We start from the raw sequence: 70,673 nt of genomic DNA on the forward strand, positions 1-70,673 counted from the left end.
TGCCAGGGGCCAAGGTGAGGACGGAGACCCACAACCACCACCAGGGCCCCCCGTGGCCCCAAGTAAGGTCCTAACCCCTGCCTCGGGCACTGTGGGTAGTCACAGAGTCAGCTTTTCCAGCCTAGTCCTAATTCTGAATGTCTGAACTTGGTCTTAGAAAATACGGTCACTGGAGCCGTAAGGGCTGGCTGGTAGAAATCCTCTGCTCTTGGCATCGCATCAGGTACCGGGTGGTGGAGAAACAGCGTACTCAAGTGGCCTTGGCCCAGGTGGGGGAGGCCACTGGCCCCCCGGGGGGCCTCTTTCACCCTCTTGTGGGCCTGTCAGCCTGTCAACCAGGGCCCAGTGGGGTGGGGGAAGATGCAGAGATGCCCCGGGAGGATGGAGCAGGCAGGGAATGACTAGAGCGGGGACACAGAGAGGGAACTCGAGGGAAGACGAGAGGCCCACAGAGAGGCTCCAAGCCGCCATCCGCTCGCGAGGTCAGGCAGCTAAAGAGGTGACCCAGGGCTATCAAAGCAGGGAAGAGAGGAGGGTCAACCCCTCCCCACCCGGCTGCCCTGGCAGAGGAGCAGGCCTGGCACCCCACCTGCTCTGCCCGGTGCCGAGGCCATCTGAGCAGAGGAAGATGTCAAAGAGAAAACCCCCAAATCGGATTGAGGCTCCTGCTCCCCCTTAATGAGGTTCATTATCAGCGGCTCTGATCCTTGTAAAACCCAGCAGGCCGGATTAGGGGCAGCCTCTCTAATCTGGCTGACTCCTCCCTGCTGGGCAGCCAGTCCAGGCCAGCTCTCACAAACAAGCCCTCTCTCCTTCCTCCAGGGAGAGCAGAGATGTAGGCCACCTGGCTGAGGAGAGTCAGGCAGGTGTAAGCCAAGGTTCCTGGAGCAGGACTGTGCACCAGGCCAGGGGCTCCCTAGGAGGGTGGGGGGAGGAGGAGGTGGCATTGAGGGGCTCCGGGCACAGAGGGCTGTGTGGGCAGTGGGGGGATGGCCCGTCCAGGAGTGAGGGGCTGTGACAAGGCCCCTTGATCCCCTCTGAGGTGACTGGATCCCAGATGAGGCTGGGTTCTGCATATTCTATCCAGACCTGGATGGGCTTCCCTGGGTGGCTGAGTGGTAAAGAATGTGTCTGCCAATGCAGGAGACAAGGGTTCGATCCCTGGGGTCGGGAAGATCCCCTGGAGGAGGAAATGGCAACCCACTCCAGTATCCTTGCCTGGGAAATCCCACGGACAGAGGAGACTGATGGGCCACAGTCCATGGGGGTCACAAGAGTTGGACACGATTGAGCGACTAAACAACAACAGCAGCAATCCAGACCTGGATGCTAGTAGCAAGTTAAAGAACACACCGGTGCTTGCCTTAACAAAATAATTTATTCCACAGCCCCCGCTAACAGTGGAGGGGAGTGGGAATCGAGCCTGCGGACAGCGTCACCCTCCCCATGACCCTTTTAACCTTTACACGATGGGAGGTGACCCTCGAGAGGGACGGCGCTCTCCTCGCTCCAGATCCCCCACAGTCATAGATTAGCATCTATTTTGGAGACTAAAATCAAAAGACAGAAGACCCAGATCGGAGAGATGGGTTGAGCCCGATGCAGAAAGCACATTCAGAGCAAAGGCTTCACTGGCCCTCTCACAGCTAAGGCACTAGAGACCCAGACAGCCCTCCATAAACCCCACACCCCAGCCCAGTACCGTCACACCCCGGCTCCAGCCTGTGTTCCTCCTATACCCAAGGTTTGGGAAAGGAGCCAGCCAGAGGCTCTCCTCCCAAAGACCTCACCTGGGAGACCAACATGACTTCCAGAAGCTTCCAGGGCCCCTTCCAAAGCCAAACCCCACCCGGGGGTCAGGGCAGGGGGCAGGTCTGAGGGGCTGGAGGATGGGCAGGCACAGAAGGCCATAGGCAGTCCTTCCTTCTCTGGCACAAAGGGCTGTTTGCAGCAGGACGGACGGAGTCCTGGGAAGCAGGGAGGGGGTCCACTCCAGTCCCGGGGCCCCTCCTCCGGAGAGGGGAAACCTTGGACACTGCAGCCTCATTGGCCCCAGTTTAGGGCCAACGCCAAGCGGGAAACACTGAAGCTTCGGGGAGAATGAGGCAGGACTTCAAATAAGCTGAAAAAGAGGAATTTGGCGCTGAGAGGCTGGGGACGGAGCCTACCGACCCCACTGCCCAAGGCTGCCCTTGCCTGTGCTGACAGATGAACCCGGGCCCTGTCCACATCTCCCTGTCGATGGATCACCCCTTTCCAGAAGCCCCGGGGAGGTTTCACCGCAGCAATTGCTGGGTGTCCCTGGACAAGGAGCAAGGGGAGGGGGGCAGAAGGGGCTGGAAGAGCCCGTGGATGGCAGCTTCCTATCCTGCCCCATTCCCGGGTTGGACAGTTCAGGCGGCAGGGAGGCTGGCATAGCCCTTCAAAGCCTTTATCCTGGCCCGGAAGTAGGTGTACACGGCCAGCAAGCCCATGAAGGACAGGGAGTAGAGCCCCACGCAGAGGGTAATGTCCAGGTGGGAGAAGTTCCCACCCAGCACCTGCAGCCACTGGCCCTGGCCCTGCCCGGCCCCAGCCTCGGGCTCCCCGTCAGGGATGCCCGCCAGCTGCTGGGAGCCATGGCCCACTCGCCCCAGCTCTGAAGGGCCTCCGGGGAGGTTCCTCCCAGCCAGGAACTCGGCCAACAACACGGCTCCTGTGTCTCTCCTGCTCAAGCGCTGCTCCCCCTCTGGCTGCTCCGACTTATCCCTATGAAGCTCCACTACTTGCTCAGGAGCTCCCGGGTCGGGCTCATCTGTGGCCGCACCGAGGCCAGCCTGCATCTTGGGGTGATTTGCCCCAAGTCCAGCCACTGGCGTGGTGGCTCCAGGGGCCTTTATCCCTGAGCCCACAGGGACCTCAGCCTTCTCAGGGGCCAGGGTAAAATTTCTGGCTGCCAGCTCCACCTGTTTGGGGATGACTGTCATCCACTGTGCACCCCTCCGGGGGCCCGGCCCAGCTGAAGGAAGGTCTAGGATGATGTTGCTTGGGGAGAAGTGGGTCTTCAAGAAGTTGAGGGTGTTGTCCAGGTCCCACACGGGCGCGCCCCGGAGTTCATTGTGGCAGGCGGAACAGAGCTCGCGGGGCGGCCACTGCACCTTGGGGAACTGGGGGTCCTCGCTGGGGGCACCTGGGAATAGAAGCACACACATAGGCTGCCTGTGACATGCTGGACACCCGGAAACCCAGACCTCACCCTTCCATTCATGATGCCAGCTCCCTCATCTGCACAAAGGGGGCATCGCTGCCCCGGGAAAGGATGTGCATGCGAGAGGGCAGATAACAGACCTGGCACAGGGCCTGGCCCACAGCAGAGCCAACAGTAGTGCCCGTCTGGACAAGGAGGTTCCTCCCCACCCCCGCCCCCAGCACTCCAATTTCTCCCCCAGCCACTTCCCCATGTTAACCCACTGTCTGTCACCTTCACTGCTGGTTTGTACCCCAGGACCAGACATGGGAAAGGGCGAGAAGACTCAGAAAGATCTGTCTGGCAGGCTTTGGTAGGTCCATTAGCATTAAACCTCTTTGCATTTTTTCTGAAAGTTCCCAAGTTTTACATGGGTAAAGATACATTCTTTTTGTAATGTTTTTAAAGCAAGAGTTCAAGGCACAGGGTAGTTTCCCGGCTTCTCCTATACCCCCTGCAGCCCTCTAGGGTAGGTAGCGGGTAGTGGAATTTCTGAGCTTCCTTGGTAGTTCAGCTGGTAAAGAATCCGCTTGCAATGCAGGAGAGCCCGGTTCAATTCCTGGGTCGGGAAGATCCCCTGGAGAAGGGATAGGCTACCTACTCCAGTATTCTTGGGCTTCCCTGGTGGCTCAGATGGTAAAGAATCTGCTTGCAATGCGGGAGACCTGGGTTTGATCCCTGGGTTGGGAAGATCCCCTGGAGGAGGGCATGGCAACCCACTCCAGTATTCCTGCCTGGAGAATCCCCATGGACAGAGGAGCCTAGCGGACTACAGTCCATGGGGTTGCAAAGAGTCAGACACGACTGAGTGACTCAACACAGCACAGTGGAATTTCCTCCTCAGGTGGGTCCCAAGGGCTGGGCGCCTGGATGGGGGAAAGGACACTTGGGAAGAGAGACAGGATGTTGCCCTTCCTGCCAGGCCACTGGGGCCCCAAGCAGGGCCCACTCTGTGGGCAGAGCCCTAGGCTGAGCCCCAGAGGGCCTGCCACCAGCCCCTTGCCCAGTGTCACCTGGGGAATCGCAATCAACCCATCTCTCCTGGAGGAGGCACCTCTCCTGAAGGGTCTGGGCAGAATAAAGCAGCAGCAGCAAGTGATGTAAAAATCAGATGGGTTATTTTGGGGGAGGGAGCAACATGGAGATTCCAAGGGTTCAGTGAGAAGTGATAGTGAGCAGACCTTGCAAAGTGAGCACTCCATTTGCACCTGCTCATTATTGTTACTGGCTGATCTCAAAGGGCAGTCCTAGAGTGAGTAAGGGCACTGACTTCCTGGACCTCCAGCAGCAGCTGGGCCCCCAGGGAAGCCGGGAGCCTGCAGGTCACACGAGGCTGGAGGCTCAGACGAGCATTTGGCGGCAGGGGCGGGGCAGGGGCAGGGAGAGAAGGGGCGGGAGGAGAGATGGCACGTGTCTTCTTTTGAGGTCCACCGGAAGGCCCCAGGAGACGCAGACAAGGGCAGCCGCCTGCACCACCACCTGCTCCGCAGGCTCCTTTAACCTCAGCCTGCCCTGGGCCTTATCCCCTGCCTCCCACCCCTGGGAGGTCTGTCCCAGCCAATCGAGCTTCCTCTCTCCCCGCAGAGCAGCCCAGGCTTCCATCTACAGATGGCTGCCGGTCATCCCTGGAGTTTAATGCTTTTGTCTGTGGGACCCATCAGACTCCTTAACACAGGGGAATAGAAAACACTGTAAACGAGGGAAACGCAGAAGACAAGGCCTCCTCCTATGAGAATGGGTCCTTGGCTTCCAGGAAGGTTTTTCTTCCCAAGCACGTTTTATCATTAGACCCTTCCCAGGAGGGTGGAAAAACCCAGGTCTTTTCTCTCTACTGGTTTGAGAAAGGGGTCAATAGCCAGAAAGCCGAACAGGGGAGCCAGGAAAAGGGACCCCAGCAGCAGGCCAGAGGGAGTGGCCGTGGTGCTGGGCAGAGAGAGAGCAACGGCATTGGCGGCCCAGGATCTTAGGGTGCCGAAACCTCAGTCTCCTCATCTAGAAAATAGGTCTAGTGGTGCTGGCATCTATTAGCAGGGCTGGGAGCGCCTGTGAAGGGCTCCTAGTGTTGAGCAGCACCGTGACACATGGAGTGTTACCTAGGGGGACAGTCAGGGTCCCGTCTCCTGCCTCTGGTCCAAGACTCCCAAGTTCCCCCACCTCACCCTCCCTCTGCAGGAGACTCCGGCCTTGGAGGTGGCCCTTCCTTACCTGCAAGGCGAGCATTGACCTTGTTGTGGCTGGACCAGAACCAAAGGACGGCACTGTTCAGACTCCTGACCCGGTGCATGGAGCCAGCAGCCATCTGCTCAAAGTGGCCAGCGCACTCTCGGCAGCCAAAGAAGAAGCGGACGTAGCCCCGGATGGCCTGGAGGACCTCCTGGGCCTTGGCTACAGGGAAGAGGAGACTGTCAGTCACTGGTGGCCCTGCAGGTTGCTTGGCCCTGCCGATTCCACCACCGTCCCCACCACGGCCTCCTCTGCACAGGGCACACACGCCGGGCCCACCTGATGTGGGACTGGTCTCCTTGCCTACTTCCCCTTCTCTAACTCCATCCCCCCCAGACTCTTAAACCTCAGCCTCCCTTGTCTGCCTCTTATCCAGGCCCTCATCACTTACTCACACTTAGGATAAAGTCCAAACTCATTGTCAGGACACTCAGGCTCTTCGAGATGTGGCTGGAGAGTTAGGCAGGGGCTGGAGCGCCCACCACCCAACCTGTGGGTCCCTACCCTGCCCCTCCTGCTTCAGACTTCCTGTCGTGACCTGCCCTCCATTGTGTCTCCTCCCTTGGGCACTACACACCCAGAGCCCATCCTGATCCGGCTCTGCACATCCCCTAATTCGTCTCCATCTCTCCTCAGTCCCCTCATGGCCTCCCACTGGGCTCTCTGGACTGGCAACATCACAGGCTCTGAGCCTCTTCTTGCTCTAACAGGGGCTCCTCCCTGAAGATACCACTGCTCCCCCAAACCTGCCCTACTTGAACCCCTTTGTCTTCCACACTCCACACACCTCAGGGCTGGAGGTGGTAGAAGTACCCTCCCCGCTGTTGGTTGCGTCCAGACTCTCTCCTTCCTGCAGTGAACCCCCCCAGCCCTTTAAAAGCCTGTCTCCTAGTCCCACCCCTCCACCCACTGGGACCTCAGCACCCTGCTCTCTGTCCTGCTCACCACCATTCCCTGGGCCCTTGGTTTGAGCAACTTTGGTGTCCACACCAAGGTGTGCCTTGCCTCTCACCTCCTCAGTTCCCTCAGCTCCTGAGTCCACCCCCACCACCCCTTATGCCTGCCCTCACGCTCTGTACCTCACCCCTCTCGCCTCCTCCAAGATTTCACTCCTGTCCATATTTTCACTTGCTATGGCATCATCCATTTCCTCCTTGTATGGGCTCCTTCCGACAGGAGAAAAATAACTACAATAAAGAAATTTCTCTCTGACCTGACTCATACCCCAATCACTCCCCCAGTACCTCCAACTTCTCCCCGGCTCATCTCTCTTCAGCCCAAACCACCCAGGCCTTTCTCTCCACTAAACCCCTGAAACAGCTCTTGCCAGGGAGGTCCTCCCCTTGTACCACCTCCCCCAGCATAGCAGCATCCACTCAGCTGTGTCCTCCCCCTTGAAACTCTTTATGTTGGGGGCCTTCTTGAAATTGCAACGGCGGCTCTTTCTTAGTCTCCTTAGCTGGCCCCTGCTCCTTGAGCAGAGGTCTGGAAGCTGAATGCCCCAGAACTCAGGCCTGTTTGCACTCTTCTCTGCCCACTCGCTAATGGACTCTTCCAGTCCCCAGGTCTTAACTACCACCTATATGCTGACGACCACAAGATTTGTGTCTCTGTCATGGACCTCACCCCAGAGCTGCGGACTCACCTGTCTGCATCTCCATTCAGAGATCCCATAGATGCAGACAGTTACGTGTGCCCTCTCCCCATCTACTACCACCCTTGAGCCTTCCCATTTCTCGGCTCATAGAACCATCACCCACCTGACATTCAGGCCCAAGTCCAGGGTCCAACCAAAGTCCTTGATCCTGCACATTCTTTATCCAATCCCTCACTGAGTCATTTCAGCTCTGCCTTTAAAACATGCCCAAATCTGCCCACTTCTTACACGTGCTCACCTAACAATTCTAGCCCGAGCTGCCACCGCCTCTCCTGGACAAGTTCCACAACGTCCTAACTGGCTGCCCCGCTTCCACCTTGCCCTGCTCTAGCCCACCCTCCACCCAGTCATCTCTCTAAAGCATCCCTCCCCTGCCAATGGTCTCCGGTAGGTAGATTCTCATAATGCAGGGACTGAAATCCAACTCCCTCCCTCCCCAGGACCTCCAAGTGCCCACTATCTCTCCTGCCGCCCCCTCCTGGCCCCCTCTGGTGCTGCAAACACGCCCCACTTGTTTCCTGCACTTGCTAGTCCTTGACCTGTGTTACAGGCTGAACCGCGTCCTCTAAAGTTCTTACGCTGAAGTCCTCACTCCAGTCCTTCAGAACGTGACTGTATTTGGACACAGCATCTCTAAAAAGGTGATTAAGTGAGAAAGAGGTCACTGGGGTGTATCCTATTGCATATGACTGGTGTCCTTGTAAGAAGGGGACATTTGGGGACACAGCCAGAACATCCACAGGGAGGACCTTGTGATGACCCAGGGAGACGACAGCCATCTACAAAACCAAGGAAAAGCCTCCGTAGAACCCACCCTGCCAACGCCTTCATCATGGACTTCCAGCTTCTAGAACTGTGAGAAGACACGTTTCTGTTGTTTAAGGCCCAGAGTGTCTCAGCTCGTTGTGGCGGCCTGAGCAGACTCAGGCGGCCCAGCGGGGCTCCCGTCCCAGACATCCCACCACTGCCTCCCTCTCACCAATCAGGTCTCAGCACTGGGCCCCTCCTCAGGGGAGCCTCCCCCAGCCAGCCAGCCTGTCTGAACACGCAACCCCTCCCCAGCGCCTCCTCACCCCACCACAGGTTCTGTCTTCCTCACAGACTCACCATCACACCTGAAATGATCTGTGTGTTTACTGTCTGTCTCCTGCCACTGGAATATTGTCCCCTCGAGGCAGAGATGTCTCCCTGCAAGCACGGCTCTACCCCACCCATAGCGCGGGGCCTGGCTCTTCAGAGATGCTCCGTAAATCGTGGCTGACAGACCAGCTGGCTGTCTGCACGCCCTGCCGCACCTCCAGTTCCCTCTGTCCCCGCACAGGCCATCTCCTTGGTCCGGGACTCCGTCCGTCTTCCCCTTCACTGACCTCCAAGTCCCGCCCTTCCCAATAGCATGGAGCACTCCCTCGCTCCCCCAGCCCCGCGCATCCTCCTCTCCCCGTTGCCCCTGTGCCCACCTGCCTCACAGTCCACTGGGGGCAGGGCACGTCTCTCCCACCTTTGCGTCCTCCAGGCTGGGCCAGGGAGGGCCTGGCGTGAGCCTGGTCCCTCAGTGAACGGGACTGAACTGGGTGCCCACCCATTCAGTCGTTTTGTGTGGCTGAGGGGCAGGGTGAGTGATGGAGAGCAGTTGCACGGTTTGGGGACAAAACAGGCTGCAAAGCGGACAAGGTTTCCCCAGTTTCCCCTAGAAAATGATTTTTTCAGGGGGAAATACAGTAAAGTTGTTCAGAGTCCACGTTATTAGCTGCATAAATTGTGAAGAAGACATACATTTTTTTTTCTTTACAGGAGTACAAAAAACAGAACCAGATCTCTTACATGAAGAGTAAAAATAAAGCAAACTTGTGGCTTTGAGAAAGCCAGGGCGCAGCCTCGCACCCCTGAGTTTGTGAGGCATCACCCTGGGGGCCATGAGCAGGACGGAGTGGCCTCCAGGCCCTCCCTGCTCTGGGTCCACACTGATCATGTGTCACCAGCTGCAAACGCAGACTCCCCTAAGTTCAGGCCTGCAGCAGGGCGCCAGCAGAGGGCGGGATGGGGTGGGCTGAGGCACAGCGGGTGCCTGGGCCTCCACTCACCTGTTTCCTGAAAATGGTCTACGCCTTCCTGAGCTGCCTGCACGGTCAGGAAGTGGAACAGGATCCACAGGGAGCAGGGAAAGCCCCGGAAATGCGGCTCACTCCCCTGGCAGCCCACCCAGTTCACCTTCTCCGCGATCACAGTGCCCTAGGGGACACACAGGAGCGTGAGTGCACGTGCGGAGAAGAAACAGGAGCTGTGCGGCGAGTGAGGAGAGCGGCTTGCAGGAGACTCCAGGTCTGCACGCAGCCCTGACACAAACAGTCCCTTTCTCAGTCTGTCACCTCGAGGTGGGCGTTTCCCCTCCCCTGGTGGCATCCATCAAACGAGCGGGAGGGCTGAGAGACCGTGACACAGACCAAGTCATGTCCCCACTCTAGCCTCAGCCTCCCCCTCTGTAGAATGAGCGGTTCATCTCTAAGGGTCCTTCAGGCTTGACCCCCATCCCCCCCACACGTCTGTGAGGGAAGTTCTGCACCTCTGCTGCTGGCTGACGTGCCCACCTGTGCAAACAGCGGTGACAGCAGGAGCCCAGAAAGCGCCCCTGGAGGGAAGCTGTGTTGAGGAGCCCGGCAGGCAACAGGGGGCTGTGGTTAAAAAGCTCTCCCACCAGGGGCGTCTCACAACCAGCTCTAAAGCCTGGCTTAACTACTTACTGGCTGTGTGACCTCAGACACACACAGAGTTACTTGACCTCTGCTTCTTCATCTGCCCAATGGGAATAGTATCTGTCTTCCACTAATGTTGTGAAGATTAAGTGAGGTCTGGAGAGAGAGAGCTCAACAGACGGTGGTTCACTCATGACCAACGCAAGGACCCAACCAAGATCACGGCCTCCTTCCTAAATACGGATTGGTGAGAAGGTCAGAGGGGACAAGGTGGACCCCTACTGCTCCCATAGGTATGGAACATGGAGAAGAGCTTCTTTGCCTCCCGGACTCACCTCCTTCCTGCTGTCCAGCGCATTTTTAAAGAAACCATAGGGAATTTTCTTTCTCTGCTGCTTCTTGAGCCAGTTGTTCATGGAGTGCAGGAAGTTCTGGACTAAGGGCCGGCCATGGAAGTACTATGGGAGCGATAAGCGGAGAGTGAGAAGCAATTCCCCGGGAGTTCCCCTGGGGAGGGCAGTGGGGGCAGGCGGAAGGGGGCTGAGGTAGTTTTCTGGAATGTTCCAAAAGCACCAGGAAAACATCCTGCCTAAGACCCAAATGTGAGGGAAAAAAACACCCAGATGTGGGCTCCTCACTCACTACCTTTGCCCTGGGACACCTGGGAAGGTGAGGTGGAGGGCTGGGCAGAGGCGCTCAGGGGGGCTGGGCCCTCAAGGCCGCCCCCCACTTCAAGCTGCAGGCTGGGGCCCTGACCCCTGACCACACGCCCACTGGGAGGAAGCCGGAGCACCTGTGTCACTGCCCAGGGTGGCTGGGACCCCTGGGCCACACGGGCCTCTGTTCAGGTAATCTTCTGATAGAGCAGCTGATTAGCGAACTGACCAGCTGGGCTGGGCTGGCAAATGGCCTTTCATTTGTATTCCACGGGCTGCCAGTGGCGACCAGGCAGCTCAGGGGCCAGAGCCGAGATCCAAATCTTGATGGGAACTCCCCGTGGTCTCTGAGGAGCAGGAAAAGCTACTCTGAAGATAAGTCAACTCAAATCTGATTAGTATCAGCACTTTAAAACCACAAGGACTCCAGGGAGGAAGATGGGTGTGTGTGTGTGTGTGTGTGTGTGTGTGTGTGTGTGCAGGCATGAGCACACGCACGAGCATACCCAGGGTGGGGGAAGGAGAGAGGGGGCTGCAGTAGCAGAGCAGGTCAGAAAAATCACCAAGAAGGCCAGGAGGACAGTATGGAGAAACTTGAGGGACCAGAGCACAGTGAAACATTTGTAAGAAGATGGAAGCTGGAGACAGGAATGATCCCGAAACAGAACAACCTGCCAAGGGATCCAGTCCTCTGAGGAAGTCATGGAGTGTTCTTATCAAACCTCCAGGCAGGACACTGTCCCCCAGCAGGAGAAATGGCCAGAAAGAATCCTGTGCCTTGACATGCTGCCTCTCGGTCAGCTCACACCGGCCTCTGGGCTCTCAACACAAATTTACAGCTTCAAGTCAGCATTTCTCACTGACCTTCACCCGCTGTCCTGATTAGGAAAGATGACGCCCTCTAAGGCCACGGTGTCAGGAGGAAGGATGAATTAAGGGGCTCTGGACCGCAGGGAGTCATCCTGTGCTGGGAGCAGGGAAACTCTGGTGACCACATGCCACCTAGTGGCCAGTCCTGCCAGCTGCTTCCGTGAGGGAACAGGGAGATCCCTGCTGGGCCGCAGGGCAGACCTACAGCCGACAGGTCCCCAAGGCTGAGCAGGCGGAGGGAGCTCTATGCCGTCCAGGCTTTCTTTGGTGCCCCAGGCATGCAGTGGGCCAGAGTGACGGTTAGCTCAGACACGCGTGTGATGCAACAATGCTAGCACCCACCCATGGAGTTTTACTCTGAGAAATACAGATAAGCTAAAGCACAAAGGAGCACTCTGCAGTCAGACACCTTGTCAGAGCTCAAGGAATGGTGTGTGTGCTCAGTCATGTCTGACTCTTTGCAACCCCACAGACTGTAGCCCACCAGGCTCCTCTGTCCATGGAATTTTCCAGGCAAGAATACTGGGAGTGGGAGGCCATTTCCTACTCCAGGGGAATCTTCCCAACGTAGAGACCCGAGTCTCTTGCATCTCCTGCTTTGGCAGGTGGATTGTTGACCACTACTACCACCTGGGAAGCCCCTCAAGGAATGGCAGCTGCTCCCATTACTGCTACTCAGGAAGAAGCAACCACACAACAAGGGCAGGGCCAGAAGTCTCTACAGTCTCAGGGGCTGTGCTGCTCGGCTCAGAGGCCCCCGAGCCCGTGCCCTCTGGCCCACAGCTCCCACCTCAAGTCTGCCTCTGCCCCAGGGCCAGCCCTCTCCTCTCTGAGGGGCATGTCTTCTGGCAGGGAGAACTTCACCCCAAACTCAGTTCCAGCGCTGCTGAGGGCAGAAGCTCGGTGGGCAGCACTTAAGCCTCTGCTTGGTCAGGACTTTCCTGGGTTGACTCCTTTTCCCTCACACAGGGGTGGGGGTGGGGGGTGCAAACCAAAAGCAGCTCTGAGTCCAGCTGAGAGACACAAGCAGCACTCGGGTGACAGCCCCGCTGGGAGGAGTCCTTCAGAGAGGACTCGGCTGTGGGGTGAGGGGGTGCCTCCCAGCTTCCTGGCTGCCCCTCCTCACGTGTCGAGCAGGAAGACAGCCTACAGAACTATTCCAGGATTCCTCCCCTCTCCTAATTCTCTGGGCCAGCCACGCCGGGCCTCAGCCACTTGAGGACCAAGCGGCTCACAGGGCCGGTGGGGAAAGGCTCTATGATCAGACAGGGCTGAAGAACAGGGGCCCGGTCTGCATGGGACACCTGAGAGGGGCCGAAGGCTGTCTCGGCTGAGACTGGAACGGCATGGTGACGCTCACTCGCCACCTCACAGAGTCTTCGGTGTGACCACCCCTGCCTGTCACTAAGCCAAGTGGACCAGGCCAGGTCTGGTGAGGTGGGATGAAGGGCTAGGCAGGCAGCAGTTCCCGAGGGAGAGGTGCAGACCACCCCCAGAGGGAGCCCCAGCTGTCCCAGACCTGTGCCAGAAGGAGGGGCTCAGACCTGCCCCCAGGGCGAGGGCAGCTGAGTCAGCAGTCAGCCTCTGAAGGGGACGGAGCCCACATCTGACTCAGCATCCTGGGCAGCCAGAGACTTGGGATTTAAGTAGGGCAGCGCTGGCAGGGGGCCTGGAGCCACAGAGAAGGGTGTGGGGAGGGAGGAGGCGAGGAGGCGGCAGGTGCAGAGAGAGGAGGCAGCCAGCATCTCATCTTCAGAAAAAGGGCCCAGCTCTAAACCTGGAGAGGGGTGTGTGTGTGTGTCTGTGTGTAAGGAGCATGGCAGAGAAAGGGCCCAGGCTCTAAACCTGGAGATGTGTGTACATGTGCGTGTGTGTGTGTGTGTGTGTGTGTGTGTGTGTGTGTGTAAGGAGCGCGGCAGAGAAAGGGCCCAGGCTCTAAACCTGGAGGTCTGTGTACATATGTACGTGTGTGTGTGCCTGGATGTGTGTATGTGTATGTTAGTCGCTCAGTCGTATCCAACTCTTTGCAACTCCATGGGCTGTAGCCCACTAGACTCCTCCATCCATGGGATTTCTCCAGGCAAGAATACTGGAGTGGGGTTGCCATTTCCTTCTCCAGGGGACTGAACCTGGAACCTCAGTTCAAAGCCTGGCCATGACACCTCCTCCCGGGAGGCCTAAGGCAGGTCACTTGGGTAACCTGCACCTCCTAAGGGGGTAGTACTCGCCACCCTGAAGCGAGACTGAGAGGATTAAATGCCTGACAGACATCAGGTCCTCCGTAAGTAGCAGCTGCACTTACATGGCTACTTACGTGGAGGAGCCATGCTGGCAGGAGACTACAGAGGAGTGAGGAAGGCATGGCCAAGGCCAGGGAGCTTCCTCTGACTCTGAGTCTGAGAGGGGAAAGTAGAGACTCAGAGAAGCCTTCATTCCTTCACTGCGGGGTCCATGGCTTCTCGTTTCCCACCGATCATGACAGGGAGTGAGAGGCCACAGTCCAGGCTCGGCCTGAGGTGGAGGACTCAGGCAGGTAGATGTGTGCAAATGGGAATATCCCCCGGGCATCTGGCCCCATGTCCCACCCACCTCCCTGCATAGGGGAAGGGGGTTGTCCCGTGGGGCTGGGGGGCATGTGAGTGGGACGGCTGGTGGGTCCAAAGATTCGAACCCAACCACGAGCTCCAGAGGGAGGGGCCGGGCTGACTCCTCCAGGCGGGCACAGCACGGGCCTGCAGGGATGCACATGGGCCCTGTGTGGAGCTGCCGAATGAGGGGCCCCAGGGCCCCGCTCACCTGGGCCAGCACCGCCATGAACTTTTTCAGGGCTATCAGGCGCTGCCCCTCCAGGACGGAGAACTTGCCCACTTCTATCCGGAGGATGTAGTGCAGTGCGGATTCCAGGTCAGCCATGTAGATCTTGGAGCTGAGGACCCAGAGGGAGCCAGGGAGAGAAAGGGGTGATAACCATGGGGCAGGGGCGGAGGAGGAGCACCCATGGCCAGAGGAAGAGAAGAGGAGGCACTCCCGATGGTCACAGAGTCCTACACACTCGCGTTTGGCTCTGCCAGTAACTAGCTATGTGACCCTGGGTGGATTACTTAATGTCTCTGAGCCTCAACGCCTCATCTGTAAGATGGGGATAGTAACAACTTGCTCACAGGTAGGTTGCTGAGAGGATTAAACAAAAGCACACATACAAAACCCTCAGTAGCTCCTGGCATAGAGTGGGGTCTTCCCTCTGCAGGCCCACAGCCCCACCCCTCCTAGCACTCACAAAAGACCACGAGAAGGCTGAGCTTCATGCTCTGATCTGGACAAAGACTCCAAGGGACAGACGAGTAGACCCACAGGGGCACCCACACGACATGGCTCTGGAGAAGTCAGGCCCTCTGAAAGACCATGGGTTTGGCTGCCTGTCAAGGCTGAGACTGGGGTTTTGGAAATGGGGAAGTGGGGTTTCCAGTTATTCTGATTGCTGTTCTTGCAGCTGCCAGACCATGGGCATCAGGCAGGGATCCATCTCACACCTCTTGGGCTGACCCCAGCCCTGGGAGAAGGGTTGCAGGCTCCACGCTGGCAGCTTCACCCTGTGCCCATCACTGCTCTCGTGGGATCTGGGCCCAGGGCCCTGAAGGACAGGCTGCCTCTTTACCCTTGCCTCCTGACCCCTGGGTTCTGGTCTCGTTCTATGGTGGGCTAGCCCTGGGAGCTTGGGCAACTCAACCTACCTCTCCAGCCACAGTGATCTCACAGGTAAAATGAACTTTTGACCCACCTGCCTCCCAAGGTGGTGGGGAACCAGCAAGATCAGCTGACGGGTGGGCACTGTGGCCACCTGCGCTTTACCCTCCCGCCCAAGTCCCCTCCCTCTGCTCCCTTTCTGTGTCCTTGGGTCTCAGTTTCCATCTCCGTTCTTGTGTTCTGCATCAAGGAGTGGCCCCCGACTAAAGGAGTTAATGGACAGAAGCACAGAGCAGAGCCCAGCACATATAGTTAGAAGTGCCAGCCATCACAGCAATCTGAATAATCAGAAGAATTACAATTTGAATAATTACAATGATCACGCTCAGTTTCTCTTTCCTTCTCTCCTGATTTACTAAATAACTCTCCATTAGCACTTTCCATCCTTAGAGTCCCTCATGCTGGGATGCAAAATCCTTCCTGGAGAGTCTGATGACCCCACTCCCACTTCTCCTGTGCAGCCCCCTACAGGAGGCTACCCTTTGGACTCAGCTCTGAGCCTCCTGCTCAGCAATTTCCACACGGTACACTCCTGGGGGCCAGAGCAAGAGTCCGCGGCCCTATCTCCCTGCCCTACAGGCAGAAATTCTACCCCCAGGGTGGACCTGAAGAGGCTGAGAGAGAAGAACAGTTTCCTTGTGCTTACAGCTGTGCACAAAGATATTGACTATGCTGAAGAAATGTAGTGAGCTCCCCGAACCCAGAGGCATTCAAGTGAGGTCAGGTGCCTTCCTAGAAGGGATGCTGTGAAAGGACTGTAATCTCTGGGCAGGGACCATATCTGCCCTGCACAATCAGTATTCCTGGTGCCTAGCACATAGCAGGCACTCAAAAATCTGTGTTGGAGAAGTAATGGCTTGGGTGGGAAGTTGTTTTGGAGGCTGCAGATCATCCTCCCAAGCTGATTCTACTTGGTCTTGAATAGAGTTAAGCTTAAGGAATGCGGAAAGTATTCCTAACGGAATGCATCAGAAAGTATGCATTCCATCGTGAAGAACGCAGTCATCAGATGCTGCTGCCCCAACAGAAAGACTCTCCAGTGCGTGGCCAGCAGCCCAGGTCCCCCTAAGCCCAAGGCCAGCCCTCCGGAGTCAGGCTTGTGACAAGGAACAGCGTGTGGAAGGAAGGGGTGGGCCAGGGGTGCTGTGATCCAAGGAGAAGGTGGAGAGGGGAAGGGATGAGGCGAGGTCTTACCGATCTGCAATTTTCCACACGGTGGGAGCTACCGCGCTGGTGGTGGCTGGCGCAGCTGTTGTCTGGACAGCCCCCCTGGTGCTCCCGGAAAACTTCCGCAGGTAAGTGGTGTAGAAAGACCTGGATTCTGTAAGCCTGTGAGGGAAGGGAATCACCAGAGAGAGGCAGTGAGCGCAGAGGAGTGAAATCCCAGAGCTAACTCAGGACGAGACAGAAGGCCGGTGACTCCCCTGATGAAAATGTTTATTAAGAAATACTTGAACTTGGTTTGATCTTATCCTCAGTGAGGTCAAAAGCGAGGCACCCCCGCCTCACGTTAACCTTTCTATTCACTGGCCATGCTGTGCTAAGTCTGCTTAACACCAGTCTGAAGTCAAAATTCCACTTGGGAAAGAGGCTGGGCCTGTGAATTCCTCGACCTGCCCCAGAGAGGTGGGGGTGGGGGACAGGGCACTTTCGGAGCCGGTGGGTCTTCTAGGGAGAGTGCTACTTCTGGCTGCAGACTGGATGGTGGGTCTGATGATCCTCCCCAGAGACCAAAGATACAAAGGGGCGTGTGTGGCCTCAAGGAAGTGCACAAGCTGGCTCCAAGGTACCAGAGGCGACATCACGCCCCAAGGAGGTCAACGGGAGTTTGAGACTTGACTTTGAAAAAAAATCACAGCCACAACTCGTCAAACTACTAAAATTCTCAAGTCTCTTCCAATCCTTTTGATTTCCCTGTCTCTTCTCATAAAGAGGAGTCCTGAGGGGCGGGTGACGCCTCCTGGTTGGGGCCACTGGAGGGAAGGACATGAAGCCCAGCCGTGTGATGGGACACCCCGGGGGAGCCGGCATCAAGAAACATTGCTTTCCACTCCACTGTCCCAGCCCGATGTTGATCAATGAGCAGATGGCTCGGAAGCAGCATCGTCACAAACCATTTTCCCCTTCACCAACTCCAAGAGCGGAAACAATGCCTCTGCTCCCACCAGGACGGGCCCATCCTGCCTCCTCTTCGGCCGCGCTCCTGACAAGCCCTGGCCCCATGCTGCCGGGTGACTGGGAGGACCAGGGGCCACACTGCCCGGCCCCAGAGTGGGATGGCACGGATGGCCCCGAGAAGCGGCTCACTGGACATCTTGGGCCGGCCTCAGTTTCCCTGGCCCTCGGGCTCCTGCCTGCGGGGCCAGGCGGACATCAATCATCTGCCCGGGGAGGACACCGAGGCACCATCTGGTGCCATTTAACGGGCCATTCAGCAGCGGGAGCCTGACAGAGGGGCTGTGGCTGGCCTGATTGTTTTCTCTTGGCATTTTGGAACTGGCTATTGTCTGGCTCCTAATGAACTTTTCTGCAATTAGAAAACCAAAGGGAGGGAGGGTCAGGCATAGCTGAGTGCTTGCCAGGCCCGCAGCCTGCCAAGGAGTCTGTCTGGGAAGAGAGGAGGGTGGGGAATAGGGCCAGGGCTGCGGTGGGGTTGGTGCAGAAGCACTGGCGCTGGCTGGGTGCTGAGTGCGCCAGGGACCTGGGCCTGGACTGCTGAGCTGGGGGGCAGAGGTGTGTGTGCAGCACCCTGGGCGCCGACTTCAGGCTGTAGACCCCCCTACCCTGCCGTAGGCAGACATCTGCTCCTCCTGCAGAGGGTGCTCCCTGCTTGCCCAGGGACTCCTCAGGAGACTTGCAAGACAAAGAACTCATCAGCCCCTGTGAAAGGCTGGCAGCCTCTCCAGGCAGGAAGAAAGGAGAAACACAGGGACGGATGGGGGAGACAGGTGGAGAGACACTCACGCAGGGACCCGGGAGAAGGAGCCGTTCCGAGACAGCAGGTAGCAAGATGGGAAGCTGGTGACACCAAACTTGCTCACCACGCCACGCTCCGTGTTCAGGACCCTGCGCACCGCTATGCCCTGGTGCTGCGAGAGGTCCAGTGTCACCTGCAGAGAAGGGGGACATCAGGGCGGGGCGGCCACTGGGCAGACGGAGCCCTGGGCACACGCCCGGGTGACAGCTGTGCTCCAGCCAGGCTCAGCCTTTCCAAGAGGAGGCTTTCGTGGTGAGTGACAGCCACCAACCACCTCCAACCCACAGCAAGGCGTGCAAACGCTACCGCCTCACAACTGTGCAGGCCACACATCTCAAATCTTTGAGGACAGTACCAATTTAATGTAAATTTCTTTCCAACGAATTGCAAAAGGCATAATAAAATGTGGTTTCATTTTTATATTTGTAAGACTGTCTATCTATGTCCCAAATCAGAAAAGCACTGAGACACATGGTTTTATTTTTAGAAAGAGTTAAGAAGAAGAACCCGCCTGCCAACGCAGGAGATGTAAGAGACGCAGGTTCGATCCCTGGGTTGGGAAGATCTCCTGGAGGAGGAAATGGCAACCCACTCCAGTACTAATGCCTGGAGAATCCCATGGGTAGAGAAGCCTATGGTCTATAGGGTCACAAAGAGTCGGACACGACTGAATCGACTTAGCACTAGCATTAAGAAGGAGAAATATAATATTAGGTAGTATTTATTGAGTATGTATTATGTTTTATATATAGATTGCTTCATTTAATCTTTAAAAATAACATACTACGATACAGGAACAATTGCTAGGAGACTAAGCCAGATGGCACAGAATACCATGGCTGCTTGGGTTTAAATCCTGGCCCAATCAGACTAAATCTCTCCCAGACTCAATTTCCTTACTTGCAAAACTGTAATAATACCCCCCTCCAAGGGCTGTTAAGAAGACTGAATGGATTAATTTTACAAGAATGCTTCTAATAAGGACTAGTAAATAGTACATATGTTAAGTATCTGTTTAAAAAATCAAACTCCTATTGTACAGTAGAGGCAGAAGCTGAAGCTCAGCAGTGAAATCACGTGATCAGATCACACAGCTAGCAAGTGCCTGAGCTGGGCTATAAATCCCAAGTCAATCTGCCTTCAGAGCCAGGGCTCTTGGCCAGTGTGTCCTCCTGCCTCTCAAGCCACCCATCCCTGAGCACCTCTGCATGAACATGAGACCCCTGCCCCTGATTACTAGAGGGATGGAGGGAGTATAGTGGGGAGAGCTAGTCCAATGAACATTCATCAATCATCTCTACAGGCATGACCCCAGGTGTGGAAGGGGACCCCAGAAGGGCCAGGCATCCTTCAGCAAAGCTCCCTGCTCCTCCCACCTCCATGCTTTCCGTCTCAAGGCTGAGAGGTCCCAAGACAGCTCAGACTGCTCTACTGTGGTTGGTAAGTTTCAGGAGGAAAACCATCCAGAGCCAACAGTGGTGTTTAATTTCATCCCCTCTCTCCTTATCTCCTTGCGCACTGCCTTGGAACATCTCCGGGCACTGGCCTGTCCCACCTCTACACCTGGAAAAAGCCCAGGGGCCTGAGAAGTCCATGATGCAGTGACTGAACAGTGGGCTGTATACATCAGGCTGGGGATGGATCTTTATAAAATTCATACTCTTTGCCAGCTACTCATCCGTGTTCTTCCCCTATGCTGTCTCACTTGCTGTTCCCAACCACTCTCTGACAAAAGGTAATTATCACCACTTCAAAGACAGGGAAATGAGATCAGAAAAGCTGAGTAACATGATCACAGCCGTATCACATAAGTCAGGGATCCCCAGCCTCCAGGCTGCAGACTGGTGCCTCCTGTCAGATCAGCAGTAGCATTAGATTAGAAATAAAGTGCACAATAAATGAAATGTGTTTGAATCATCCTGAAACTATCCCCTCCCTTCAGTTCATGGAAAAATTGTTTTCCACAAAACCAGTCCCTGGTGCCAAAAAGGTTGAGGACCACTGATCATAAATGTTGGAGTGGAGATTCCAACCAGCCTGATTTTGGTATCTGCTTCACCTGGGAAGGGACCTCAGGTCCTCAAGAGGGACTAGATGCTCTCTGAGGTTCCCTCCCCCCAATTTGTTACTCCACTTCTTTGGAGGCAGGGTAGCATAGGAACAACATGAGCTTTGGAGGCAGACGGACCTGGTTGAAGTCCTGCTCTACCAACTCACTGGCTGTGTGATTTTCGGCCTGTTATTTGACCATCTTTGTTAATTAGAAAAATTAGCAACTATGTGTGTCAGCAATATAGCAACGCTTAATAAACAGCAGGTGTTATCATTTTCATTTTCCATGCATATGTGCACGCTCAGTCATGTCCAACTCCTTGCGATCCCATGGACTGTAGCCCTCCAGGCTCCTCAGTCTGTAGGATTTCTCAGGCAAAAATACTGGAGTGGGTTGCCACTTTCTCCTCCAGGGCATCTTCTGAACCCAGGGATCGAACTCGAGTCTCCTGAATCTCCAGCATTGGCAGGCAGATTCTTTACCACTGAGCCATCTGGGAAGCCCTCAGTTTCCAAGAGGAAGATCAAAACAGACAAAAAGGCTTTAAACGGAAAGGTCCAGCTCCTACACTTCCCCGCTTCCGCCAGCAGGGGGAAGGCCAGTGCTGGGCTAAGACAGTGCACAGGATCAGCCCTGCTCTTGAACTCACTGGGCTCTCCCCCACAATGTCTATCCGGGAGATGCAGGAACCCTGCAGGCACTCACCTCTCTACCCAGGTAGGAGCCTTCCTTTTCAAAGATCAGGGCCAGGTACTCTTCATTGTTTCTTGCAAAGAATCCAGTAATCTCCTCCAGCCTGCAAGAGACACCGCTGGCAGTCACTCTTTCTGTGGTGAGAATAAAGCAAAACTGCTGGTGACAGCCGTCTTGGCAGACACAGTACTGTGGGGACAGCCACACACATCTGCTGTTTTCACACGAGGCTTCGCGGAAGTCTCCACACCAGCCTTCCAGCAGGAGTAAACCAAACATTGATTCTCAAAAGATTCTCTCTCTGTTACCTAAACCTAAACTAATGGCTGGTTCATTTCGCCAAGCTATTTGGGTTGTTTTTTCAGAGTCAGGAGTGAGTATGGGCAGTCAAGGGAGGACACCTGGGGAGGCGAGCTTTGAGACCAGTTATTTCTATGCTCTGGCCCAGGGTACGGCCCAGACTTAGAACTGCCGTTTTTATTGGTCCCCTAAGAGACTGGTGTTTATTAGCTATCAGACACAAGTCTTAGTTTGTGCCAAGTCACTACCAACTGGGAGATTTGCTTTTTCCTCTCCTGTAGCAGGCATAAAAGAGGAATTAAAAAATCAGAAAGTCCTGGGTGCAGGAGATCTTAGAAGCCATCTAACCTTATCATAAGATTTTTAACCTCCTCATTTTAAGACAAGGAAACTAAGGTCCCAGGAAAAAGGTGGAAATTAATAAGTCAAATTTTATTATTCCCCCCAAAATCAAAGAATTAAGACATAAATTGTTTTTAAAATGCAGAGTTTCAACAGAAAACAATTACATAATACAAAAATGATCTGTGTCCTCATTTCAATTAAAAAGCAGAACCTCCTCAGACACATAACAGGACACGATGGCCTCTACTTTTATCCTCAAACTGATGATCTGTTTCCCTTCTCTGGATCCAAGGACACAACAGTTGGTTACCTCCAAACTGAAGGTGCAACTTGGGGCCAATGGATTCCAGCCCAGTGACAGTGAAAATGACGTGCCAGAGAGGTGGGGTCCAGAGTGTACCCCAGTGGGTGGATGGATACTGACAGCCGCTGAGGTGGTAGCAGGTGTCCCCCAGGCTGGCAGAAGAGCAGGCCCTGCAGGCTGCTGTCCACACAGCCCGTCCCCACCCCATTCATCCCCTCTCACTCTTCTGGAGGAGGCAGCCCACCTTCCATCACACGTCTCCCACGTTCCATTACATGTCTCTGCCTCCTCCCTAAAGCTCTTTAGAAGGGTCACTTTGAGAGAGGCTGGCAGGTTTACCCAGTTGATTGCTTTTGAGATCCCTCTGGGCTGAAAAGGCACCATGAGGGAAGTAAGGGTATGAGAAAGGAAGACATAGAGACACAGTCATTGAGAAATGTCAGAAGTGAGGAGCAGGGTATACAGGCTGGCCTGGGTGTTTCCTGCAGAGAGGGGGTCTGCTTATGGAACCCCCAAACTGCACCAAGACCAGATATTCAGTCCAGGGTCTCTGGGAGGCTCTCTGGGAGGATGAAGAATTTGGGAAAGAGGATAAAAGAATCATTGTGACTTGGATTCAACAGCCACTGACACTTGGAAACACAATCTCTCCGCAGGGCCTCAGCTTTCAAGACACCAGTACATACACTTAGGCTGCGCTAAGCCCCAGCGTCTGCCTCCCGAGGCCCTCTCAGCCCCTGGAACCTTCAGTGTGTCCCACAGCTGGGCACCTCCAGCAGTCCTGGCCGGTACTTGCATCTGTTCCTTTTTGGCCCCGCAGGTGGGCTGTCTCCTATCTGGAGTTCTCATCCAGAAGGGCAGGATCTCGTGTTTTCAATCTCCCTGTCTCCCTCATGGGGGAGTCAGGGTCAGACACTGTGCAGCCTGTTATCCTGATTTCCTAGGACAGAGGCAGTCCTGAAAGGCTGCCTGAATCCCAGCCACCGGATGCTCTGCAGTGCGGGGGTAGGGGTGGGGGGCTGGGGGGCACAGTCATCTCCCCCTCCCCCAGGCACAGCCACGGCTCAGGAAAGGAGCACCTTCATCTGACGGGGCTTTGTGCTTCTCAGTTCCCCGTCCCATTTCCTCTAAATGGCATCTGTCTCCCTTCTTCCTCCCCACGCCCACCCTCTCAGGGACCTTCCCTGCGTCAGACTGTGTGACATCCTGTCTCACTCCTCAAAGGCTCCTGAGCACAGGTTGTGAGAAGCAGAGCAGGTATGACCTGGAGAACCCCAGTCCATCCTCTCCTTCCCACCCGGTGGGGTGGGCCCTCTCACCCCCATCAGCCCCAGGAAGTCAGGGCTTCTCCAGCAACGGGAAGCCCTCCGCCAGCTGCTCCCAGCAGCTCCGGGCTCCGGCCCACAGCATGGGCAACAGGAGGACCCAAGCCGCTGCCTGGCCCTGCTGTCCCCACCGCTCTGCCCTCCTGCCACCCTGCCCCGGGCCCGCCGTGGCCCCAACTACCTGGCAGGCTCCAGCGGGGGACAGGCCGGGGGCCACGTGTCACTGTGGGACTCCAGCGCATCGATGAGCCTCTCCCGCAGCGTCTGCACATCAGCTCCAGCCACTGTAAATGACGATGGGGTGGGGGAGCGAGAGGGGGACGGGGGATGAGGAGAAGGGTGCAAACCCCAGCTTCCCTCAGGACCCAGCACACGAGCTAGTTCTGAGCGAGACAAAGTACGTGTCAGTCCCCTCCACATGAGGCAGGTGGGGGTCACCCCCCGGCCCTAAGCATGGCAGAGGGACCCATCCCTCAGGGCAGGAGAGAGCACCCCAAGAGCCCTCCGCACGCTGTCTGGCTGCCCCTCTGGGTGCCCACCCCACTTTGACACAAGGGCTATTCTAGGAACACCTGACCCCGTTTTCCCGGAGGTATCTTCCAGGCTGGCTGGGGAGGGCACGTTCAGGAGGACACCCCTCTGGCTTTGACTGGGGCCCTCCTCCCCGTGCAGAGCTAGCTGGGCTCTCTCTCCCCACAGTGGAAGCCCGGGAGAAGGAGGGAGAGGAAGACGCAGAGCGTGCCAACGGGACCCCGAGAGCCGGGACACCCACCTGACAGCGTGGTTCCTGAGCCGGTCTTGGAGAAGGCCTTAAAGAACTGGAAGCAAACACAAAGGCAGGAGTCAGTGGGGCTCCGAGCACCACAGCCGCGACAGCTGGGTATGCGTTTGTGGCCCAGTTGTTTACTAAAAGGGGCGGCTGTGGGGAAATGACTTAACTTTTGTGAGCCTCAGTTTCTTGGTCTGTAAAATGAGAGGAGGTGGTGTCTGCTCTTGGAGAGGACCCGGGTTCCTCCCCCCAGTGTCCTGTACCTGACCCCTGCCCCCACGGCCCTGGAGCACCCGGGGAAGCTGCGGCTCAGACACTCAACTGGAAGTGGCCTGTTCCTACAAAGCCCGGGGACCCAGCACGTAGGACTAGAAAATAGTTCCTCTGTGAATAAACGATGCAGGCCCGTCTGAAAAAAATAAAGGGAAGTCACTTCATACCCCCACCCCTACCCTGGAAAATGTCAGCGGCCCTTGGAGGCCGTCTGTCCTGGCTCCTTATCTTGGAAAGGGGGCAGGGAGGCTGGCGTCTCTGGCCCCCAAGGACTCTCGGCCTGCCTCGGCAGACACTCCAGAAGGGAGGTGTCTCCAGTTCTGTCCTACTGAAGGGTAGGCTTGAGCCCCTGAGAGAACAAGCCTTGTTACACATGGGCCAAGCTAACTCTCTCCCCATTCACATGACACTCAGGGCCAGCCTGTAACCCCTTTGAGAGAGAGGACAGAGGATGGCACCTCAGAACCCAGGCTCCCGTCTAAGTGTTAGAGAGCAGCCAGAACTCTGGCCTGGGCTCAGGAGGGAACGGAGTTCGGTTGTCCTGACAGGTGGCTACTTAACCTGGAGGCTGGGGAGAGGCCTCTGCCTGAGGTCCCTAACCTCAGGGCTACCTGTAGCCATCTTGGGCTTCTGTCTCCAACAGCACGGCCATTCGGCCTGATCCAAGCTGATGGCTGAGTGCAGGCCTGGGTTCAAGGCCTGGCTCTGCTACGCCCTTGCTGTGTGACCTTGGGCAATCTGTTCACCTCTCTGAACCTTCTCATCTTTCAGATGAGGATGACACTGTCGACCCTGGAGAACTGTGACGATTCAATGACAACTAAAGTGCTTAGCATGGTACCTGGTACAGACAGCAAGAAATCAACACATGTTAACATCATCATCCCCTTCCCTTGTTCCTTTTAAATACTAGGAAACACCGATCAGCCGGACCTGTCTGTTCTAGCCATTTGTAGGTAGGAAACTAAAATGTGGAGGCCACCTGCCCGCCTCTCCTCCGTGAATAATAAAGATGTGGAGAAGGCACGCACCTCTCCCCACCTGCAGTCTGCTCCTGCTGACCTCACCTGGACCCTGTTTTATCCTCTTTCTACTTACAGCATTAATATAAACTTCTATTCTGGGTGAAAACCATTCACTGACACATGCCACTTGTATTCCTAATAGTGTTCTTTGTAGATACTGAATATACTTTGAATTAAGAAAACTATACGCCATCCTTATACTTGTAAAAACGAGCACACTTTTCCAGGCTTATGACATGAGATCAAGTAGAGAGGGCATGTTATAGGCTGATTTTGTTTCTCAGAAACAAAATAAAAGACGCATCTACTGGGGGTTTGGTTTGCTCACAAATAATATCCCAGAGGTTAGCCTCTACAGCTGCAGTTACTCAGGGTGATGGGGTCCTCGTACAGACAGGACAGACTTCAACTTGCTTCCATAGGCATAAAAACATGACTGACGCCATGATGCCTTAAGCCGTGTGGCTTTTCTGTGGCGATAGTTGCTACCGTCCGTTACTGCAGAGGAGTGTGATGACTCTTCTTCAAACATCAGCTCTCCAAAATCTGAGCAGGGGGCTTATGAAAAGGGGGTTGGCATGACCTCCATCAAACGGGAGCCCCCCAGACCCGAGCTGAGCCTTCCGAAGGCCGCAGCCGTGGGCAGCAGGAAGTCAGATAGGGGCCTGAGTTAGGGGCTTGCGGGAATTCTTAAGAGCGCCCCTCACACAGCCGTCCCTTCTGTCCCAGCCATCTCTCAGAACACTGTTACCACCGGAGTGCTGTTTCCCATACCTCACACTCCAGAGGAACTTTTTCCTATAGATCATTCTCTCTTTCACCTTTCCCCTAGTCTACCAGCTCCTTCCCTAAGGCTACAAATAAACTCAAATCTATTTTTTTTTTAAAGTTAAAAAAAGGAGAAGGGGCAGGAAGGGATGAAGGATGGGAATAGAGGCTTCTCCAGGTGTGGCATGCCCCATCTTCTTGCACTGCCAAATTTCTCAAAACAGTGTCCTCTTCCTTCCCATGAAGCCGGCTGTGGCTCGGGCTTCCACGACTCAGCTGTGAGGGCTCCAGGAAAGCTAGGCTGACCTTCTCTTTGGCCGTCCAGTGACCTTCCAGCCCTTCCTGCTCTCTCCGCAGTATCTGATGCCACCACTGCCTGCTTCTCCTCCCCTCGGCCAGGGTTTTTTTGGGCCACATCTTCCTGACATTCTCCATCTCCACCTCATGTCATCACCCTCCCTTGGGTTGCCTGACACCACCCAGGCCTTCGTGGTCATCTTCACGGCCTTCCCCTCGCCCTTGTCTCAGCCTCGTCCTGGACTCCTCCCCTGTGCCCACGGCCCTTGCCATCTCCTCCCGCCGGGCATCAGACCATGGCACTCTTCTGTTTAAAAAGCCCAGGGAGGCACTGTCGCAAACGAGGGGCTCAATCTCTGCTTTTGAATGAATGAGTGAATAAACGGGTGAACGGACAGACAAGCCCATTATTTGTCTCCCTTGCTGATGTCATCTGCTTTGTCCAAACGCATTGTGACCTGAACCCTGTCTCAGATCCTCACCTGTCTTAACTTCTCTTTCTTCCAGATGTCACAGCACCCCTCCCCCAATACATACACACTCTGGGAGACTGAGTCACCCCTCCCCCAACCTGTTTCTCCACCCAGGTTCCTTATCTCACCCAGCTCCTCCCTGCCACCCAGCCCAGGATCTCCCTCTCCCCCAAGCCCTGTGTTCTGTGAACCTGACCTTTCTGATACCTCTTCTGCAGTCTTCGAGACCAGATGCCTTGTCCAGAGTAGGGCCTACCACCTACTTCCAGGACCACTGCAACTGTCTCTATCTGTGCCGCTAACTCAGGCTCCAGAAACAGTAATATGCTCCATCTTTTCATTTTCCAGCCATCACCCTCACTGCCACTTTGCGTGGCTTTCTAAAGGATAATTCTGGTCTGATCATGTCACTTCTCCTAAAAAGCCCTTCCATCACACCCTACTGCCAAGGAATAAAGTCCAAACTCAACAGCATTCGAGGCCTTCCAGGATCTGCCCCCAACCACACCTACCTCCCACTGCCCCCCATTTCTTACATTTCAGCTATGATGAACTTGCCTCCCAACTGGGAGGGCAGGATGACAGTTTCCTCACCTCTACAAGCCCCACAGTGCCTGGCACAGTGTCAAGGTCAGGGAAACACTCAAAGGACATTTGTTCACTTGAATAGAGAACCTCTGCCCTTTGATCAGCTTGGGAGCTCATGTAAAAATTACATTAAAATCGAGTCAGGGCACATTTTTGTCCTCTTATTAATATGCATCCTTATTAAGTCAGCTGTTGGAGGGGTGTGCCGTACCCAAGGGAAACCACCACCTTCCTTGGAAACAGGCCATTAAGATGCCAGCAGTGAGTTTTCTTTCCTCCAGGAGCAGTCAACACCCAGTCCCTTTCCTCTTAACCCTTTGCCCAGGAGTTTCTGCCTTCCCCAACCATGGGGATCTCCCCAAAGGCGGGTGACCGGATGACCTTGGGCAGGTCTTTGCCAACCTATCCAGGAACAGCTGCCTTCCCAGGGGGCAAACAAGGCTAAGCAGGAAGTACACTTGCCAGTGGCAACCATCAGTGGCATTGAGTCCAAGCCTTTGAAACAAGTTTCAAGGAAAATAACCTCCAAATATCTTACAGCGAGCCTGTAAGATATGCATAAGCTTAACGGTTCCTACCCTGCGGACTGTCCGTGGAGGAGATGCCTGGGAGAGCGCGAGTGATTGCCGAGAGGGGACCCATCTCCTTTTCCAGACAGGCTGGAGACATCTTTCTGAGTCCTGCCCCCCAATCCCTGACATCTCACCATCTAACAAAAGACACATGAAATAACAGCCCAGACTGCAACCCCTACTTCCAGCCTTGAATTCCAGGATGGGCCAGCCCTGGGCTCCCTCCTTCCGGGGGCCCTGCCTCAGCACCCACAGGAGCCTCTGCTCCAGCCGGATCAGCCTTCTCAACTCACCACGTGGGTCTGCCCACAGCCTCTGCCCTCACATCCTCCCCTGCCCACGCTCCTCCTCCCTCCCAGCCAAACCTGACCTGTCCTTCACCCCCTGCGGAAGTCCCCCTCCTCTGGGTGCTCCTCCTCCCACATGAAGGCCTCTCTGACGTGGGAGGGAGAGTTCAGTGAGCCCAAACTCCTCCTGCGTTCACCATGGACACGTCGCTCCCTGCCTGGCAACTAGCCGGGCGCTCCGGTGCCCCGTGGACAGCACTCTCCTGTCTGGCTGGCCTCGCTTATCTTTCTGGCTGTGGCTTACACGTCTGGCCTCTCTGCAATGGTGAGCACGGGGCTGTATCCGCAGAAAACACTCACTCCACAGCTGCTGACGGATGGACTGCCTCAAATGCGGCATCACGGAGGGGCTACCACGAGCCCATGGGCAACCAGAAGGAAGACCACTAAGATTCATGGAACTCTGGTGAACACCGCAAGTGCCTTGGCACTCTCACAGGTAAGACCTCATTTCACACGTGGCAACGATCTATTAGGGAGACATTATCATCCATTTTTCAGACAAGGAAACTGAGGCCAGTGGCTAGGGCATTGTTAAGCAACTTTCCAAGTCACAGTAAGCAGTAAGCAGGGGAGCCAAGATTTGACCTCGTGTCAATTATCTCCTCAGAATCTTGCAAAGGGAAGACTTCTGTCTGCTCCCATGCAAGGCTGCTGCTTCCTGTAATCTGGATCCCAGCCAGGCCCTTGGCTGCACTGTTCCATTACCCACTGAGGGGCACTCCTATGACTCATGGCAAAGCCTCCCTGACCCCAGGTTCCAGCCTCTAGGTCCCCAGGCACAAGCCAGAACCTGCTTCCAGCTACCCTCTCCCTCCCTCACCTGTTCTCTTCCAGCTGGGCACAAGCTCCTGTCTGATGGGGCCCTGACGCAGCTGGCCCGCCCTGCAGGGCCAGCTGTTTGCTGAACAGGATGGGCTGGTGGAAGCTGTTTGCTCAGGGTGACAAGGGACAGGAAGCAGAGGAAAGGGACAATGACACACGTCACTGGGGGTGGCCTGTCCCCTTTACACCAGCCACACTCTCTCTCCCGCCTGTTCATCATCTTAGAGCTTTTAGCCTTCATGGGTGGGGGCGAGGACAGGCTCCAGTCCCCAGGGGACGAGGGCTGTCTCTCTGGCCGGCTGGCAGCCAGGGCCACCTCAGGGCTCTGCACTGCTTTCCAGGGAGTCCAGCCATGCTGCTCACAGGCACACTGGGCTCTCAATAGGCCAGAATTTCTGGAGATTTGGAATCTGAGTAGTGTTTCCCAAACACTAGAAGCGGTAAGCTGTAAAATCAACTTAGTGAATCACAGCCAGTATTTTTTTAAATAAAAGAAGAGAAAATATCACTGTGTACTGCACTTACTAAGAATATTGTTTTATGAAACGACTGCTTTTAGGGATAATGGATCCAAACTGACTTCTGGATCTCCTTGTAAATATTGCTGGCCACAGTACCAAGATTTGAAAGCCATTGCTTAGGGCCTTAGAGCTGAGATGCACCAGTAGCTAGAGCTACACGCGCCCTGGCCCAGAGCCCTGAGGATAGGCCACCGAGTGCCTCTTCCTGCTGAAGCTGAACTGTGGGCTGCCTGGGAGAGGCTGAGAGGTCACCACACTGGTCTCTGGAGTTCTGAAGAAATGGACAGGTGACTCCCAGCCCCGCCTGGCCCGGCCTGGCGCTGCCCGTGTGGAGGCAGCGAGAGATCAGGGAGCCAAGCTCAGGGGCCCTCCCAGCGCCCCTCCCACAGCCAGCTGGGCGACTGGGGAGATGATGAATCACTTGAGGCACTCGGGTTGCGTGTGCTGCGTGACTTGGGTAGGCGCCGAGAAGCTCTGGATCTCCTGGTGTAGCTGGGCCGCCTCCTTCACACCCACTGAGCCCCAGCCTCTCCCAGACAGAAACATAATGTCCCAGGTGCCAGGCCCCACGGAACCCCCCAAGAAGGTCCCAACCTGGCCACAGGCCCATCACCAACCCTCCTCCCGGGGGTTGGGCGGTGGCTGGACCCCTGTGCAGAGCCCTCAGTGAGACCAAAACTCTGGCATATGAACAGGGACTCCTGCCATCACCCTGACTCTTTCCCTCAGCTTCCCACGAGGCGTTGCTTGCCCTGACTCAGCAGAAAGAACAGAAGGCTCCATGCTGCCCTTGGAGAATAATTTTGAATATTTCAAGTTACATATCTTGGGGCTGGGGATAGGGCAGTGGCCCCATCATGGGAATCTTTAACATAAAAGAGATGGTTGATAGATAATGTCTCTGCTGCCACCTCTAAATGATAATGGCAGCAGCTGCTGGCTCAGGACACCTCCCAGGCCAGTGGAATGGGGGCTCGGGTCCTCACCCTAAGTGGTAAACAGGAGTGCAGGAGGGAGCTCTCTTGGGCCACAGAAACCCTGAACCCAGCAGGAGGTCACTGGCCATGAGAACAGGACCGTCTCATGGACTCAGAGCTGGAAATGGCTGGAAGAGAACGTGGACTCAGAGCTGGATGTGGCTGGAGGAGCCCAGGGTCTTGCTCTCCAGAGGAATTCTCCGGGTGTCCTCAGGCTCAGATATATGGTTCACAGTTCCACCTGGCAACTGAAGCCCCTGAACTCAGAGTTCTCTTGTTCTGGGGACAATGCTTGACTTTTCAGTCTTCAAAGGCATTTCCTGCTTAATCCTAGTGGAAGCAGAGGAAACTGCTTTTCTAGATGCCAGTCTGGGGGGAGCAGGCTAATTATCTGTGGCTGGAGAGAGAGATGTGGATTCTTTCATTTGGAGGAGAACTAATTGGATTACAGCCGGCCCTGAGCCCTGAGGAGGTGCTGCTCTGGGCTTCCCAGGGCCTCCGACGTGAGAGCCTTGGAAGGCATCCAGATGCTAACTAAGTGGTTGATGCCCCGCAGTGGGCAGGCGAGGTCTCATCAGAGCACTCATGCTGCCTGCAGCCAGAGCCGGGTGACGGGCCATCATGTGTCGGGTGTGACGATTCCCGTGATGGGTATCCCTGTGGCCTGAGGCATGGGGCTAAAGCTCTCCGACAGGTCACTTCCGAGCCACTCAGGTTCAAGGCACTGACCTGAGGAAGATGAGGCCTGCCAGTGTCTCCCGGGTCCTTTTCAGGGAGACCATGAGGTCCTCTGAGTCTGATCCTGCCCCCAGGTGTGTCAGAGCCTAAACCCTGGTTTCACATGGTTGAGATCAGCCCTCTAGGCCTGGGAGGTCAGTGGGGGCGAGGGGAGGAGTTGATTGGAAAAGAGGCTCCTGGAAGCTGGGAGCTCTCACCAACCTAGGGGATGATCGCTTTTCACAGTGAAAATTTGTGGGTCCCAACACGACAACACACAGCCCCTTCTCCCTTTTTATAAAGGGGAGAAGGTCACATACCAAGTGAGCCTCTTTCTTTTCTGCCTCCCAGTTCACATGCCTTTCTGCCTCTAGAGAAGGTGTCTCATCAAAGCACAGGACTCCAAGGGCTGGGATCTAAGCAGGTCAGGCCCAGAAGCCTGGGAGGACCCCCACAGAGCTCAGCCGGGAAGATGCCAGGGAAGCACGGGGCAGCTGGCAAAGTGCTCCAACGACTCTGCCCCGCCAGGCCCGCATCGCCCCTCCCGGTCACATACCCTCACAGTCGGGAAGCCAGGGATGTTGAAATCTCTGCAAACTGCGCTGTTGGTCTCCTCAGCACAGTCCAGGGCAGCGAGATTCAGTGCAGGCCTCCAATCTGAAATGACAAAAAAAAAACAAAACAAAAAAAACCCTGGGTAAGTACAATCCATCCCCACCAATGCCCATGACACCTGTCCCAGAAGCTCTAAGGAGAATAGTCACCCCATCTTCAAAAAAGGGCCTCTGAGATAGCTGGGTTACTCTGCATTTAGCCTGTGCTTAGGGCACAGTTACCTAGCACCAGCAGCCTACTCAGGACGGCAATCTGTGTTTCTCCATTATTCGGGGGTGGGGGAGGGACACAGGGGCTAAAGGGAGGTGTGAGATCAGACTGGCCCTCCTGGGGAAAAGCCTCTGGGATGTTGCCTCAGCCCCTGCTGGCCTCTAGAAAGGGTCAGCTCCAGAAGGGTGAAGAGCATGCCTCTGGAGTTCTGAATTCCCCAGTGGACCCTTGGTGAAGGCTTCTGTGGCCAAGGTGCTGGCTGTCAGCCCCATTTGGGTGGGTGAGACACAGGGCAGTGAGGAGCGGCTCCCCAACCAGAGATGAAGGCAGAAGTCTAGAGGAGGTGGGTGAAGACACCTGGGATCTAGAGCCGCTGGGAAAGAAGCCCTGAGGCCAGGTCTGGAAGGAGTCGAGCAGTTGCCCAGGCCAGTTGCTTGGGCACCCTGCTCCTTCGTCAGGCCCCAGGCCATGAGTCTCTCTCTGCTGGAACTTGCTGGCAGAGAGAACACGGCACCGATCTGGGCCGCAGCCCAGGATCTGGGAAACAGAAAACAAACTCATCAACCAGGCAGGCCTCGTGAGCTCCAGCTCCAGGTCAGGTGCCCCCAGAGTACCCACCAAAGTGCCACGTTATGGTGAGGCTGCTCCTGCCATACGGGAAGACAGGCACATGAAGCTGCACAGACCGTGAGGTGGCAACGGAAGGGGGGTGCCACGCTGAGTGGCATGGGGCCCTGGAGGAACGTGGCCACAGGAGAGACCAGCCCTGGGGACTATGCAGGGGCCCGGCAGGAAAGGTGGGAGTCAAGGGGAGCCTTGACAGTCATCGAGTTGCCAGGGAACCAGGGAACGGGGTGGGCAGGCGAGGAGCAGGTGGACTGTGAGGCTGTGTACACAGACCAGGCCGGCTGCAGAGGCAGCGCTGCTGGGAGGCAGGCAGGGGCCAGCATGGGCATGCAGGCAGGGGGTCTGGGCTGACTCCCACAGCACCCTGCATCATGGGCATTTCTGGGCAAGTGAGGGAGGAGCAAGCCCGCCCAGGGATTTGGGGAGCCCACATCTTCCCCACAGGGCCCTTCACCTCCCATCTGGGGCACAGGAAGGGGTGGGTTGGGGGGTTGACACAGGCAGCCCACTCAGTACCCACTAATGACAGAAGACTAATATCCAAATAACATCCCCAAGACCCAGGGACCTCTTACCTCGCCCCAGAACTGTCCCTTATGACATCTGAAAAACCGTAGGATCTCCCAGGAACTTTTTATGCCCAGAGGAGAAGGGTCACCCTCACTTCCATGACAGAAGAGGCAGGATACCACTGCATACCCTGACCCAGCCCTCAAAGGAAAGGCTCTGAAGGTTCAGAGCAGCCAAGCTGGTCCTTCTAGGGGTGACACAAGGGAGGGGGTCTGGGACTGTGAAGCAGGCCAGAGGCAATGCCCACTTCCTCCCCATCCCTCTCCCCCTCTGCTTTCTGGTTGGCAGTCTCCTCTTAGCACCGAATCCTAGCAGGGGGGAGGGGTGAAGAAGGGGGAGTGGGGCATGAATGGAAGTGTTCTGCAGAGACAGGTGAGCCCCAGCCTGTGATGCCATTTCCTCAACGTCCTCCCATCTCATCAAACCCCATTTAGGGAGCTCCTGGCTCCCCTGGAACAGAAGGGCAGCCTTTTGAGCTATAAACGCCTGCCATCCCGAATGGCCTGTGTCCTTTGGTCTTACATCTAGCTGGCGGGGCGGCCTGCACGAATGGGGCTGTGGTCAGTGATCAGGGTCTGCTCCGTGCTAGGCTCGGGACAGCAGCCCTCCTGCCCTCCCTGCCACTCTGCTGTCCCCGCCCCCGCCCCCACTGTGGGCCCCACGTGGGAGGGACAGAGTCAGGCAGTCCAACCACGCGGAACCTCTAATCCCAACCAGCTTCCGTGTCCTGTCCACCCTCCCTCGCAAGTCCCCTCCTGCCCACTCCCTAGTCTAGTCTCCTTTCCCTGCTCCTGGGTTTCTTATCTCTAACCTCACCTCTAACCACCCTCCCAGGGAGCTAGTGCAGGATTTCTTGTTCAGATGAAATGTCTCATTTCCCTCCTGGCCAAGGTTCTACTATGCTCTATCACCGGCTTAGCTGGGCTCCAGTGATCTTTCCTATCTGCAGATCTATGTCACTCTCTATTCAATATTCTTTGGTGGCTCCCATTGCCTCTAGAAGAAAACCTATAGGCTTAAGGCCTTTTTTGGTCTGGTTCCCCCCCACCCAGCATCCCCTTACCACTTCCCCAAATCATACCACAGGAACTCTTGAGGGTTTTCTTCTTTCTTAAAAGCACAATGCTCACCCAGATTACTGCATGGCCACCTTTACCCTTTCAGCAAACTTCCAGTTGTCAGGTGCAACTCAGTTGGAACAGGATTTTCCTCCAGAAGGAGTCATCTTACAAGCCCAAGGCTCAGGACCCTGTTCTCATTTCCACCACACAGTTCCAAGCTTGTCCATCCCACAGCCTGTCCATCCCTGCATCCTCCTTGCCGAGCTTCCCCATTACCCTGCATGCAATTAGGTGCTCAGAGACTATGAAATGAATTACACAACTGACCCCAGTCCAAGGGCTGCTTCAAAGAAACCACCTGCCAAGGCAGCACTTGAGTTTGATCCCTGGGTGGGGAAGATCCCCTGGAGGAGGGCATAGCAACCCACTCCAGTATTCTTGCCTGGAGAATCCCATGGACAGAGAAGCCTGGCGGGCTACAGTCCGTGGGGTTGAAAAGAGTCAGACATGACTGAGCAACTTAGCACACAAGGGCCACTCCAGGGCTGGAACATCTCCCAGCCACATTCTATCCTCAGGTTCAGGTAAGGAGTAAAGTTAATGCCCGTCACCTGTAGGAGCAGGAGAAGCAAACTGCCCAGGGATGGGATTGTGCCCTGGATCACAGACAGAGCACCCTAGAGCTCCTTTCTATGGCGCCTCTCCTGCCCAAGGGAGGCCCAGTAAAGTGTAAGAAGCACAGGTCACCCCGTAGAGTTATCTAGCACATTCCAGGCTCGGCTTCTTCAGCTCTATATCTAGGGCTCTGGTCATTTAGTTCCGGGAGACCCCCAGGAAGGATCCAGCTGTTCTCAAGAGAGTCAGCAAGTCAATTAGATCTAAGGGCGGAAGAGAGACAATTTTGAGTCCTTCCAACAGTGAGGGCCCCTGGCCAGGGGTCTCACAGGGCCACTTGGCAGGGTGACCAAGGACAGCATGCCTCAGCTGCTCCTCTCCTCTCAGAGAGCACAGGCCACTCTCCCTCAGGCCAAGTTGTTGCTTGCAGCTCACTGGGGAATGAGGCTCTCAAGGGACTGTCAGGGGGGTGGTGGGGGGTGAGGACTCAAAGCTAGTGTTCCATGAGCACCCAGGGCACGCTCCAGATTCTCTCACCCCACCACCGCCTCAGGCACCATTTCCCCTTGCTCTCCAAATGAGGACAGGGACCAAGAGGCCTCCAAGGGGCCCAAGGACTACCAGACCCAAAAACCCACTTTCGTCCCTCTACCTCACCAGGGTCAGGATGCTGCCTTTGCGTTTTTGCTGTTTGCTCTGATCACAGAGGACTTCCCTGATGGCTCAGCAGGTAAAGAATCTGCCTGCAATGCGGGAGACCTGGGTTCGATCCCTGGGTTGGGAAGATCCCCTGGAGAAGGGAAAGGCTACCCACTGCAGTATCCTGGCCTGGAGAATTCCATGGATACAGTCCATGGGGTCGCAAAGAATCAGACACGACTGAGTGAATTTCACTTCACTTCTGATCACAACCTTCCCCATGAGAGAATGGTTAAAACAGTTTCCTCTTCTAGCTACATACCATTTTCTGCAACACACAAGGGCTGGTCAATATCACAGACTCAGCCCTTACTCAGATGATGATGATATCTAGCAGGTTAGGTTATTGTATGCTTTATTTATGTAGTTTAATGTGCACAACTCCACTATGAAAAAGGAAGAAGGTATTTAGCTCTAGACCTGCTTTCTCAGACTGTAAAATAGAGATCAGATAACTGTGCCCAAGGCACACAACTAATCAGTGGTGAGTACAGGATCTGAACCCAGGATTTGAGCCTCTCTGCTGGTCTCGAGAGGGCCCAGGACACAACAGAGAGCTGCTCTGTTCAGCCAGGAAACTCAGAGGGGACGGGGTGGGGAGGGTGCTAATAATGGGGAAGGCCGAGGTCGGGATTGGGGGGCGGCGGTGCTAATGTGTGGGAGTTCTCAGCTCCTGGCTCCTGGAAGTCTGCGACTCTTCTCTTTATGCCTTGATTCCCTGTTCCTCCAGGAAATGGAAACCCAGTGCCTCTTCTTACCAGCCCCAGCCCGAGGGGGAGAGGGACGCTGGGGCCAGTCAGGTGCTGGGAGAGTCCAGGCTGAGGAATGTTTCTCAGGAATATCAATGTCAATACCTTAATGAGCCATAACGACCTACACAGATCTGGTTTGACACTAGTCACTGCAGGTCTGACAATTCATCATTCTAGTAACAGCACCAGGAATAAAGAGGGCCTTATCTGGCCGCCCCACTGGTAAAGCTAAGCCACATTTAAGGGAAGTGCCCTGCTGTCAAAAAGGAACACAACTGGGCGGGGGTGGCTTTCTAAGGTGTTGGGTGACTTAATACCACAACCTGCAGGCCTGACACCGAATAATCAGCAGCCTCAGCCCAGCCCTCCTCTCAGGGGAGAAAAAACTTCCCTGTACAACTACTGCCCTGGCAAAGTAATCTCACCACTGACAAGAGAGTAAGTGAGCAAATGGAGGGGATGGGAGGGGAGGTTTAGGGTGGGCAGGGGACAGCTGTAGACCTTGGGGTGGTGGGAGAGGAAACACCTTGTGGTGGGGGGGGTGGACCCCTTCTGGAGTCACGGGCAGCGTCCCCGCCCCCACTCACAAGGCCAGGAAGGGGCACTGGACCCAGAGTCACAAGGCCTGCCCACGGCTGTCACTGGCCGAAGCACCATGAGCACCTCACGTCTCCGCTCTGGGTCTGTCTCCTCACACGTCAACGAGGGCCGAGACGAAGGTCTCCCACGTCCTTTCCAGCTCTGAAAACCACTCCAGCCAAGCAGAATGGCTGTGACGCCTCGGAGGGTGACGCAGCCTGGGCCTCTAATCAGACAGAGGCCAGGCCTGCCCCGGCCACTGGAGCCAGTCAGGTGGAGACGTCAGAACGAGATCCCACCGGAGCCTCCGGGGAGTCCTCCTGACTCAGGGAGCTGGAGCCGGGCCTAGGCTGTTCCCACCACGTCCCTTCCTCCTTGTTGCCAGCTTCTGGGCCATGAGACCATGACACGGCCAAAATGCCTTCCCCGCCCCTCACACCTGGCTGACACCCGGGGCCTGAGTCAAGGGAGCCGCGGCAGCAGCAGAAGGCCTGCTCCCCACGGCCTCATGGTGGATCCCGTGAGGCTCGTGTCCCCGGTCTGCACGGGTGTTCAGTGAGCGGCTTCCCTGGGCCAGGCTCTGCACCGGTAGCACAAGGGCACCAGCAGGATGGAAGGGCCACACCTGGGAGAGAAACGGGGGAACCAACACCACTCGCTGTCACTCAGCACCCCCGTCTCACACATCTCGTCTCCGCGCTCTTCACCTGCAGTACCCTTCCTCCTTCCCCCCCTCACCACCTGGCCTAGCTCTGAAAAGTCAGGAGGAGCTGGGTGCAAGAACCTCCTCCATCGCAGACACAGAGAACAGAATTACGGACCCGGAGCTAGGTAGGGGGGCCAGGGAGGAGGAGAGGCTGGGACTAACAGAGAGAACAACATGGAAACATATACAGGACCATATGGAAAACAGATAGCCAGTGGGAATTTGCTATATGACTGAGGAAACTCAAACTGGGGCTCTGTGACAACACAAAGGGGTGGGATGAAGTGGGAAGTGGGAGGGAGAGGTTCAAGAGGGAGGGGATGTATATATATACCTATGGCTGATTCATGCTGATGTACGGCAGAAACCAACATAATATTGTAAAGCAATTATCCTTCAATTAAAAATAAATACATTAAAAAAAAAAGAACCTCCTCCAGCATCTGTGTAATCTTGGACAAGTTACTTAACTGTTTTGTTTTGTTTTGTTTTAAATAGGGCTATCTGTTGCTCAGATGTTTTCTCACAAAGATTGTATAAAGGCCTGTAATGGCCTATAAAAGCCCTTAGCACAGTGCCTGGCAGAAGGCAAGTGTGTAATAAATAACTGTTTAGATAAAGGCCTCTGTGACCTTGCCCTTCCCTGAATTCCTGCAACAAGAAATGGCTAAGCCACGCTCTTTTGACCCTTTTCAAATATAGCTTCTAAGGGGTGCCAATTTCCCTGCTGGGTGATTTACCCAATAGTAATGTAAACAATGCTTTGTACACAGAAGTCACTCAACAAATATTTGCTGACTGATTAGCCAGTAAAGAAGCCTGAAGGTCTAAAAGGAACACAATTTCCCAAATGTATGGTAAGGTAACAAGAGCTGCTCTGGAATAGAAAGGGATGATCTGGGTCCTTAGAAACAGGTGCTTTGCCCCAGGGTAACAACTGCCCCAGAGAACCTAGCCCACAGGTTACTGAAGAAATGAGCCCTGGCCAGTCAGATTAAATGCCTGAGGCCAACTGAGCAGGATTGCACAATTTTCTTCCTCCCTTCCTTCCGCCCATGACCTTCCACAGTCTCACCGTTCCTACCCAATACATTCATACCAAAGGCAAAGGGCAGGGGCATCTGGCCCCTGGGCCCAAGATGGTGGGAGAGCAGCCCTCTGCTGGTCCACAACCAAACTTTCTCAAGGAACCTCAGAACACAGAAGTGTTGAAGGGCCTCGCCAGGAAACACCTCCTTGGACTGGAGTGGAGGCATTCTTTATCACTGCAACACAACACCAGATTCGACAAGTCATTTCCCCCGACCTGATCCTGCTTAGGGAGCTGACACCTCCATGGCTCATGGGAGACTCCAGGTTTTCACCTAAATCTCCCACCTCTCATGGACTGTGGCTTATCTCCACCTGACACCATTTTCCTTTTTAAGGGTAAGTTTTGACTTGATTTTTTTAGGGAAAGACTCTTACTTCCTGCAGTGGGGAGAAGACCCTCATCCAGAAGCAGGCGGGGTCAGTGTCTGGATGTACAATTCACTGGAAATCTCTAGGTTGCAAGAGAATGAACTCATGAATCAGCGGGAAGGTAATCTTTCTTTCCATCACTCTCAGGACCTAAGAATCTTCTAGATGGAGTCCATCTGTAGCCACTAAGGACCTCTTATGGCCTCAAAGTGGAAACTGACTTAGAAGTTTTAGACACTCAGGCCCACAGTGTCCCCTGAACACCTAACACCTCTTAGGTGTTCAGATTCTACGTTCAACATTCTACCTGCCCCCTGCCTCGACCAGATGTGTAGTATCACTGAAATAGTAAGAAGAACTGCTGAGAAAAGGCACATTTAGGTGAAAGAACTGTAGAGGCATGCAGACAAGTGTCTACATGTAATTTGGAGGGAAACTGGTTTATTGGTTTTGTTTCAAAATAACTTTCCAAGACCATATGGCTTGCAGATGATACATCTTTTCCATCTGGCCACTTCAGGAACCACTGTGCAAGCTGCTCCAGGGAAGAGAGGGCCTGAGTTTGAAAACCAACATCTACAAGTGCATTGCTCTGTGCGTTTGTCACTCAGTCATGTCCAACTCTGTGTGACCCTATAGACCGTAGCCCGCCAGGCTCCTCTGTCCATGGGATTCTCCAGGCAAGAATACTGCCTTCCTCCAGGGGATCTTCCTGACATAGGGATCGAACTCACGTCTCTTATGTCTCCAGGCGGGTTCCAGTGCCACCAAATGCACTACTCTACCGCAAACAGTTAAGTTTATCAAAAAATACCAACAGCACAGCAGGGGAACAACAGCTCCAGTTGTTTTCTCTCCAGGACGAGGCCTATTCCCTAAGACAACCGAAGTCCTCATTCAGTGACCACTGAAGGTCAGGGGCCCTGCTAGGGCCCCGAGCACCATAAGCAGGAAACAGCTCTGTTCAGAGCAGCATATCTGAAACATACCACTACCACGTATCAGCCCCACCCAAATACCCACCACCCGGGCTAGACAGATGGATGACCCCACAGGGATCCTGACTTGCAGAAAGGAAACTGAGATACTGTACGTCAAGTACTTACTCAGGAAGCTGACATTCACTGTCGTAAGCACTAGATAAATATAAATTACTATGGTTGCCGTATTTATTCAGCTCCAAAACTTAAGTTTTTAAAAACATTAACATTTCTGTAATGGAGGATGCCTTTAAATCTCTATCCATCTATTAGTGATCGTCTTATCCTTCTACCTCTCAGGCTGATAGTAAAAGAATGGCAACTGACAGTCTCTTTAGAATGAAGAAAACATGGTATTAGTGGCCAGGCCAATGAATGGTAAAACGGAGTAAGGGCCAAACACACACCAAGAGGCTGCCCTCCATCAGGCCTCTGGGCTCGTGAGGTTAAAGCAGAAGGAGGGGGAGACAGAGAAGGAGGGCCCAGAAACTACGGCTGGAGGCAGCAGGTCAGGAGAGGCCTGGAAACAGGAACAGGGAAACTCTGCCTCAAAGATAAAGCTGAGAAAGGAGTCTACGTACCAGCTGGGTCTGCTAGCCAAGGGGTGGGGCAGGGAAGGAAGGAGTGGGGATCAGAGGGCGGTCGAATGAGTACTGGTCCCATCGCAGCTGGGGAACTCGGTAGGACGGGTGCTGCTGCTACAAGGCTGAACTACAGGAAGCCGTGTAAGGTGTCAGCGACGAGAAACAAAGGCTACCACGTCGCAGGCATGGGGGCCGAGAGCCGGCAGAGGACTGACATGGAAAGCAGGGCAGGTCTGGGGACCCAGACCGCGAGAAGAGGGAGAGAAACCCGGGACATCGGCCAAGGGGAAAAAGAAAGGGAACGGCGAGAGCTAAAGATGGAGCTGAGGGCTGAGAAACTGGGCGCGGGGGTGGAGCGGGGGAGTGGGAGGGGCAGAAAGAACGATGGGCGGAGGTGATGGGCAGGGGGAAGCGGGCAACGCCGAAGGGGGCTCCGCAAGGCAGGTGGCGGGGATCCGCCCGGATGGGACGAGGACAGCAGCCTCCCCCCACCCAACCCCGGCACCCAGTTTCTCACCTTTAACGTCGTTGGCCAGTGCCTTCCACGTCGGGGCGAAGGCGATGCAGTGGCCGCACCAGGAGGCGAAGAACTCCACCGCCCAGGCGCTGCGGGAGCCCAGCACCGTGGGGCGCACCGTGTCCGCCCGCAGCAGCGTCAGCGGGTCGGAGGACGAGTAGAGCGCCGAGCGCGGGGCCGCGCCAGCGCCACGGACAGCCAGCAGCAGGGACAGCAGCATCAGCAGCCGCGACGGCGGCGGCCCAGAGCCGCGGCCGCACCACCCCATCCTCGGCCGCCGCGCCGAGGCCACCGCTGCGCACAAGTTTTCGGAAGACTTGGAGCTCAGCGGCTCCGCCGCGGCACCTCCTGCCTCCGTGGGGAGGCGGAGCCCGCAGGCACCGCCCACCAGGTCCGGTCCCGCCCCTGGCCCCGCCCTCTGGCCCCGCCCGCCGGCCAGAGCGCCGACGAAGGCCGAAGCTGGAAGCTGGTCTCCCCGCCAGGCTGCGAGCGCCTCTCTTCGCCGTCCGCTGAGACCTTAGAGCTACTCGAGTTCTCGCCTCCGCCTGGAAAAGGCGGGGAGCGCAGCCCAGGCCCCCGAGCCCCGCCCGCCAAATGATAGGTGTGGGACATCCGCGGGGGCAGAGTCCCGGGCGACAGAGTCTCTCTGGGCGACCCGGGGAAGTCATTTGGCTTCTCATAGGCCCCGTACCCAACGGAAAAGGAATCCGTTGGAATGGATTGGACCGATGGACGTTGTTCCCAGAAAGTGCTGGGGATCCCACCAAGCGACGAGAAATTGTGACTTCGAAGCATTGGGAGAGAGTGAGGGGTGGAAGGACAGTCTCTTGAGTGTGTAACCACCATGACCCCACGGGGATCAGATGTGTCCACACCGCCTGAGGCCTGTGACCATCCAAGGAAAACATTATTTGAGAGCTTACTGGTTATGAATTAGAAGCGGCCTCCCATCATAGACTGGACTGGATTGGCGTGGCCCATTGGGTAGCGTCAGTTTGCTCAGCCGGCAGTTCTGGCCACCCTGAAGTTGTTAGGACTATTCCTGAGATAGGGGCTCCCAGCAGCCCAAGTCCCCCACATCTAACCCTCCAGTTTGCTCACGGATCTCCATATTCACTTACATATCCCTCTCAGGAGTAACCCAATAACTAATCTTGCCTGCGTGTGTATTAAGGTGTTAATGATTAATTTTCCCTGCTCTATCTTTTATAGCTCCAATGCTGAGTTATCTTAAGGGGAGCAGGTGTTCCTCAGAGTGTTATCACAAATGATCTTTTCCCTCTGTGCCTCCTGGGTTAGCCCACCTCACTTGTAAGTCTTCTGAGACTAGATTTGTTATTCATTCAACATTTATCGAGTGGTTTCTTTGTGCCAGGCACTGCTGTAGGTACTAAGGCTAAGGCAGTACATAAAACCAAGACTCTACAGTCATGGAACCTACACAGACAAGGATGCAGACATAAATGTAGATCCTGTGTTGACAAAGGCTCTGAAGAAATGTACAATGAAGTAAGAATAAAGTGACAGAGGAAGTGGTATTTTATTTTAGATAGGGAAGTCAGGGGTGGACCCATCCCTGATATATACAGGGCCAGGGCAAATAGTGCAAATGGAGATAAACATATCATGCGTGTGTGTTCAGTCATTAAGTTGCGTCCGACTCTTTGCGACCCCAATGGACTGCAGCCCGCCAGGCTCCTCTGTCCATGGGTTTCCCCAGGCAAGAATACTGGAGTGGGTAGCCATTTCCTTCTCCAGGGGATCTTCCGGACCCAGGGATCGAACTCATGTCTCCTACATTGGCAGGAGAATTCTTTACCACTAAGCACCTGGGAAGCCCCACACATATGTCTACCTAATTTAAAATTATAAGCCAGTCTAAACTTAGGTAAAATTCCTCTCCTTTCATCTTGACAAGTACACAGTCACAAAAATCTGGAAGGTCAAACTTAAGTGTAGGATTCTTAGACTTCCCCTAAGATGTGCACTGGAATGGGGCTTCTTGGGTGGTAACTAGTCCCTGGCCCTCAACCTTCCTCCCATTCTTTGCACCCCAGCTCTGTCCCATACTTCATGGGACCTTGTGCCTGCACCTGTAACATCCCTGTCTGCACATCTGAGCTCTATCCATACCTTTAGCAAATAGCCCCTCCTTGGTTCCTCAGGAGAATAGACCTTGAGGAAAAGGCTGATGCAGTCTTTAGAAGCTGGCCTGGTACTCTTGGAACAGGGAGTTCTAGGGTTTCAGGAACTCCCAGTATGATCTAAGAAGAGGTGAGGTACAGGAGCTTTGGGTGGGCACATCCCCTTGACGTATGGGCTTCTAACTCTGTGGAAAGGGGCATGGCTGGAAGAGGACTGGAGAGCTCAGAAGACAAGGTAGGGGTTCCTCTTGCCCCCAGTCTGAAGGCAGTTCTAATGAGGTAATATTTGATCCAAAGACCCAAATGGAGAATGGGAGGGAAACTTGTGTCAATGTGGGAGAAGAGCATTCCAGGCAGATATCTGGAGGTTGGGGCTTTTGCTCGCTTCATGCATTCATTTTCTCTGTGCCAAAGTCTTGAAGTGCATAGATAATCCCCTAGCAACCTGGGATTCCCAGGGGTGGATGCACTCCAGTGGTGAGATCAGGTGCTGATAAAAGTCAAGTGCCTTCACTCTGTTGTTAAACAGTGTTGTCATTATCTTCCCCAGGGAATTCCCTGGAATTGAGGGGACAATGTTGGCTGAACGTGAAGCGTACCTGAGAAGGACAGCCCATGTAAGTTCACAAAGACTTGTTTGTTCACGTATCTATTTCAGATCATATCAGAAATGGAAAAGAATACAAATGATAAGAATGGAATAAACGATAAGAATGGAATAAAGTTTCTTGGCAATGGGACCGAAGAAATTGAGACTTATAAGATCTGGAATGTCAGTATCTCAGAAGAGTCATACAGGGGTTCTCAACTTTAAGTCTCAGAAGTCTGTTTAAACAGAATCTTAAAAGGAGTCTCAGATCAAAGCAAGCTGAAAGGTGTGACCTATAGCAGTAACCACTTTCCATGGTCCATGGGGACTTCTTGGGAACCCTAGGGATCCCCTTGACCACCATGTGAAAACCACTGGTCTAGAATTGAAAACAGAAAACATAAGTTTACAGCTTCCCGGCTTGCTCTTCCAGGAGCTTCCTGGGATGAAAAAGTGGCAGAGAAGGAAACCTACTCAGGGATAGGGCATGGAGGGGGATGGCATACCGAGGAAAGCATGACAGTGGGGGCATTTGGGAATTCCTAGCCAGGTTCCCTGTTCCCCTTCCTGCATACACGTGGTAGGAAAGTGAGGCAAGATAAATCAGACATGAGAGTAAAAGTAACAGCTAATAGTTTGCAGTGAATGCCCTGTTGAGTGCTTACAGATTCTACTCATTTAATCCTCACCCCATCCTTATGAGGTTGAGAGTATTATTATATTATCTGATTTTTACCGATGAGAAGACTAAGGTCAAAGGAGCCCTGTTGACTTTCCCACTTGTGAATCATTTGTGTGTTATGCGTGAATAAAAAAGAGGGAATTTGGGAGTCTGTCCACTAAAAATAAGATAGACGGTAAGAGGAAGGCAGCTTCTACACCAATACAGATGATGATGCTGAGCAACAGAATAGTGTTTGGTAAAACATGTCATCCGGTGGCAGAGCACTAGATGACTTTCTACTTACTCACTAGCACTGAGGATCAGAGAGGGTGTGAGCCCCTGGAAGCAAGGGCGCAGCAGCAGGGAAGGAATTGTGGCTTTGTCCCTTCAGAACTTGCCTCTTGGTCTTCCAGGTGAACTTCTCCATGCCTGGGCTCAGTTGGAATAACCGTTGTGAGAGTTGGAAGAGAGGTCATGAGAGTCCGTTATCAGTTAGATATGGCAGGAAAGAAAAGACACATTCAGAAGGATGGCTGAGGGGGTTGCTAATGGATGGACTGGTTCAGAGGTGTGTGTGGGCAGGAGGAACTGACAAGATGTGTAAGGTTCCTAGCAATTAATGACAGAAGTCTTTCTTGCACTCCTCCAGAGTAGGAAACTATGGGAGGGAACTCTGTGAGGAAGACTGGTGGAAGCTGGAGTCCAGGAAGAGAGGCCTCCCAATAGGAGCCGTGATCACAAAATTCTGCCACTGCCAGGGACAGAGCCAGGAGGAAAGCAGGGAGGCCCCAGGAAAGTCTCACTTCCATCTCTTTCTCCGCCAGTCCTTTGCTGTCTTGCCATCACCTCCCATTGGCCAAACCCAATCAAAACCGGAAGTGAGGATGTCCTGATTATAGTCCACAAAAGTGGGCTTCTAGGACAAAAGGTGGGTTAGAGGAAAGTAGAGGATGCAGAATACTGTACCTAAACTTGGGCTCTTCAAGGCTTTAGAAACGAGAGTGGGAAACACAGAAATCCCTGACCATTTTTCTGTGAGTCTCCTAGGTGGGAACAGGGAACTGGGGGTCTAGCCACCCCCTGGAGAGAAAGCCAGCATACAAGGGCTTAGCCAATCCCTTCCCGGCTCCTAGTTCTTTCCTGTTCACACTTAGCCCAGTGGTCTTATTCTTGATCTGTCAAGGAGACTGAGGCCCAGAAAGGTGAAGGCCCTTGCACAAGGTCTCACAACAAAGTAATGGTAGAGTCCATTTTCATCAGGCTTTCCAACATAGCTATTGAAATATTAAGATGAGGACCTCTGTGAAAAGGATAATTGGGGCAGAACCCCATGCTCAGGTAGAGCTTCCCTGGTCCCCAGGTCATTTGGCAATTCAAAGGGAATAGGTAATGCACTCCCCCTCCAAACCACATACATTTCTAACGCCCCCTGCTTTCTCCCTCTTTCTACCCTCATCCCACAAGGACAAGCTGATTATTTCAAGTGAAATGAAGATATAAGGCTGTAGTCTCCAGGCCTTGTTATTAGGGCTCTCTGGCCAATATCAAGAGGTAAGCCTTTTAGGAACCTGCAAGTCATCAAATGAGGCCTAAAGTCAAAAGCATCAAGGCCACATTGCTGAGTCGCTGGGGTGGAGGGTGTTCAGTCTTCCCCTTAGGAGACTTCTGGGGACCTTGCCAACTTTGTGATACTGTGAGATTGGTTTGGGAGAATGTTAGGCTTCTAGAATAGATGTCTGTGCACTTACTGAGCGCTTCCTATGGGTTGAGCACTGTTAAGTAAAGGGGCTTGGGGTGGGAGTATGGGGGGCTGTCAGTGAGTAATACCCCTGCGTCCCGTGTCTCAAATAAGGAACAAGCACAGGAAACAAATGGAGACTCAAACGCATCCACTTTCTCACAGATGAAATTGATTGGAGAATGTGGCTTAGACGCGCTGCCACGAAGCGTTCCTAATTAAAGGTGACTCCAGCTCTTGACAGGGGCTGAGCCTGTCTGGTAAGCTGGCTAAATGGAGGAAAAGGCTTCAGTGAGCACCTGCTGGCACATCGGCTGCCAGGTGCCAGAGAAGGAGATTCTGGAGAGACTGAGCCATACGGTGGAGTTCCTTTCCCAAAACTTACCAGTTAGGTCATCCATCCTCCCTCTCAGTGAGGCAAGCAAGGACCAGAAAGAAGCTGGCCCTGTCCTCCTACAGCTCGCTCTCTTTCAGGGACTAAGTGTACAGAAATTCCACTTATTAACCCTGAGTGTTTTACATGTTTTATCTCACTTAATCCTCAGTACTATCCTATAATATTGTGATCTCCATGTTACAGACACGGTCTCTGAGACATAGAGAGCTAAATAACTTGCCCAAGGTCACACAGCTATATAGGGCAGAGTTGGATTTCATCATCAGATTTCTGCATGGATAAATCAATTTGTTTTGCTACATTTAATTTTTTTTAACTTTTGAACAATGCCTTCTATGTGGAGTCAGACTCATAAGCCAGGAAGCAAGGGATCCAGGCTGAATTGCTAAAACCTTTTGCCACATCTTCAGAGTTACAATAAAGCCATTTCAAGACAGCTCATGCAGTAATATAGGTCTGCAAGTCTTGAAGTAGGCTTGCGGAAGACTTCTGTAATCTTGTCTGTTTTATACATTTACTACCTCATATTATTTGTTTGCTGGCTGTCAGCCCTCAGAATTTTAGTCAAGCCTTTGAAGATTCCAGCCTGTCTTAGCAGAGATGCAATAAATATTTAGCCCAGAATCATGAGCTGGAGCCAGTTTGGTGGGGGTAGCTACAGAGGAAACAAGATAACTTCACAGGGATGTCAAAACTCAGAGGAACAGGATCTGAACCTCTTGGTCAGTTGAAGGGGCTGCCTGAGATTCTGGGTTTTGTCTTAATAAATGAGCACCTTAGGAAGACTCGGTTATACTCAAGAAAATCCTAAACTGAATCAGCTGAAGCAGGGAAGGGGACTCAGTTCAGTTCAGTTGCTCAGTCATGTCTGACTCTTTGTGACCCCATGGACTGCAGCATGCCAGGCTTCCCTATCCATCACCAACTCCCAGAGCTTACTCAAACTCATGTCCATCGAGTCGGTGATGCCATCCAACCATCTCATCCTCTGTCACTCTCTTCTCCTTCTGCCTTCAATCTTTCCCAGCATCTGGGTCTTTTCCAATGACTCAGTTCTTTGCATCAGGTGGCCAAAGTATTGGAGCTTTAGCTTCAGCATCAGTCCTTCCAATGAATATTCAGGAACTGATTTCCTTTAGGATCGAATACTAGAGTGAGTATCCTAAACCGAATCTGCTGAAGTAGGGAAGGGGACTCAGTCATTTCAAAGAACTAAATCAAGGGTAGGACAAAGCCATGCCTAGACTCTGAGACACCATGACACCATCTTGCTCTGCATTTCTAGTCTCTGTACATTGGCTTTATTCTGTCAGCTGGGCTGCTTCTGAAAGTCCAGAATTCTGGTTGCATGCTTTCAACTTTGAGATCAGAAGGGGGAAAAAAGCAATCGAACTTCTCTCCTGATCCTAGTTTGAAAAATACTGGAGAAAACTCTGGTCAGGCTTGGATTGTTTGATTGTTTGGATTGTTTGTGACCAGGGAGGTCACATCACTATTGGGGTGAGCACTATAACTGGCAACCCCAACCATAACTACATGTTTGGAGTAAGAAAGGATCTGTTTACCAAAGAAAAAGGAGTACTGTTATCAGGGGAAGTGGGTAAATGAGGCAGAACAGACTAAAGCAGGTTGTGACCAGAGCCTGAAGGCAGACGTGGACAAATCCAGTGGGCGAATGTAAAAGAGTCTAGCACGGTGTCCAGGACAGCAGGGCTCAACTAATACTTTTTTTTTTCTTTCTTTCTTTCTTTGTTTTTTAAAGTAGAAGCAAAGGGACTCCTCTGATGGTCCGGAGGTTAAGAATTCACCTTGCAATGCAGGGGATGCCGGTTTGATCCCTGGTCAGGGAACCAAGATTCCGCATGCCCTGGAGCAAGTAAGCCTGCATGCCACAACCAAGACCTAACTCAGCCAAATAAATATTTTTAAAAATAGTAGCTAAGTCTGGGTACACCAGGAGGTCACAAGACCTACGTAGTAGCTGTGTCATGAATGCATCATAGATTTTCAGGTATCCAGATAAATTTGACTTAAGCCATTTAGTTGCAAAAAGAGGGAGAAGCATATGCAGAGAAGAAAAGCTATCTTGCAGGAATTTGCCCAGTCCACAGCAGGCACTGTTAGTGCTTTTTGCATGAATTGCCCAGATGAAATACTGAGTGTTTTAATGTTCCCAGATGACCACATCAGCATGCAGATGTTGCGTTCTTATTTTACGATGGCAGACACCCTGAAGGACTTCGCAAGGCTCCACCTCGCCTTCCTTAAGGGACCCACTTGCCCCGTGCTGCAGTCCATGGTTCAGCCACACTGCCTCCAGTCCTGGTTTTCACTCCCTGCCCAGCCCCTTCTCAGCTTCCCTGCAAAAGCTGTCTGTTGGATTAGAACATGTTGTGTAGGTTGTCTGGAGAAGGGCTTTTGTTGTGCAGTCACTGAGTCATGTCTGACATCTCAGAGGGGATGCTTCTGTTGGACAGATGGGCTTTCTATGTGCCCAGACACCACCGTGGCATCTCCTGGGGTGCCATGCTCCGCAGTTTGGTGGTCAGCTGCCTCATTTGCAGCTGGGGACTGTACCCTCTAGCCCAGGAGGGGAGTTTGAATATAGTGTCTGCTTCTGTACTTTCATAAAAATATAAAATGCCCTGTCTACCACTTGATGAGCCTGAAACTTCCTAGCTGACCTTCATGGTCTCCTCTTCTCAACTTTGCCTTATCGAAAATAAAAGTTCCCTACCTTCCTGCTTTTTCTGGAAATGTTGTTTGTATTATTAATCTTGTCTTGAAAGTAATCACACTTGTGATTTACCCATTCACTAACTGTGGGGGTGTGTCTTTGCATTCCTGGTTGATGCTCAGATGTTGGTCAGAAAAGATAATCTTTTATCCTTGTGGCAACTATGAATCATTTTTAAGGTACCCCAACATTTTCTGGGGCTTCCCTGATAGTTTAGTTGGTAAAGAAACCGCCTGCCAATGCAGAAGACGTGGAAACACAGGTTCGATCCCTGCGTCAGGAAGATCCCCTGGAGTAGGAAACAGCAACCTGCTTCAGTATAACTGCCTGGAAAATTCCATAGACAGAGATGCCTGGCAGGCTATAGTCCACGGGATTGCAAAAACTCAGACATGACTTAACGACTGAACAACAACAAAAGCCCTTCTCCAGACAACCTACACAACATGTTCTAATCCAACAGACAGCTTTTGCAGGGAACCTGAGTTGGAAAACTTATTGCCAGTCTGGGGTCCCTCTGAGAAGCAGACATTCAGCAAGGGCAAGGCGGGACCTGCCAGGTGATGGCTGCAGACAATACGGCTGGAGGAGCACCCCAAGGAGAGGGAGTCCTCCCACAGATTTACCCTCCCTTTGAGGCCTGAGTTTCTCAGCCCTCCTGGAAGCAGGTGGAGGTGGAAGGGACTGCTCAACTTCGAAAGGGAGTGATCTCAGCACACAGAGACTATGGCTAGACAAGCATCCTCCCAGACACTCCTCTCTAGCCTTCAGGGATCTCCCCCTGCCATGGCCAGGAATCATAAGATGGACACCACCCATGATGAAAGAGCACGTTTCACACCCAGACAGGACCGGACAGTCCACGAAGCACTTTGCCCAATGCCATCTCCTTTGATGGAAGTAGGCATCGTCAAGCCTGATGATGATGATGACGCAGAACCGAGGTTCAGGTAAGCTAAGAAAGTTGCTCCAGGGTGTATGTCTAGTAAGAAACATACTGCAGAGCCCAACCTTGACCCGACAGACCACCCACAGTCCTGGCACCAGGGAAAGAAGAAAGAGAAAGCAAAAGCCACTTCCTTCCTGGAGCGATGCTACTCCCCTTCCATAATCAGATGACTTCCTCTAGTCTGAGGCAAGCCATTTGCTATCATTTTGTCTCTCCTCCAAACTCCAACAAGCCTCTCTCCCCATACCCTCCCGTGAGCATTTCAGGCATTTGGATGACAGAACAAGCCCTTGGACGGGAACTCCTCCTCCTTCCACCAAACTGCAAACCCCTTACACCTGTGCTCATCTGCTTAGTCTCCCTCCCAGCTCCTTCCTCTCATCACCTCCAACCCCTACGCTTGTGGCTCAGTAATTTTGCTCCTGATACCCTCCTCCTGCCCCCACACACCTAACTCTTTCTTGGTACTAAATCAATTCCTTCCGCAAACAAACATACTGTCTCTCTCCTCCTAAAACTGAGAAAACAAGGGCCTTCCCTGGTGGTCCAGTGGTTAAGAATCCGCACTTCCATAGCAAAGAGCAGCGATTTGATTTCTGGTAAGGGAAGTAAGATCCCACATGCTGTGCAGGGCAGCCAGGGAAAAAGAAAAAAAACCAACAAAACAAAACTCCTAGGTGAACATACATCTCCCCGCCCCCCCCCCACCCCGGATACGGTCCCGTTTCCCTCCTTCTCTTCACAACCAAACTTTACAACAGGGTTCTCTGTGTTCACTGCTTCCACTTCCTCACCCCACCCTTTCCTCCTCAACCCATTCTGGCCTGGTTTCCGACACTGCCCAAAGTCAAGATTGACCACAAGCTCCTGCATCATCTGATCTACCTCCCACCTCCTTCCTCTCACTTGCAGCCTTGACACAGCGGATGGCCCCCTCTTTCTTGAAACCCTTTCTTCTTTTTGCTTTTAGTTTAAACCACGCGAATCCCTTTTCTGTTGCTACAGTAACAAATTATCTTACTTAGTGGTTTAAAACAATGGCAGTTGGTCATCTTACGAACGGTTCCATAGGTCAGAAGTCCAACACTGGCTAATATCTAATTGCTGGCTGCTCTGTGTTCCCTTCCAGAAGTTCTAGGGAAGAATCTGTGTCCTTGCACATTCAGGTTGTTTAGCAGAATTCATTCCCTCAGTTGTAGGACTGAGGTCCTACATCTTTGCCGTCAGCTGAAGACTATTTCCCAGCTCCTGGAGGCAACCTCATTCCTTGGCTCCTCCATGTTTAAAGCCTGCAGTGGTGGGATAAATCCCTCCCGTATTTCAAGTCACTTCTGCCTCTTCCAACATCATCTCTCTCTGACCCCCTCTCTACCTTCCTTTTTTATTTTTAAAGACTCTGTTGGTAAGATTGAGCCTACCCAGATAATCCAGGCTAAGCTCTCCATCTCAAAGTCTTTAACCTTCATTGCATCTGCAAAGTCCTTTTTGCCATGCCAGGTAATGTATTCCCAGGCTTCGTGGATTAGGTGTGGATGTCCTTGGGGTCCACTGTTAGGCTCTCCTTGTTCCCCTCCTACCTCACCAGTACCAGATACCCACAGCTTCAGCTTCTACACTTTTTCCACAAGCAAGGCCAACACTCTTGTGTCTTTAAAACATCATCTGCAAAGCAATGCTCCTAAATTTTCATTTTCAGCTGTAAATTTACTCTTGAATTCAAGATTCATCTATCTGACTCACATTTCTACTTGAATATATGTGACTGTCATCTCAAACCTAGCATATCTAAACTGAAACTCTGGGTTTTCTTTTATAAACTCTGTCCCCCCGCCCCCCATCAGCTTCGGCCAAGTCGAAGGTAATGGTAATGGTAAAGGTAATGGTATCACCTAGCTCCTTGCTCAGGGCCCATCCCTGACTCAGATATCTGAGAAATGCTCAGGCATGCTGCATTTCTGCTTTTAACTCACCTTTGTCATCCATTCAATTAGCCAGGCTCATTGACTTGCGCTCACCCACATCCCCCACCCCCACTATCTCCAGGCCTCCACTGACTTTCACCTGGACCACTGCAGTCACTTTCCAGTTGGTGTCCAGCTTTCTGTCTTACCCTTAACCCAGTCTCCACACTGCAAACAGACCAAGTTTTAAAAATACGACCTAGTTCAGGGGGAGGGAGGGGGGAAGCTAAAGAGGGAGGGGATATATATATATATATATATATATATATATATATATATATGGGCTTCCCAGGTGGGGCTAGTGGTAAAGAACCCACCTGTCAATGTAGGAAACATAATGAGACACCAGTTAGATCCCTGAGTTGGGAAGATCCCCTGGAGGAAGGCAGGACCACCCATGCCAGTGTTCTTGCCTGGGAAATTCCATAGACAGAGGAGCCTGATGGGCTGCAGTCCATGATGTCACAAAGAGTTGGACACAACTGAAGTGACTTAGCATATATATATATATATATATATATGACTGATTCCAATTGATATATGGCAGAGACTACCACGTTATAAAGCAACTATCCTCCAAAAAAATTATGGCCAGACCAAGTCATGTTCCTACTTAAGATTGTTTAAAGTCTTCTGAACGTAGTTAAAATGAAATCTGTTGCCGAGAGCCTGGCTACTCCAAGAGTGGTCCACGGGCCAGTGGCATTGGCCTTACCTGGGATCATGTCAGGAATGCGGAATCTCAGGCCCCACCTCGGACTTTCTGAATCTGAACTTTGACAAGACCCCAGATGGTGTGTAGGCATCTTATATTTTGAGAAGGGCATGATCTGGTCTCTCTTTACCTTGCTGACTTCTGTCACCTTTGTGACACTACTTTGTGTACACGCTTCCCTTTGTGAACTACCTTTAAGCCACATAGGTCTTCTCTCTGCTTCTTACATTGTATCAAACATGCTATGACCTCAGGTGCTTGCTCTGGCCAGTTTTCTTGGGACATCTTTTCCTGATGGTTCACAGAGCCAGTCCCTCCTCATCATGCAGGTCTCTGCTTAACACCACCTCCTCTGAGAGGCCTTCTATAAACATCCTATAGAAAGTAGTTCCCCTTCCCCTCTCTAGTCATCACTCTCCATTCACCCTACTTGATTGCTTTTACTCCTCTTAATCTCTATCAGTGATGGCCATGTTTATTTCCTTGCTTTCCTGTTAAATAGCTTCCTCTCTCCCTCTCCCCTGTCCCAAGAAAGTAAGACTAATGGAGGCATAGACCCTAGTCTGTCTTGCACACTCTGGTTACCTGGGGCCTGGAAAGTGCTGGTCCAAGACATGGTTTCTTAATGAATTAGCAGCTAGTGCTTTACCCCTCCCTCTCCCACTCCCTTCTGTTCCTGCCTTTCCAAAGTTTCTGTTCTATTATATGTTCTGGCCTGAGGACAAATCAGGCTTCCAGAGTGCCTGACTCTTGGAATTCTCCAGGTCTCCAGGAAGAGCTCTTGCCCATCACCAGTTAAGAAATGAGTTTTCTGGGGAGCACTCAATCTGTTAACAACTTTGAGGATGTCTGACTAAGTCCAAATAATAATTACACTAAACTGATGGCACTTACATAACCTTGCTGTTTGCCAAGCATTGTTTTAAACACTTTACTGATACTGAGTAAGCTCACTTATTCTTCAGTTATTCCTTATTACAATGATTTCCTTTAAAAAAAAATGTGGAGAATAAGGAACAGAGAGATTAATGTGCTCAACATTTCACAGTAAGGAAGTGGCAACAACAACCTCCTTGGGCTCAGACTGAAGTGCCTCTGCCCTGGGCCTCACGGTTTAGGAGGCCCTCTCTGGAGGGGTCTCTTCCCACAGGGTGGAGAATCCACGGGCCAAGGAGAAAGCTCCCACCCCCCTGCCCCCCAGAGCACGCCGGGGTGCCTGGGACTGTGGAATTGCCATCCCAAATGACCATGAGTCTGCTCCCAGGGCCTCTGCCCTGGGTTCATCTTCTCGAGGTTGGGCCACACTCTTGAGTGGGCCAAGTAGTAGCCAAGCGACAGCTTTCTGCAGAAACCCGTGGCTGGAGCTTGAACACGCAGACGCAGGGTCCACACATGTGTGGCAACGCCCCTTAAGAGGTAGGACAGCGCAGGCCCTGGAAGAGGAGGGGCGGGCCTTGGGCTGGGGCCCACTTTCCCCACACCTCCTCAGTCAGACACAGCTCTGTGGAGCCCGAGAGCTCTAAATCCAAATCTGGCCTCCCAGGTCATCGTGGAAGCTTCTGTGTCAAAGTCAGGGAAGAGAACACGTTTCACTTAACAGTGTGTGAGCTTGACTGATGACTTTTAAGTAGTTTAAACATGTAGATATATGGCCTGTGGCCTCCATCTGTCCTCCTGTCCTGCCCCCACAAATGTTAGAGGTGGATCTAAGTGGACCCAGGTTGCCTGTCTCAGGGTGGACTAACCCCTGCGGTAATGGGGTCATGCTCTGGCCGTGCCTCTGTGCTCTGGGTGGGGACCCTCTGATCCCGGGGAGGTTCTCCCCAGTGGCTGTCCTGTCCTCTAGTTGTCCCTCCCTGGGAGCTCAAATAGTGGTTGTTTCCACTGTATCCCGCAGACCCTGGGATGCTCTGTCACTGGTACCCCATGGGGCGAAGGGCTTGGGGAGGGCTGCTATGACTCACGTCCTGACATTGCATATGACTTGGGTTCAAGTCCCAGCTCCACCAGTTGGGCAAATTACGTCATCTCTTGGGCTTTTCTATGTTCTCTCTTTAAGGATTATGTGGGAGTGTCTACATAATTCAGTGATTTGCTCTGAGGCCCAGGGACAATACCTCGTGGTTCTCAAAGTAGCTGCCCAAAGGCGAGCCTCGTAGCCCGGAGCTGGAGGGGACTGAAGTGAAGAGAGGCATGGTCCCTCATGGAAAGCCCTGTGCCCCGGTGGGTTTGTCCTGCGCTGTGCCCCCTGTGCCGAGGGACTCTGCGGACCCTAGGGAGTCTTGCAGTCCTGGGCCGGGGCGAGCTGGCCTCCGCCTTCAGAATTGCCTGCTTCCCTTTGAGATTATTCCACCTGTGAGCTGTGCTGGTCTGTGGCGTCCCCTTCACTGAGAATGATTGCACCACACACTCAGACCCACACACAGACGTAGCCACGCATGTTGTTTTGTTGTTGAAGTGAAGTCTCTCAGTCGTGTCTTGACACTTAGCCACCCCATGGACTGAAACCTGTCAGACTCATCCAGCCATGGGATTTTCCGGGCAAGAATACTGGAATGGGTTGCCATTTCCTTTTCCAGGGGAACTTCCTGACGCAGGGATTGAACCCAGGTTTCCCACATTGCAGGCAGACTCTTCACTGTCTGAGCCGGGGAATCCCCCATGCATATTGTTTTAGATTAGGTCATTTTAGTGGCTAAAATATAGACCTACATTTGACAAGAGTTTAATGCTCTTATTGAGAAATGAAGGTTGCCTCTCCTCTCATTGTGAAAACCATCTTAGGCAAGATGTTTCTGAGGGTGGAGTTGAGAGCACCAGGGATTTCTAAAGAGCAGGAGGCTGAAGCTGACATTCCTTCCTTTGTCTTATTTGTGCAGATGTGGGGTCTGAGTTCAGAGACAGGAATCTGATCTCTGTGGTCCTAACCCAGGCTTGGCGACTCTGTAAATGACTTGGTCAAAGTACTGGCTGTGGACCCAAGAGGATTTCTCTCTTCTCTGCACAACCATGGAAGTCAGGCCTCGTCAGGCTGTTTTCTAACCTGTTTTCAGAAGAAAACGAGTACCCACATTCAGGACCTGAGCCCTAACACTAGAAGGCATCTGTTGCCAGATGTAATATATGGCTTTTGATCTGATTATATGGATTCAAATCTGGCTCCATCACTTGCTAGCTGAATCTTACTGGGCAAGTTAATTACTTTCCCTATGCCCAATCTTAATATCTATTAAATAGGCCTGCTAATAGTATCTGTTTCATAGGATGATTTGCTGATTAAGTGAATTAATATACATTGATACACTTAGATGAAAAGCATTTAGAAGGACTTCTAAATACTCTGTCATATGACTTATATTACTAACCATCCAAGGAGGGCAGGAAATTGTGCCATTGCGTTACATTTTTGATAACCCCTGGGTGATCATAATGCTGACCTGAGCATAGTTGTGTGATGAGGTCATGAGCCCAGGCTCTGGGGGCTTTGCAGCCTGTGCTGAGGGGTTTGTTTCTATTCTAGACAAATGCGGAGGTATTTAAAGATTTTAACTCTTCTGTTATTAGTCCTGAATATTCATTGGAAGGACTGATGCTGAAACTCCAATACTTTGGCCACCTGATGTGAAGAACTGACTCATTTGAAAAGACCCTGATGCTGGGAAAGATTGAAGGCATGAAGAGAAGGGGACGACAGAGGATGAGATGGTTGGATGGCATCACCAACTCAATGGATATGAGTTTGAATAAACTCCGGGAGTTGATGATGGACAGGGAGGCCTGGCGTGCTGCAGTCCATGGGGTCGCAGAACGACTGAACTGAATTGAACTGAACTCTTCTGTGGACAGTTCTTGGGGGCTTATCTAGGATATGAGGACCTGAGGCCTGAGGTTGCCTTCCCAGAATTACATGGAAGAAGATGGAGCCTCTCCTGAGCCCCAAGGAAGATGCTCTAATAGAAGGGACAATGACCAAAAATCCACACAGGAAGAAGGCTTGCCTTTGGGAGCCAGAGAAACCCAGGTGAATCTAGGTTGTGTCACTTATAAACTGTGTTTTGGGGCAAGGTCGTTAAACTTTTAAACCTCAGTTTCCTCATCTGTACAATGGAGCCTAGCTTATCAGGTTGTTGGGATGACCAAATCCACTGATGTTTGCAAAGAGCCCAGCACCTGGGTGGCTAGTGCTCACTGAATTATCCTATGAATTGTCACGGCATTTGTTGGAGGGTCTGCTAATGTGGAGGTCGTGAGGGGCAGCATTGTGCAGAAGAGAGACCGAACAGAGACAGGAGCAGCCCAGGCTTGAGAGGACACCGGGGCCTCCATGTGGGGTGCAGTGTCCTTCCAGACCTCGGCCGCTTTCTGCACCCACCAAACCTACTGCTGATTAAAGATGCGACCTCTGGGACCAGGAAAGGGCAGCGTGTGTGCCCACGGGGAGAAGATAGGGGTGTTAGGCTCTTTGAAAAGTTATAGTCTCCACTGTAAATTAGTAAGGAAGATTTCTGGTGTATTCTTCAATTTATGAAACGTATTCTGACTTCTCTAGAGTGCCTGGACATCTCTGGGAGAACTGATACCTTCCTGGTTTCTAAGCCTCTCAGGTTGGGGAACAGACCCCTGGTCGTGGTGAAGAGTTTAATACCCCTCTGACAGAGGCCAGTGGACCCTCCCCGGAGGCCTTCTGCCATTCAGATGTTCATAGCTGTTGGCACAGTTGTCCCCCTGTGGTTGCTGAAGAGCTGGTAAGTGGAATCACGCACTAAATAAAGTTAAACATGGCCGTCATGCGGTCTCAGCCTGTCTCCCCGACCCTATCCTCCCCACGTGCACCCTGCTCCAGTAAGACAGCCCACCTGTCTGTCTGTGTTCACATTTTCCCTCTGCGTGAAGATCCCTCTCAGACCTCTCTTTGTCAAGCCCAAAGCTCAGGACTCACTCCCTTCTGAAAGGTTTTTTTGATACCATCGGCCACAGTTGTCCTCCCCACCGCTGAATAACTTGAACTAACAAGAGCATCCTTGCCCAGCCTTCCACTCTCCGTCGAAGGCACACCACTGACGTCAGGCCAAAGCCCCTCTTTCCATCAACGTCCCACTCAGTCAGCAGCAGCCCAGGGCCTCCCTTCTGAAAGGCACTCCCTCTCTCCAGGTCTGCCTTTACAGCTCACTCTCTAGTCTATGTCACCGTCTTCCCCTGCAACAGCTCCTTCCTTCGTTGTTCAGCAGCCAGAGGGAGATTTTCGAAGTACAGACTTGACCGTGTCACTCCCCTGGTTACGGCTCTCCCAGGTGACATACTGGGAGAGCATATCCCAGCCCCGCGCCACGGCCCGTGAGGCCCCAGCTCAGCGTCTACCACCCTGCCTTGCTCACGGGGCTGCAGCCACACCCGTCTGTTCTCTACTCCTCATTCACAGCTGAGAGCCTTTGCACTGGCTGTTCCCTCTGCCTGGAATGCTCTTCCCTCAGATCTTCTCATCATCTAGTCTCAGCTCTCAGCTTCTCAGAAAGGCCTTCCCTGACCTTTCTGTACAGAGTAGTTCCTGCCCTACCCCTTCTCTTACTTCACCTGTTCCTGAGTCTTCACAGATCTTATGACTCCCCTCATTACACTTCCCCCTGCGCCCCCCACCCCGACCCTTCTGTGCTTCACAGGCATGTGGGATCTTAGTTCCCCAACCAGGGATCAAACCCACACGCTCCCTGCAGTGGAAGTGTGAAATCTTCACCACTGGACCGTCAGGGAAGTCCTAAGAGATTGCTTGTTTTGTTGTCTGTCTCCTCCTGCGAGAATGTAAGCAAGTAGAACAGAGACCTAGATTTCTTATTTTTTGTTGGGATTGACAGTGTATAGAACAAAGCTGAATATTAGACACGTGGAATGAATGGATGGATGATGAACTTGGCCCTGGATGGCTGTTACCTAATGGTTTCCCTTACTTATTAACGCGCATGTGTTTTGCCTCCACACCCAGATCATAAATCATGCAAGGGAAATTTGAAGACCTTCCGGCTAATGAATGAGATCAAGAATAATGGTTTTGTCACTAGTTGCGTTTAAAGCTGGAGAGGTTGCTCCATTTTGTGGCTATTTGGTATGTGGTTGTTCCCAGCAGTGAAGAGATAGATGAGCGCCCAAGGCCCTTCTGGTCATAACAGAGCACACGGAAGTGTGTTGGCATGATGACATGACCGGTCAGCAAGCGCCCTCAGTTACACCTTTACTTAGTCACAAACTCATAACTTTGCCAAGAAAGTCAGCAGCTTGGGATATATATATCTGCAGACACTGCTGATTGCGAAATGAACAGTCACATCCCCATTCTTCTCCCTTACCTGTGGGACCTGCCCTCAGAAGCTGAAAATTCTGGATACTTGCTGAGTTTCACAATTTGAGGAGGACATTGTGGCCAGTGACACATCAGGGGAAGTTGGCTGGGACTTACAGGAATAATTGAAAATATTTTTTAATTTAAAAATGTTGAACTTTGAAAGGTGGGAGGGATAAATTAGGAGTTTGGGATTAGCAGATACAAACCACTATTTATAAAACAGATAAGCAACAAGCACAGGGAACTGTATTCAATATCTTATAATAACATACGATGGAAAAGAATATGAAAAAAAGAATATACATATATGGATATATCAGAATCACTTTGCTGGACACCGGAAACTAGCACAACATTGTAAATCAACTACACTTCAATAAAATAAATTATTTTTTAACTTTGAACTTCTTTTGCTGACATAAATACATCTTTCTTTTTGACTTATATGAATAGCTTCTCAACTCTTTTTTTCTCACCAAAACATTTAACAAAAATTGCAGTAGCAGAGAAAATAATAATAATAACAACAAGAAAGAGACATGAGAGGAAATGGGAATCAGGGCAGGATTGATCCCTAGGCTCCATGAACGCATATTCATTCTCTAATATCATTTTAAATGAATTTTCCCTTGTAATTTCTGGGAATAACTCCACTCTCTGGGTAAAAGAGAATGAAGTAGATAGAATCCCTTCCCTCCCTTCTCACTTTGGATGATGTGTGAGAACAAGGTACTTGGAGCTGCTCTGGTCACTGGGCCATCATGAGCAAGGGATCAGAGAATGAAGTTGACACAAAGCTCTGATGTTGCACAGTCATTGACTGATCCCAGCACTGTCTACCTCTAGATTCCTTGTTGTGTGAGAGGTCCAAGACCCTCTTGTTGATCTACTTTTAGCCAAGTATTCTGTTCCTTGCAGTCAAAAGACTATTAGCTGTGAGAGTTCTCAGTAAAATTTATTTTTCATATTGGTTATTTCACACATTGAGGTCCTTAGCTCTTTTTATAAGCAAAGATGTAGAAACCAAAATGGTCTTGTTTCCAATCACTGGCCCTTCACTGAAGGGCAAAACTCTTAATTGGTTCATCTTCTTTACCAGAAACATACAGTTTCTCCCGGCTTCTATTCTGGGTCTCCCAGAGTGATGAGAATAGTGTATGGAGACTTCTTAAGACAAACTTTCATGTTACGTACATTTTGAGCAATTGTTCTTTGAAGGAAGTGGAATTAACAAGATACTGGTCTCAAAGACCAGAAGCAGGAATTGTCAATATTGCAGCTCCCAAGGAATTCTTGAATAAATGCCTTTTCTACCCCCTTTCTCTCACTGAAGAAACTCAACCTTGAGACTCAGAGTAGGAATTTGGAGTTTTAAAATTCCACTTAGCTCATCTAATTGTTTAAATCAATTTTCTCAAAATAGTAGTAGTAACACTGACAGACCAGTTAGGGAAGTTATTTAGATGATTATTACTTTTCAAAATATTTTGACTGTGCTTAAAATGGGTCATCACACATGCCTCTTTGTATTGTGGAAACTCAGAATCCTGGAATGTGTTTGGAGCTAAAAGAGTGGTTTTGGGTTTCCTGATGTGCATTCTTAAGACAAATTGCATAAAATGTATTTTTCAACAATATCCTTGTTCAAACAAAAACACACAAAAATTTGATATCTACTTACAGATGATGCCAGTGTCACAAAAACAAAATAAATTGTAAGAGTTATAGAGCCAAGGGAAATGTGGGCCTTCTGAATGTAGTTCTACTCAAGTTGACACATTGAGGCCACTAGTTAATGACACAGCAGGACAAATCACTTCCCTACAATCGAACACACATCTTTAGTCTTCTTTTAATATGCAAAAGAACTAAAATATTTTTAATTGCGTTAAATGCACCATTTCAATTACACATCAACATTTTTTAATGACCTTGAATTTAATTCTTAGTTGAAATGAAAAATATTTAGGTTGAAAAGCTGTGACCTAAAGTTAACTTTTGCAGATAGTAGTATTGGAATAGTGTTGAAGTTATAAGAGGAAAAGGAGTATAATTCTATCTAAATGTGGTTAGAGAAGTAAATGAAGAGAAGCTGAATATTTTTTTTTTTTTGGTGTGGCTTTATTTTGGGGCAGAGGGAGTATTAATTTTTATTATCAAGGTGATTCTTATAGGGACTTCCCTGGTGGTCCAGTGATTAAGACTCTGTGCTCTCAATGTAGGGGGCCCGGGTTCTATCCCTGGTTGGGGAACTAGATCCCGCAGGCTGTAACAAAAACCCAGGGCAGTCCCCCAGAAAGTGATAGTTGTACATGGCAAAAAAAAAATTTTTTTTTTTAAATTAAACACAGACGCACAGAGGAGTCTTCAATCTCATTTCTCTAGTTCGCATCATCCAGGGGACCCACTGTTCATCATTTCATTTCAGATTTTTGCTCTGGTCTTTACCTTGGTGTTCTTATACTTTAGCTATTGAATGCCTGTATTCATCAGTGTTCTCCAGAGAAACAGAACCAATGGAATGTCTGTGTGGAGAAAGAGAGACAGAGAAAAAGAGAGAGGAACTGTAGGGATTGGCAGGTACAAAATCAGCAAAGCAGGCCAGAAGGCTGAGGTAAGAGCTGATGTTGCAGCTTGAGGCCAAAGGCTGTCTGGGATCAGACTTCCCTCTTCCCTGTGGGACCTCAGTCTTTTTCCCTCCTCCTCTTAAATCCTTTGCCTGATTGGATGAGGCCCACCACATTATGAAGAATAATCAGTTTTATTGAAAATCTACTGATTGAAATGTTAATGTCATCTAATACATAGAGACATCTAGACTGATGTTTGATCAAATACCTGGATACTTTGGCCTTGCCAAGTTGACACATGAAATTAACCATCAGATTTGCTAGTATGGTAGATGCATATTTAGTTCTCTGATACCACCCTTCCCTTCCCCATCTTCACAATATAATGATATCAGAATATTCAATTTTTACATTATTTTAATTATAAACATTGTTTCTAGTTGAGCCAAGCAGTATGTCATGATTGTTCCCTATTTGTACAACACTGTTTTTCCTCATTTTTTCATTACTCATTCTTTGAACCTATTACTAACTCTTTTCTCACCTTCCAGCAGCCTACCAATTAAAAGTTTCACATGATTAAAACATCAGGTTATTTCCTACTCTCTTCTCCACCCTCCCTTCCACCCAGAGACCTTCCTTCTCAAGCTGTCTGTCCCCCTGCTCCAGTCTGCACTGACTGTTCCTTAGGTGTGCAAGATAGTCGTCATCCTGGAAATGCCTTTTCCAAGTCATCTTGGGAGTTTCCCTCACAGTCTTCCTGGAATAGAGCCCTTGTTTCTGGATCCCAGTCTTTACCTTTCATGGTTTATGAGAAAAGGATGCTTGATAAGTAAGGACTTAGCATTTCTGAAAGTGTCCATATTCTGCCTTAACACTTGGTTCATTGTTTGGCCAAGTGTAGACTTTTGGATGAAAATAATTTCCATTCAGTTTTTTAAAATTCCGCTGTATTTTTCTCAAGGCCTCCAATGTTTCTTCTCAGGAGAATGATGATATTTTTATTCCTAATCCTTTACATGCAATATTTTGTTTTTCTCTGCAGAAACTTTAAGAATAGTTTCTTTACCCACAGAGTCCTGATCATTCACAATGACACAACTTACTGGGGGTCTGTTTATTGTGCTGGACACCCACTGAACCATTTTCGATGAGAAACTCATATATTTAATTTCCAGAATTTTCTCTTGTTTCCTCTGTTCTTGTTAGATGTCCAGTTAATTAAGTGTTGGATTTCCTGGATTGGTTCCCTGATTTTATCTGTTTCTTTCCCATCTTTATCTACCTTTCTGTTTTATTTTCTAGAAGGACTTCCTTAATTCTATCCTCTTTCTATTGAATTTAAAATTATGGCTACAATACTTTTACTTTTCAAGAGCAGTATCTTGTTGTCTGACTATACTCTTTTAGAGCATCCCATTCCTATTTTATGGATACAATATTGCTTCTGCTATCTCAGGATTTTAATTTTAATTACAGTTTTTGTCCCTTGTGATGTTTTCTTTTGTGCCACTCATTGTTTCACCAGAGTTCTCCCGCTTTTTCCTTCCTTTTTGGGTTGGTCTGTTTCACATAGGGGCTTCCTTGGTGGCTCAGAGGGTAAAGCGTCTGCCTGCAATGGGGGAGACCCGAGTTCAATCCCTGGGTCGGGAAGGTTTCCCAGGTGGCGCTAGTGGTAAAGAACCTGCCTGCCAGTGCAGGAGATGTAAGACATGTGGGTTTGATCCTTGAGTCAGGAAGATCCCCTGGAGGAGGGCATGGCAACCCACTCCAGTATTCTTGTCTGGAGAATCCCATGGGCAGAAGAGCCTGGAGGGCTACAGTCCATTGGGTCGCACAGAGTCGGACACTACTGAAGTGACTTAGCACACGCGTTTCACATAGGAGGTCTCCCCCAAATGTCCAGAGATGGCTGGCTGTTTGTTCACACATGGGTAATGTGCTAAAAGTGTGATGAGTAACTCAGTATGCGTGGATGGGGCTTTTTGACTGGTCGACTTTACTGGAAGGCGATCAGGTGGCAATCCAACTGTTCCTGTGAAGGAATCTTCAAATGTTAGTACCTACAGGTCTTCTTGCCAATGCTATTCTGTTTTTCCAGAAGAGGGTCCTGCCGTCTTCTTACTTGGGCAGGGGTTTCTGAGTTAAGCTTGTTTGGATCTTTCCATTTGGTCCTCAACAACTGCAACAAAGCCATCCAAAAACCCAGCTTATTGAATGGCACCCCACTTAAGCCATTTGAACTCTAAGCACTGCGCACCAACACACAGTTGGTGACATTGAACTTGGACAGGGTGGAGGACCAGGCAGTTGCCTGATTAGCTTGCACCAGCCAAATCCCAATGCCAGGACATGCAACCGTTCTTTTTCTCCTGCTGGAACACACTTCCTGGGGGTGATGTGATCCGGGCCACAGTGGGGTCACCAGGAGGACCTCCCAGTTCAAGTGTGGGGGCAATGCTACCATCAAGTGCCTCCCTCCCGGGAACCCTACACAGAACATGGGGCACTAGCTTCCCCTGGTTGTGCTGGGACCTCTGACTCAAGCGGGTGATATTACAAGGCATGTCAAGTCCATTCAAGATGACTCCCCTCCCCAGGATGGACTGTTGGGCTCAAGCAACAAGGGGCGGTGGGTCCCACAGAAGTAGCCAATGAGAGTGTCTTCGGCTTTGGGTGTTTCCAGGGGTGGGAGCGAGGTGGGAACTTGAAACTGGCTTCTCACTTCTAAGAAGCCTCTGTGGTGCTTGCATGACACTCTGGCACAGCAGGCAGGAGAGGAGGCCAACTCAAACAATGCTGGGCTTCTCGTCCCAGAACAAGGCCCTCTTGTCACTCACTCCCATTTTAATGGCTTGGCCGGTACACAGTGACTTGGACTTTCCTTCAGATCAACAAGAATCACAACCCACACTAGCCAAGGTGGTGATGCACACCTGAATGGCTCTCCTTCTGCTGGGAGAAGGGGGTGGTGTCGGTGTTAACACGACTGCCAGCGCCTCTCGCTGCGGGCATATCGACGAGGTGGGGAGGCAGAAGTGCCTGACTTGGGCTGGATGGTTACCATCTGCACACCCCCGGTCCCCCCGGACTCCACTTTTGAGTCCAGGCACTGGTGGTTCCTAGTTGAGGACCATCCTCCAGGGAGGCCTGCTTGATCATCGTCCTGGGTCTGGTTCTTTTAGTGACTCTGGTGATGCGCCGTCTCAGGGTGACAGGGAGGCTCCGCAAGCACGCTGTATCCGTGCGGAGGTTCAGGGGGCCCATCACCCAGCTCCGCCTACACATTTGGGGCCAATGATGGTCTTACCAGACTCGGTGCAGCCTTCGTCTGCTCTGTCGGCATCTGGGCAGCAGGGGCGGGGTGGACTGTCAGGAAAGGCAGTCATGTACAACTTCTCGCCTTCTGTACGGTCAGGTAAGAATGGGCCTGGGCCTGGAACACCTCCTTACTGAGAGTTAAGAGTCCTCACAGTCTGTGCCGGGCTCATCACCCTTCCCTGCCTCAGACTCAGCCTGTCCTCCGGGTTCTGCTTCCAGGCCAGCGTCAGCGGCCCTCAGTTCAGGCACGCCCCCAGCCTGCTGTATCTCAGACCCCACAGGAGGCGACAGGGCCCTTCCATACACCACCAAGAGGGGTGTGTGCCGTCACATCGTCCCCTCAGGCTTCAGATGGACCCGCTGGCCACGGGGTACAAAGAACCGCAAGGGACTGGATCCTGGCGCTTTCCCGACTCTTTCTATAAGGCAGCCCGGCACCACTTGAGCTTGCGGAGCCGTTGTCTGTTCTGTGACCCTACGCGCTGGCCCTCTCCGTGGGTAGCACTAGCCTTCCTTTTAGCTTTGGCCCCCCAGTGAAACAGTAATGCCATGCTTCACACCTTTCTCTGCGGCAGCCGCTGCCTCCAGTTTCTGAGCTTTTCCGGGATTTTGTGGAGCCCTGGCTTGCTTCTCCAGCACTCACCTCTACAGGCACTCATCACTGTAGGTCCCACCAGTGCTGGTCTCACCTTCTACTTAGCTCTGCTGTGTTAATTGCCTTCCTCCCATCTACTATTTTTACATGTTTTCATTCAAGAAAACAGGCATTTGGTCTTTATTCCAAGGTTCAAGCTATTACTACTGTGACTTACCAACACACACAGTATCTGGCTCAAAGAGGGCACTCGAATTTCTTAGAACTTGCTACAATATGGGAACTTTTTCTGAAAACTTCTTAAATGTTCATGGTTGTGTAGGAGTTAAAAGGTGTAGCAGGGACAGCCATCAGGAGGCTACCAGAGGAATTCAGGTGAGATGATGGTGGTGACTTCTAACTTGTTGGACCAGAGATGATTCATAATCCTGAACACCATCCATTGTCACCTTTGCAATACTTTTATTCTTCTGTATCTCTAGCCCCATTCTTCTCCAAGCTTGTACATCTAGAAATAAATTATAGCCACATCACATCATCAGATGGTTGTTCTTCTTGTTGTCCACTTAATTGTGACTTTCCACGTGTTGTATTTTATAAGGGTGATCAGAATTCAAGTCACTTGGGAGAAAAGACATTTGCTGTGAATTACAGGGAAGAAGCCCATTGATATAGAACACAAAGTTATAATTTATCAGGGAACTCTCCTCTGACTCACTCCCTTACTCTGTTGGGTCCTTGTATTATATACTCTCAAAATAGCACATGCTTCCTTTGCAGGACTTACCACATTTGTCATGCACTGTTTTTGAAATTATTTTTTGATGTCTCTCTTTCATCCCCCAAGGTCAGGGACCATGTCTGTCATCTTCATCATCTCCCCTGCGCTGGGCACAGTGCTCAGAACACGAAGGTTCTGTGCGCAGCGACTGCTGAGCTGCTCCGACGGTGTGGAAGCGGCATTTGTGTAAAGAGCCCTTCCGTGCAGCCTGCCCTACTCTTTTGCTCAAGCATCCGCACTCTGCTGTCCAGTAAGAGATCAGAAGTGAATTTTATGCAGACTAGCTTTCGAAACTTGGCTCAAAAGGCAAAAAAAGAAATGAATGCCTGACATGAAATTAATTTACAAATCAGTTTATTTACAGATTTTTCTCTTTTCTTAAAGTACATTTCAGTTAACAAATCTATTTACACAGGTGTACATGGGAATTCATCCCAGTTATTTTACAGATCATACTTACAAACCACACCCTAAGTCTTCTGTGCAAAGTTGCACTGGATGTGACTATTGGCTGAAAATGGCCTGATGACCAGGCTATTTACAAATACACAGTAAACGGGTTTGTTTTTTCATGTCTGCACAGTACAGTACACACAGGGAGGCTGGGCCTCCCAGGGAACGCTTTGCAATGTGTTTACCGAGAAGGCTTTGCAAAGTTTGGAAGGAAAAGCTATTAAACATAGGTTAATTAAAATGACAGTACCTCTTTTACATCAGTTTACATTTTTTCTTCACATTTTTATAATACAAAGATATCTTATTGAATTGTTGCACAACCAGTTTAAGATGATTTGTAAACATGTAAATTTCTACAATTTGCATTAAACATCATTGTAGTTTCTATCATTTGCTCTTTGAATTAATGTTTTATTCACTAGTATTTTTAAGGTAGTAAAAGAAGATGTAAGTTTGAACTTCTTGCAGAAAAGTTATGAGTCTCTAACGCTGTGCGAGTATACATTTTATTCAAGTATTGCAAAAAGCTAAGGCCACTTTTTTTCAAGACAAGAAAGTGAACAAAATTGTTTTTTATCAATAGGCCACAACACTCTTATGAGCAATGAAATCTCTTTTGAAAGATAATTTCTCAGAGACCTGTAGTCACAGAAGGAATTTTCCTTTCTTTTACGTAAAAGAAAAACAAATTACCTTCCTTATTAACTACTTTTGAGCTCTTCCCATTTTTCCCTAGAGTAAAAATTCCTGTTTAGACCTGAAGAGGGAATCTATACCCTGTACTTATTTAACCCAGAGTGAAGTACCCTGGATAGCACAAATTATTTTGGACTCAGAAATAAATCTGAAGCCTATAGGTTGGTTTACTGCTAAATTCTGATAGTGCTATTATTCTAAAAGATATTACTGCTGATGCAAAGATCTTTTTCTTAGAGGAATTATGAAGAGTGAAAGAGGATGGGAGTGTGGGGAGAAGGAACAAAGATTACAAAGAGGGAGTATTTAGATTCTTGGTTAAGAGGCAGAGCTTGATTAAAAAGATCCCAATATGGAACGAGTGGCTGGGTATCCATGTTTATTATTCCTAATGCTAACAATGAACCCCTTTTCAATTGTATCCAAATAGTTACAACAGTAAGAAATCTGATTATAGTTTCCCTTGTTTTCTGCTACCAAACCATGGATAATCATTTCTAGCAAAGAGTAAGACTGATTCATTCCTGCCTCTCATTGGAAACCCAGAATTCTCAAGACAGTCATGAGAGCTGGAGTATGTTGGGACTGCTACTGCCACATTCTTGGCAGCATTCTTACCCGGGAACTTTAAGTCCAGGTTGCTCATTCCATGGACTTATTTTTTTTTTCCCTTTTTTGGAATTACAAAGTCATACAGACTAAAGATAAAATTTTATTAAAAACTGATTTAGGTCCAAATAATGAGGATGTAGAAAAACAACCTATATTCCTATTATATTATTTTCATATTTGCTTATAAAAAATTTACAGCAGCTGTAAAGTTTCAGTATCATAAGGACAATGTAATCCTACAAACAGCCAAAGAATGTAGACAAGATGTTTTTCCGTCTTTCAAACAACACAACTGAAAAGAAAAGGCTTCACTTTTCCTTGGCTACATGAAAATAATATCTCCACACTACTGGTTAATAACCCCAAGAAACCCTAGCTTCTCTTAATCAATTTGCTCATTATGGCTACAAGACTAGAGCTCAACATCAAAAGCCTAGAAGAAATGCTGGCAACATCAGTCTGAGCATTTCCCGAGACCCTATCACAACATTTCAGTGCTTTCCTTATTTGTCAAGAGCTATCATACCAGTCCTTGTGCAAAATGCAAATATTCCAATGATTATTTCAGTAAGTTTCTCATAATAACAAGATGAAACCAAAGAGAATGGAAGTGTGCATAGTGAAACATTTGAGACGCAAAGGCAAGTCTGGAGGAAAGATGCAGAAATGAACGAATGTGCACGCTAAAAGATTATACCATCTTTGGGGTTTTCCTAACATATTTTGAAGGTATAACATTCCAGGATATTTTAACTATGAATCCAGTGGATGTCTTCTATCATGCTTCTAATCAGGACCTTCAATATTAAGGCATTGACATTCACGCCTAAGATTATCCACATTCTTCTAGATTGCTTGAAGAAGGATAGGACTGATTAAGAGAAACCAGTCAAGAAGGCAGGGTGCTGGAGGCCCCAGGAGAGCATCACACATGCTCTAAGGTAGCAGCTGGAGTCTATATATATTTTTTTCAGATACAGGTAATAGTTGTGAGAAGCAATGCTGCAAGAGAGGCAGAATCTGAATTTTACAGTGTCTTCAAATCATCTTATCCCATTCCTGCTACTTTCAGGTGATCTTAGAAAAGTTCACTTCTTTTCATGTAATTTAACTGCCTTCTTAGACAGGTGTACGGGTTTGTTAAAACCATAGGCTTCCTGTGCAAAGACTACGAACCATAGAAGCTTCAAGACAGAAGTTTAACTATTACAAGAATCTTTCACTTCTGAATAGGGACATACATTTTCAACTTAATAATTTATCTTAAAATAAATTAAAAAAATGTTCTATAGCGCAAAACAAGCACACAAACAATAGACAGTTATCTTTTTGTCTTTGGTGCACACACTCATTTCCTAAATCATTCAAGTAACAGCGTCTCTGACTTCTTGGGGAGATATGGGAGCTGAAAGTTTGAAGGCCAAAAATGAATTATTTCCACTTCTGCCATGCCTGGATGCCTGAGATGGTCCTGAGGATCTGTGATTCTGGGAGCAGCTGGTAGAGGTTCAGAAGAAGTAAGAAAAGTGCAGGGGTCGACAAGGGGTAGAAGAACCAGCCCTGCACCAGTCCTGTAAGCCCAGTCTTCAGTGAGGGCACTTCTCTGTTTTCATGCCCACAGAGAAAAACTAAGCATAATGCAAAAGTTTAAAATTCTTTAGATGGTGCTCAGAAAGCAAGGCTACCATTGATTCCTGTTAACTTGACAGTCCACTTGGTGCTGCTCAATTGCAATAATGGAAGAAAATCATCTTCAAAAGGAAATGAAATGAACTCCACAATGGGAAATAGGCACACATTATCCAACTTGCCTATCTGAAAGCAGTTCAGGGTTTAATACTGTTTATAGAGACTATAATGTCCATTTCTGAATTTCATGGTATAAATCAGGATTACATTTCAAAAACGGTATGATGCACATCTATATACCTCTCTTGCCTGACTTCAGTCTCCAGGAAGTGATACCCTAGTCTAAACTAAGAGGTAAGTCTGGTGTTTTCAGCCCTCATCTGAGACCAGTAGGAATGCTAACAAAAGGTGTAGGATTATACTGTGTCAACATCACGAGTGCAACCCTGCCCACCAAAACCAACCAATTAATCCAGTGGACAGTCTCTAAAGGCAAAGGCTGTAATACCAGATAGATCACACTGTCCCATGAACTCCAAACCAGTAGTCTTTAAGAACAGGTACAAAGTCCAGAAGCACTCTTGCTATGATGGA

General features: G+C 51.4%; 2 protein-coding genes across 6 annotated transcripts in view; both read right to left on the bottom strand.

Moving 5' to 3' along the window:
- Positions 1 to 1,359: 1,359 nt before the first annotated feature.
- On the bottom strand, positions 1,360 to 41,570 carry QSOX1 (quiescin sulfhydryl oxidase 1). Of its 2 annotated transcripts, XM_043485252.1 has the most exons (13): positions 41,192 to 41,560; positions 31,772 to 31,872; positions 23,836 to 23,881; positions 23,245 to 23,347; positions 20,802 to 20,892; positions 18,031 to 18,176; positions 16,261 to 16,395; positions 14,119 to 14,248; positions 10,132 to 10,254; positions 9,188 to 9,335; positions 5,432 to 5,611; positions 2,946 to 3,169; positions 1,360 to 2,122 (listed from the first exon to the last, which is right to left on the bottom strand). In XM_043485252.1, exons 1-13 carry the CDS (start codon positions 41,457 to 41,459, stop codon positions 2,114 to 2,116), a joined length of 1,704 nt encoding a protein of 567 aa, XP_043341187.1. In that variant the 5' UTR covers positions 41,460 to 41,560; the 3' UTR covers positions 1,360 to 2,113. The 2 variants fall into 2 exon arrangements, with proteins under 2 accessions (XP_043341187.1, XP_043341186.1); XM_043485251.1 differs by having other exon boundaries at positions 1,360 to 3,169; positions 41,192 to 41,570.
- Positions 41,571 to 67,023: 25,453 nt separating this feature from the next.
- Positions 67,024 to 70,673, bottom strand: part of CEP350 (centrosomal protein 350) — a 155,555-nt gene continuing 151,905 nt past the window's right edge. For all 4 annotated transcript variants that reach the window (XM_043484574.1, XM_043484575.1, XM_043484573.1 and 1 more), the window contains one exon: positions 67,024 to 70,673. This exon is cut by the window's right edge and continues 240 nt beyond it. The gene's annotated coding sequence lies outside the window, so the exon portion shown is untranslated.

Source organism: Cervus canadensis, chromosome 13, assembly GCF_019320065.1.
Source record: "Cervus canadensis isolate Bull #8, Minnesota chromosome 13, ASM1932006v1, whole genome shotgun sequence".
NCBI lineage: Eukaryota > Metazoa > Chordata > Mammalia > Artiodactyla > Cervidae > Cervus > Cervus canadensis.

Coding starts and splice junctions, on each gene's coding strand:
- QSOX1 (XM_043485251.1), bottom strand. CDS start 41,459: ATGGGGTGGTGCGGCCGCGGCTCTGGGCCGCCGCCGTCGCGGCTGCTG. Junction 16,396..18,030: donor TCCTTCTCCCGGGTCCCTGC/GTGAGTGTCTCT, acceptor CTTCCCTCACAG/GCTTACAGAATCCAGGTCTT. Junction 10,255..14,118: donor TCATGGCGGTGCTGGCCCAG/GTGAGCGGGGCC, acceptor TCGCTCCCATAG/TACTTCCATGGCCGGCCCTT.